The 72,089-nt window shown below is 38.6% G+C and overlaps 1 protein-coding gene across 1 annotated transcript; it reads right to left on the bottom strand.

Annotated features, from left to right (window-relative positions):
• Positions 1 to 7,476: 7,476 nt before the first annotated feature.
• Positions 7,477 to 8,501, bottom strand: LOC126698835 (cinnamoyl-CoA reductase 1-like). Its single transcript, XM_050396328.1, has 2 exons — positions 8,172 to 8,501; positions 7,477 to 7,695 (listed from the first exon to the last, which is right to left on the bottom strand). The coding sequence occupies exons 1-2, from the start codon at positions 8,456 to 8,458 to the stop codon at positions 7,617 to 7,619; spliced, it is 366 nt and encodes a 121-aa protein (XP_050252285.1). The 5' UTR covers positions 8,459 to 8,501; the 3' UTR covers positions 7,477 to 7,616.
• Between the last annotated feature and the right edge of the window lie 63,588 nt (positions 8,502 to 72,089).

Here is a 72,089-nt window from a genome sequence, read left to right on the forward strand (position 1 = left end):
ACCCCAAACAGACGTGTCGTGTGTATGAAGAAGGATACACATGCATAAGTATTACAACATGTCCATGCATTAATACTTCCTATGAAATGTGACATTGATTGGTTGTGTGCTTTTTGTTATCATTCTAGCTTGGTCTGAAAATTTTTGTTTATTTGTTATTTGCTTTGAATGTTTTTACATTTTTTTTTTGTGTCAAAAATCCAAAAACACATAAAAATTAGAAAATCCAAAAAGTTTCATCGACATTATTGTACTTTGTCACATGCATGTTTTGCCTTGTACCTTCATACTAATTGCTTTGTGCATTTACGAGCATTGCTTATTCTTTATGAACTTATATCATTGTGGGAAAGATATTGACATCTATGTAATTGTTGTAAATAGATCTTCAAACTCGTCATGAATGATTAGTCAATGGTTTTATTGATCTTGAGACTTGTATAGACTTGTGCCTATATCTCTTTCCTCTCTTTTTATTTTTTATTTTTGCTTAAAAAGCTCAATCAATGTAAATCTCAAAATGAAAAGAGATAATGAGCTGCAAAAGTCATCGCACATACTAGTATTCGACTAGGAAAAAGAGAAAGCGACTTATATGAAAATATATGATGCCCAAAAAGCCAAAGGCTTGTTCATCAAAATTGTAAGGTTGAATTTTATCAACCATCTTGTTGGCTTTATTCCGTGCCAAATTTGGTTGTATTTTAGAAATTAGTAACCCTGTATTGAGGTGGGAATCATGTAAGGGTAGTGAGTGAGAGAGTATGAAGAAATGCTTAAGATTGTGCAAGGATGTAGAGACTCGTGGCTAGGACTCGCGACTTGCAAGTCGCCAAAGATGGCACACGTGTGAAGCATGTAGGAGAGCTGAAGAGTCATGTCAGCTGTTGCACTACAAGACAAAAGTCCCAGGCTAGCTAGGCCATTAGCTCGTCGTTAGCTCATGACTTGAACTCGTGACTCAGTCCATTCGCGAGGCCAAGTCGCTAGACCACCCTGTTTGAGAAAAACTGACTCTTCGCATTCCTTTCTCACCCCACTATATATAGACCCTTATACCCATGAAATATAGAGAACTTCCAGAGAGAATTTTGAGGAAGAAACCCTAGAGAAAAACAAGATTGATTCATCCACAATCTTCACATAAAGACTCTTCAAATTCCTCTACTCTCTTCCTCTCCATTGTTACATCCTTAAGAGGTACATTACCAAAACCTTTTCTCACCATACCCATATCTGTGAGAAGGCCATTTGGTGCTTTAAGAAGCTGTTAAGAAGGGACCAATTTCATATTGGTTGATGCTATGGTCAAGTAGCGGAATCCAGTAAGCTAAAGAAGAAATAGGTTTGGCGTAACCTCGTTGAAATAAGAGCTTGGAGGGCTTAGGGACACTGGGTAGATTAGGCTTGAAGGGTCTTCTGCTATTTATATATCCCAACTACATTATTTAGTGGATTATTTACCGCTTGAATGGCGGCGGAAAGGTTTTACGCCGGGGGCTTCGGTTTCCTCTTCGATAACACATCGTGTGTTGTCCTTTTATTTACATCTCTCTTCCCTTAATATTTGCCATTTAATTTCTGCTGTAGATGTGATTTTATTTGGTTTAGATTGTTTATCAATTCTGTACTAAGCTTATGTTCATATTCCGCACATTAATTGTTTGATATTAAGCTTGAATTGGTAATTTGTAAATTAGGATTCTAAACGTTCAAGGTATTTTATACACTTATTGAACTTTCAAAAATGAAGTATCAAAAATTTTAGGCATCGATCCCAAAATGAGATGTATTGTTTTAAAATGATCAAATGCTATGATGTGTATGGAGCCAAATAAAAAGCTTCAAAATTATGTTATCAAGTTTTGTGGGAGGTCATATATGCATACTTCTATAATTGAGATTAGTCACTTTTCCTCGTGCTAATTGTGTATGTCTTGGTTGAATTGATCATTGAAGCTTCACATTAGACTAAGGATTATCTCATCTTTGATACCCACACACATCACACATGCCTATGTTCAATGAATGCCTTATTCATTTGTGTGATTGTACTTGATTAAATGTGTTGCACATGCTCAATCATATGTTGATCAAACACAAAAATATTTTTTGAGTGTTTTAATTGTTTTTGGAAAGTATTTTTGTTTTGAAAATTTTCAAAAACTATACAACTCTGGTTTGGCGACTCTTCCTCATGGGTCAAGCAACTCGCAAGCCCCCAGTCGCGAGCTTACATAGAAGCTCTTGGCGACTCTCTGGAAAGTCAAGACCCTAGTCATGAAAAAGACTTAGAAAAATTTCAAAAATATGGGTTTTTAATTTTCGTGACTCAGTTTGGCAACTTGTTCATGAGTGGAATCTCCAGTCGCAAGTTTTACTCAGAATGGTTCGTGACTCCCCTCACGACTTACTCGTGGGTGGACCTTCCAGTCGCGAAAAACACTTAGACAAATATTTTAAAATTTGTCACATGGGTTTTTGGCGACTTGTTCACGACTCATTCCAGTCGCGAAAAACACGTGTTTTGCACTTTGAGGGTCTTTTTCAGGACAGTTTTTAAAAAGTTCTCATTTTTCCCTTGCACATTGTGACTGTTCATTGTCTTGTCCGTTCCTCTCCTTCACAAACTCATCTTGTTCTCTAAAAAATCCTCCATTTTCTTTATCAATCTTCAAGAAAAGGTATGGGCTTTCTATTTTTCTCAAAGTATTTCATGTTTCTAGCCTTTGATTTCTTGGATTTTGTGTTTTTGTTGAGTTTTGAAAAATATGATATTAGAATATGGTTTGGGTATATTTTGTTGAGTTTGTTATATGGGGTTTGTTGGTTTTGGTTGTATGATGCTTATTATACATGTTTTCATGTTTGCCTTTTTTTTTTTCGGGTATTATACTTTGTTTGTGTTGTGTTGTGCATAGCATACCCATGGTAAAATGTCTCATAGACACCTTCTTGTGTTTTTGAGGAGTTCATGGAATACAATCATTGTAAAATGCATCTCTAGTTATGTGTTTTGCAATATGCCCTAGGTTGTACTTGGTGATATCTATGCGTACACACACACTTTGATATGTTTGTGGAAATAATGCCATAACTCTGCTGTGCTTTAATGCTGTGTTCTCTCATGTCAAGTTGCTATTGAACTTTGCTTTAGTTAAATCTTTGGCCTAATTCTGAGTCCATTTGTGTTGCTACTAACTTGTTACTAATTTTTTATGTTACTATATGTTGTGCTCTATGTTGTGGTCTTTGTTGTTGTGTTTTTACAAATGACTCCAAAGAAGAAGACTACTACACATCGTGCTGAAAAAAGGAAGAAAATGGACAATACTCAGTTCCGCTCTACCAAACACTTTGAGATATACAATCAGTTCTATGAGAAGTCTCCAATCATCCAAGAGATGGTTGATTTGAAGGATTATTTTATCCCAGGCTGTTTTCAAGACAGAGGTTGGGAAAAGCTCCTTGGTGACCTCCTTGGGGTATGTGAACCTTTGATCTGTGAATTCTATGCCAATGCCATTTTAAGAGAGGATGAAATCAATTGTTGGGTTAGAGGCCATGAGTTCAACATTGACTTGGAGGATATTGATGATGTTCTTGGCTTTGAGGATCTAGAGCATGATTTCACTCACTACAAGGACAGAATTCTCTCCATAGAGATGGTTCAATCTCATATTGGTGGTGTTAGAGAGGGAAGATGCATCAAAACAACTGCTTTTCCACCTGATCTGAGATGTCTTACCTTAATCATGATGTTCAACTTGTACTCGATGAAGAAGATGACCACCATTAGTAATGCTAGAGCCATTTGTCTCATGGAGCTTCAGGAGAACACTTACATTGACATTAGTGCTCATGCCTTCTCCATCATTGCTAATGAAACAAGGACAACTTCAAGGGCAAAGCTGATTCTCCCTAGTCTACTCGTGAGGCTTTTTCGAGCAAAAGGTGTGGAAATTCCCCAAGACATCAGTCTAATGCCTACTCCTCCAGCTATCAATGCTCTAACAATTGCACGGATCAAAATTCATCTTCCAGGTGATGAAGAGGAGGGTGATCAAGTACAAGGAGAACCTATGGACATTGAGACAGAAGCAGAAGCAAAACCCTCAAGCTCACGAAGCCGTGGTAAAAGAAGCCGAGCTTCATCATCTTCTGCAGTACCTCCAAATGCATCTCAGATCGTCCTTGAGAGGATTGAGGGGCTGCGAGACGTCCAAAATGAGCAATTTGACAGGCTGACTGCTATCCAAGAATAGCTGAATCTGCTTTCAGCCAAGTTTGACAACTTCACTACACAACAGTAGCCCTTTGGGCATTTCAGTCAAAAATGGGGAGATATGGAGTAGGAGTAGCTCTTGAGGGGGAGCACCATTTTGAGGGGGAGAAACTTTAAGCACTTCCATGAAATACTTGTTCGTATGGTTCAATAGCTTCACAGTATCTAGAGTCAAGTGTGAGTGAGTTTTAGCAACTATTCCCAACTCACATGTTAAGTCTAGAGTCTGTTTTAGGATTTTGTCACGAAATAGCCAAAGGGGGAGATTGTAAGGTTGAATTTATTTAATCATGTGTTGGCTTTATTCCATGCCAAATTTTCTTGTAATTTAGCAATTAGATACCCTCTATTTAGGTGGGAATCATTTAAGGGTAGTGTGTAAGAGAGTGTGAAGAAAACTCAAGATGTGTGCACTCAAGAAGAGTCTTGCGACTGGATCTCGTGACTGGCAAGTCGCCAAAGGTGGCACACGTGTGAAGCATGCAGGGGAGTTGAAGGGTCATGACAGTTGGAGCACTACAAGACAAAACTTCTAGTCTAGCTAGACAGTTAGCTCGCGACTCAAACTCTCGTTCCATTTGTGAGGTCGAGTCACCAGAATGCCCTGTTTGGTTCAAACATGACTTTTTGCATTCCTCATACATCCTACTATAAATACCCTTATACCCACGAAATGTAGAGCTTCTAGAGAGAATTTTGAGAGAGAAACCCTAGAGAAAAACAAGATTGACTCATCTACAATCTTCATCATTTGATTCTCCAAATTCCTTTACTCTCACCCTCTCCATTGACATATCCTTGAGAGGTTAGCCAAATCCATATCTCACCATACTCATATTAGTGAGGAAGTATTTTGGTACTTGGGAAGCAGTTCAGAAGGGAGCAATTCATTTTGGTTGATGCAACGGGCGATTGCGGGATCTGGTAAGTTAGTGAAGACAAGGTTTGGCGTGACCCTGTTGGAGCAAGAAGCTTGGAGGGCTTAGGTGCACTGGGTAGATTAGGCTTAGAGGGTCTTCTGCGATTCATGTATCCCAACTTTATTCTCTAGTGGATTATTGATCACTTGGAGGGTGGTGGAGAGGTTTTTCCCTGAGTACTTCGGTTTCCTCTCCAATAACACATCGCCGTGTTATCTTTGTGTTTGCATAATTCTTCCCTTACTCTTTACTATTTAATTGCTACTGTGTTTGTAATTAATTATGGATTAGAGTGTTTTATCTATTTGGGCTTAGCTTATATTCATATTCCACACATATATTGTTTGTTTAAAGCGTGTGTTGATAATTTTAATTTGGGGATCTACATGTTCATTGGTGTTTTACACACTAATTGAACTTTCAAAAGAGATCAAAGGAAGACATCCGGGTGAAATGATCCCAATTCTATCTGCTTCAATTGTGGGGGAGAATTTATTGTTGAAATATTTTGTAGAGATACGCCTTCCACCTCCCATAGTTCAGGTTGAGAGTCACTGATGGTCACAAAGTTGGCAATTGCATGCTTGCATGCTAATCCAAAATGTAGACCAACTATGCACATGGTTTCTCAAACCAACTATGCACATGGTTTCTCAGTTATTATCAACTCCAAATCCACTTTCCTAGGGCTACAAAGTCTCACCAGGACAAGCAAGGATATAGTAAATTGTTAGGAATGCTATATAATATATCAAATCTACGCTGCTGTAGGCGATTGCCTGTTTAAGATTATGTGATGATATATGTTTGATTGCCTTTTTGGTATGCATTATAAAGATTTCAAATGTAAAATAAAGATTAGGGACGTATTGTAGTGATGGTTTTAGTCATTTATATTCTAAGTTTCTAACTGATTTAGTTAAGGCATAAAAAAAGTAAAAAAATAAAAAATAAAAAGGAAGAAGAAGAAGAAGAGTAACGGGAAAGATGTTGTTTCAATATGCTCAGTATATCCTTCTTGTGAAAGTCACATATTTGGATGCAAGGTTGTAAGGTTGAATTTATTCAACCATCTAATTGGCTTTATTCCGTGCCAAATTTGCTTGTAATTCAGCATTTAGTAACCCTGTATTTAGGTGGGATTGTTGTAAGGGTAGTGAGTGAGATAGTGTGAAGATTGCTCAAGAGTGTGCAAGAAAACAGAGTGTCGCGGCTGGGACTCGCGACTGGACTCGCGGCTTCAACCCGCCAGAAGATGCACACGTGCCAAGCATGCTGGAAGATGAACAGTCATGCTAGCTGGAGCACTACAGGACAAAACAGGACAACTGGCCATACGGTTAACTCGCGACTGGAACTCGCGACTCAGTCAAGCCGCGAGGTCAAGCCGCGAGCCACCCCTGTTTTGGAAAAACCTGACGTTTCGCATTCCACTCCTCTTCAGTATAAATACCCTTTTAACCCACGATTGAAAGAGAGCTTCCAGAGAGAATTTTGAGAGAGAAACCCTAAAGAAAAACCAGATTGTTTCACCCACAATCTCTACCTTAGAGTCTCATCAAATTCCCTCACTCTCTTCCTCTCCATTGTCAAATCCTTGAGAGGCCTTTATACCAAACCTGGTTCTCACCATTATCATCCCTGTGAGACAGTCGTTTGGAGTTCTGGGAAGCAGTTAGGAAGGAGCCAATATTCATTGGTTGATGCTACGGTGTAGTAGCGGAATCCGGAAAGCTAGAAAAGAAAAAGGTTCGGCGCAACCTCGTTGGAGCAAGAAGCTTGGAGGGCTTAGGTGCACTGGGTAGATTAGGCTTGGAGGGTCTATTGCTGTCCTTGTATCCCAACTGTATTTTCTAGTGGATTGATTACCGCTTGGAGGGCGGCGGAGAGGTTTTTCGCCGAGGTCTTCGGTTTCCTCTTCGATAACATATCTGGTGTTATCGCTGTGTTTGCATCTTCCTTCCTCTCTATCTCTGCCTTTACATTAATCTGCTGTGGTTTATTTTGATGTGGCTTAGATAGTTGTTTAATCAATTCCATGTTATAGCATATGTTAAGTTTTCGCACACTAGTTGTTTAACATATTGCTGTGTTGATTAAATTGGTTTTTGGGGGTCTAAACGTTCAAAAGTGTTTTTGTACACGTTTTTGAACTTTCAAAGGTCAATTCCTTCCAGACCATTGACGGTAACATCCATTTTTTGACTGCAAGATTTCATTAAGGAATTAAGCAAATCCCATACCTAGAACTAACCTTTCACCCTAAAAAAATAAAAAATAAAAAAGCTAATTTTTCACCTTTTAGTAACGAAATTATACCAAAATTAAAAGAAACCTCAGCATACCCAAAAAAAGAAAGAAAGAAAGAGATGGTCTCTGCTTGTTGAAGCTGCAAATCAATCTTCCCGAGGTCAACTTTCAAAATCCACCATCAATTTGTTTAGTTTCCTGTTGCTTATTCTTTGCTGGTACACTCTTGTGTCCTCCAATCTACCCAAAAATAATAATAATAATAATAATCAAATAAATATGTTGCTATAGCCTATACATAGAGTAATGCTTAAATGGACAAAATTATTAAGGCCGTAGCACTTAGCTAGATGCAACACATGAATAAATTAGAGACACGGAGGATTTAAATGGGAGTCGGATCATTTTCCTTAATTTTATTTAATTATTATTAAAATATTTTTCTTCTATTATTATTAATATATTTTTCTTCTATTGAATTATCTTTTATCAACTTCATTAGATTGTATGAATTGATTTTCAAGGCTCGCATTCACTAATAATACTAAACTATATGAGTTATGGAGATTAACTAGTTGACACCTCCTGATATCTCCAAGACATCCAGGTTTTAAATCCTTACCAAGCTTATTCATAACACCAATGATTGCAAAATGTCCCACTAGAAGTTACTTAGGATTTTGAAAAAATTTTGAGATGACCAAAACCATACAAACCTTTCAGGAGAACAGGCTTCAGAGGGTGGCAATAATATGTGAGCAAGCTTAGTGGCATCTTTGTTGCAACTGATGACATGGTTGAAGCAGAGATATCGGCCATAAGATGAGACATTTTCAAAGATGCAGATGTGAGAGTCCATAATGAAGTTGAGATCCACAGTAACAAATACACCATCTTCGTACATCTCAGCTGCTCCTTTCAAATATGGGTTTTTGATTGTTAGGTGAGGAGAAGCCATCAGGAACCCTCCGTTTATGGAAACCATGTTCACACCTCGATCCATGGCTAAGGCCCATGCTGTCTTCTCGGCTAGGGTCTTTGATAAAGCGTGCCACAACTAATCAAATGCAAAATTTTGTCAATTCAATTGCATGTGAAATCTAAGCTAAACTGCAATATGTTTTTGTTTACATTGTGATTAATAAGTGCTAAAAGGAAATTGAAATTGTCGTTGAAGTGATAAATTGCTAATCAAAATTTGTGACTATATATAGATCCAATCCAATTTCAAAATGTGTGATAAATTGTTAATCAAAAATTGAAATTCCAAACCATTCAACCGTTTGCATCTTTATGTCCACCCTTAATAAGTCAACCACTCTTTAATAGTTTGTCATGCTGATCATATCTTATAGATCCAATCCAACTATAAGGCAACAACTCTTTAATTGTTTGTCCAATCCTATACAAACTAAATAAGGATACAATAGTATGTACCTAATTGCATGAGGACCTAGTGGCAATTCCTGGTCCAGAGCACCTTGAAGTGGTTCCTTCATCTTTGGAACCATGTGTGGGAACCTAGCTAGCAAACGCCCACAACTGCACAAGAGTAGTGCACCACTAGTATGCTTCGCCTTCAGGTCGGTGGCATTGCATAGCTGTCTATACAACCATGCCAAGGTTGCACTACCCCAACTGTATTTCTTGGCATCACTAATGGGATCCAAGAACTAAAGATACAAAAGAGAGATCTGTCCTCCCGAGGTATCCATAAACAAGCTGCCACCCAACAGCTCAAGTAAATAATACCGAGCATATTGTTGCACCAAATCTTCACTGGCATTCTCAGTTAGGGGAGCTCTAAAGAGGTCAGCGAGCCATTTTGATTTAATTCTTGTCCCATCTAGCACAGGCTTGTTTTGATTAGGCTTTGGTATTGGGGCTGGAGGCTTAACACCAAGTAAGCGTTCACATTCTTCCTCCCAGATCAAGTTAGTCTTCCCTATCATTGGCAACCCCTCTACTGGTAACCCTATCATGACCTCCATATCCTGTAAAGTAATGGTCATCTCACCATGGGGTAGGTGAAAAGTGTGGGTCTTTGGATGCCAACACTCAACCAATGCAGTGATCAATGCATGATCAAGCGATTTAAATGGGACACCATATAACCCAGATAACCTGGCCTCGTCAATGTAACAAACAATCCATGGACCGCTGATGTTGTAGCATATCAACAAAGCGGTGTCGACACTTTAAAACGGCCAGCATATCCTACAAAAGAAATAACAATGTGTTAATATCATTTACAGTAATAATAATATAATTACTCCCATCAAAAACTAAATTATAAATAGATTTGGTATTTATAGAATAGTAACTTGTTTTTTTTGACACATACGCTACCACTAATGAAAACTCATTACTTTATTAGAATATTAGTAATGTGACATATACTCCTTTTTTTTAAATAAAGAAAAGAAATTTGAAATAAGCGTAACTTATTTCATACATAAAGACATGGAGATTTTCACAAAAAGAAGACATTAGATTTAAGCATAACTACATTAAAACCTTAGATTGACTAGAATGTTACGTGAACTAATTCATCAATACCTTTGTTTAGGCAGAAATTTAAATGAATAGTTCTCATTTTTATTTCAAAGAAGAGTGACACATGGCACTAATTAATTATTAGATGATGTGGAAGGCTAAGTGAAAAAATTACTGAGAATGTGCCACTTGGTAGGGCTCATACATTTTGTTAAAAGTATCATATCAAGTGGAGTGCATACCTCACCCTCATCAGGGCCATCCCAAATCCAAGTGGACCGATGCTCGGCTTGTCTGGCGATTTTGGCCCATTAGCATTTATTTTTAAAATATTTAGGCCCGAAACACTGTTTGGGAAATATATAGCAATATACCACTTTTTTAGGTACTCGAGCTTGGCAAGCTCGAGTACCATGTTTTTTTAATCCACTATCGCCCCATATTCAAGGAACCCTATAGTGGCGTTTTTAAGCCCTATAGTGACGTTTTCGGGCCAAAAAACGCCACTATAGGGCCCCTTGAACCTGTTATGGGGACTTTAAAAAAAATTTTGCAGGAAAACGCCGCTATAGGGACCAAAAACGTCACTATAGGGCTTAAAAACGCCACTATAGGGCCCCTTGAACCTGTTATGGGGACTTATAAAAAAATTTTGCAGGAAAACGCCGCTATAGGGCCCGAAAACGTCACTATAGGGCTTAAAAACGCCACTATAGGGCTCCTTGAATATGGGGCGATAGTGGATTAAAAAAACATGGTACTCGAGCTTGCCAAGCTCGAGTACCTAAAAAAGTGGTATATTGCTATATATTTCCCAAACAGTGTTTCAAGCCTAAATATTTTAAAAATCAATGCTAATGGGCCAAAATCGCCCGGCTTGTCTAGTCAAAACAGTTGCATCACTGGGCCCAGGATCCATATCTGGCACGAATGCAATGAAATGAATTTGTAAGGAGACAACCACTAAAGATTATAAAACTTATATGCAATGCAGGTGAAAAATTACACACTATTGTGTTTAGCAAAAAAAAAGTTACACACTATTGTAAGGTCCCCATAGTGATATGTCACATCAATTGTATTTCAGACAACCACTAATGAACATCGTACGCAATTATATGCAATGCACGTGAATAAAAAGACGCATTTGTAAAAGCCTCAGTGATAAGACAAAACTTGACTTGTTAGAGCTTTTCAAAAACTTCATCAAAGCAAACACAAAGGAAAATATTTTACAAACATGAACTAGGTTTTAAAGTTACAAAAAAACCATGTGCAGAGTGTATATGTGTGTGCTAATCTTTACAAACTGACTTCATTTAAATGCGTGTGCTCATCTTTACACGCAAGGTAGAGTCCTATAAAGATTCACAAAAACAGCATAAACAAAAAAGATTGAATTCTATCACTAATAATACTGACTTCATGTTGCACAATGATTTATTGTATGGTTAAGTTTGGTCCCCTAGCACATATAGATCTCATACTTATTTACTTTTAAAAGAAAAAAGAAATGGTTCTTAACTAGCTAAAAATGAAAGCTGATTGTTGACTGAAAGTTCAAAAACGTGTACAAAACACCTTTGAACGTTTAGACCCCCAAATTACAACTTAACCAATACAAGCAATATGTCAAACAACTAGTGTGCGGAAACTTAACACATGCTATAATAAGAAATTGGTTAAATACTATCTAAGCCATAACAGAATAAAACCACAGCAGATAATAAAAAGGCAAAGATAGAGAGGAAGGAAGACGCAAACACAAAGACAACACGCGATCTGTTATCGAAGAGGAAACCGAAGTCCTCGGCGAAAAACCTCTCCGCCGTCCTCCAAGCGGTAATCAATCCACTAGAAAATACAGTTGGGATACAAGGACAGCAATAGACCCTCCAAGCCTAATCTACCCAGTGCACCTAAGCCCTCCAAGCTTCTTGCTCCAACGAGGTTGCGTCGAACCTTTTTCTTTTCTAGCTTCCCGGATTCCACTACTAGACCGTAGCATCAACCAATGAAGATTGGTTCCTTCCTAACTGCTTCCCAGAAATCCAAACAACTGTCTCACAGTGATGATGATGGTGAGAACCAGGTTTGGTATAATGCCTCTCAAGGATTTGACAATGGAGAGGAAGAGAGTTGAGGAATTTGAAGAGACTCTAAGGTAGAGATTGTGGGTGAAACAATCTGGTTTTTCTTTAGGGTTTCTCTCTCAAAATTCTCTCTGGAAGCTCTCTTTCAATCGTGGGTAAAAGGGGTATTTATACTGGAGTGGGAGAGGAATGCGAAACGTCAGGTTTTACATAACAGGGGTGGCTCGCGGCTTGACCTCGCGGCTTGACTAAGTCGCGAGATCCAGTCGCGAGTTAACCGTATGGCCAGTTGTCCTGTTTTGTCTTGTAGTGCTCCAGCTAGTATGACTGTTCATCTTCCAGCATGCTTGGCACGTGTGCTGCTTCTGGCGGCTTGCAGCCGCGAGACACCCGCGAGTCCCAGCCGCGACACTCTGTTTTCTTGCACACTCTTGAGCAATCTTCACTCTATCTCACTCACTACCCTTACAACAAACCCACCTAAATACAGGGTTACTAAATGCTGAATTACAAGCAAATTTGGCACGGAATAAAGCCAATTAGATGGTTGAATAAATTCAACCTTACAATCTCCCCCTTTGGCTATTCCGTGACAAAACCCTAAAACAGACTCTAGACTTAACATGTGAGTTGGGAACAGTTGAACAAAACTCACTCACACCTAACTCTAGAAGCTGTGAAGCACTTGAATCATATGAACATAATACTCCTGAAACACAACAATACACATGGAGCTTGTTGCAGGATCTGGAGAGCTAGACAAGACACGGTTCTGAGAAGCCTTGTTGGAGTAGGAGCTTAGAGGGCATAGATACAGAGGGTAGATTAAGTTTGGAGGGTCTCTTGCTTACCCATGTATTCCAACTGATTGTCTAGTGAATCGATTACCGCTTGAAGGGCGGCAGAGAGGTTTTTCACCGAGTTCTTCGGTTTCCTCTTCGATAACATGTCTCAGTGTTATCTGTGTTTTCGTCTCTCTTCCCTACTCTTATTCATTTCATTTTACTGCTGTGTTGCTTGTTTGCTTGCGTTTACACTGTTCCGCACTTAATATTAAGTTAGTGTAAAATCAACCAAGCCGTAATTTGAAATGGGGGTCTAAACAAGCTCTTGTGTTTCAACACATTTTCGAGCATTCAATTGGTATCAGAGCAGGTACACTCACTGTGGTTTAAATACCTGAGTGTGTTCCTTGACCCCGTTTTGAGATGTACCGGTCTCAATCTTTGAATGTTCCACCATTTTTTGATGGTAATAACTATGCTTTTTGGAAAGTCCGAATAAAGGCATTTCTGTGTTCAATAGATGATACTGTTTGGGATGTCGTAGAAGTATGTTAGACTAGGCCCGAGGCTGCTAAATCCACTTGGGATAAAGTAGCACTTGCGACAGCTAATGCTAACAGTAAAGCATTGTGTAAGGTTGAATTTAATCAACCATCTTGTTCGCTTTATTCTGTGCCAAATTTGCTTGTAATTCAGCAATTAGTAACCCTGTATTTAGGTGGGTTTGTTGTAAGGGTAGTGAGTGAGATAGAGTGATTGAATGCTCAAGAGTGTGCAAGAAAACAGAGTCTCGCGGCTGGATCTCACGGGTAACTTGCGGCTGCAAGCCGCCAGAAGCAGCACACATGCCAGGCATGCCAGAAGTTGAAGCATCATGATAGCTGGAGCACTATAGGACAAAATAGGATAACTGGCTGTTCTGTTATCGCGCGGCAGGATCTCGCGGCTCAATCAAGCCGCGAGGCCAAGCGACGAGCCACCCTTGTTTTGAAAAACCTGACGTTTCACATTCTTTTCTCACCCCAGTATAAATACCCCTTATACCCACAAAAGAATGAGAGCTTCCGAGAGAATTTTGAGAGAGAAACCCTAGAGTAAAACAAGATTGATTCATCTACAATCTCTACATAAGAGTCTCTTCAAATTCCTCAACTCTCTTCCTCTCCATTGTTAAACCCTTGAGAGGCATTTTACCAAAACCTTTTCTCACCATATCCATTACTGTGAGAGGGCTGTTTGGTGTTTTAGGAAGTAGTTAGGAAGGAACCAATTTACATTGGTTGATGCTACGTTCAAGTAGCGGAATCCGGGAAGTTAGAAAAGAAATATGTTCGGCGTAACCTCGTTGGAGCAAGAAGCTTGGAGGGCTTAGGTGCACTAGGTAGATTAGGCTTGGAGGGTCTATTGCTGTCCATGTATCCCAACTACATTTTCTAGTGGATTGTTTATCGGTTGGAGGGCGGCAGAGAGGTTTTACGCCGAGGGCTTCGGTTTTCTCTTCGATAACACATCGCGTGTTGTCCTTGTGTTTGCATCTTCCTTCCCTTTTATCTTTGCCTTTTATTATCTGCTGTGGGTTGTGATTTTAAATTGGCTTAGATTGTTTTCCAATTCTGTTTTATAGCTTTTGTTCATTTTCCGTACACTAGTTGTTTGACATAAAGCTTGAATTGGTTAATTTGTAAATTGGGGGTCTAAACGTTCAAGGGTGTTTTTACACTATTTGAACTTTCAATTGGTATCAGAGCGGGTGCACTTGTTGTGGTTTAATTACCTAAGTGCGATCCTAGACCCCTTTGTTTTGGATGCTGTTATGGAAAATACCATGCTGAATTGTAGTTTAAGTCTTAGTGAAAATGACTCTATGAGTATGTTTGAAGGGTGTCTTAACAATGAACTCGTAGAGTTGTTGAAAACAAAGAAACATGCTAGGATATTTGTTCACATGCTGAAATATTTTGAAAATCAGAATCACATCTTGCACAGTAGCATATCTGAATCTAAATCGTTGATTAAGAAATACAAAAGAAAGAATAGAATGTTATGTGAGATGATTGAGAGTCTGAAAATGAAAGGTCAATCTAACAGAAGCATGAAAACTGATGATAAGATTCTGTTTGAAGGTCAAGAATGTTTGTCTCATGTGAGCTTATTTATGCATACCTCATTAAAGGTATTTAATTCATGCTTGTGGTATCTTGACAGCGGTTGTTCTCGTCATATGACAGGGGATAAGTCACTGTTTAAGACACTCAAAGAAAAGGTTGGTGACTATGTGACTTTTGGTGATGGAAGTCATGATCAAGTTCTCGATAAAGGGACTATCGAGATACCTGGATTACCTCTGTTGAAAGATGTGTTATACATCGAAGGGCTGAAGGCAAATCTTCTGAGCATTACTCAAATATGTGATGAGGATTTCCTGGTACAATTCTCTAAGAAGGGATGCTTAATCATCAATGAAGAAGGGATTCAAGTCTTGGAGGGAAATCAGACTACAGACAACTGCTATGGAGTAGTTCCTACGGCACCCATTTCGTGTAGAAGTGCTCGTGTTGACATGTTGGAACTTTGGCATCACAGATTTGGGCATGCGAATTTCAAACAAGTAGCTAAAGTGTCCAAACTTGAAGCAGTTGAGGGACTTCCTAAGTTTGAAAAGGTGAAGAAGACTATTTGTGGTGCATGTCAAATGGGAAAGCAAACAAAGGCAAGTCATCACAAGGTGAATGTGATTGCTACTTCTCGGTGTTTACAGTTACTTCATGTTGATCTAATGGGGCCTACCAGAGCTGAAAGTCTAGGAGGAAAGAGGTACATTATGGTCATTGTGGATGATTACTCAAGATACACTTGGGTTGAATTTCTTAGAGAAAAATCAGAAGCATGTTAAAGGTTAGAAATTCTGTGCAAGAAACTACAAAACGAGAGAGGGGTCCCTATTGCCAAGATAAGAAGTGACCATGGGAGGGAATTTGAGAATGCAAGATTTGAGTCTTTCTGTGAAAAGAATGGAATCAAAAAGGAATTTTCAGCCCCCAAAACTCCTCAACAAAATGGAGTGGTAGAGAGAAAGAATCGGGAGATTCAGGAAATGGCAAAAGTCATGTTACTTAACAAGCAAATACCTCAAAAGTTTTGGGAAGAAGATGTCAACACCTCGTGTCACATTGGCAATAGAATATTTTTCCGAGTAGGAGCAAAGAAGAGCGCCTATGAGATTTGGAATGGAAAGAAGCCTAGAGTAAAGTATTTCTGAGTGTTTGGAAGCAAGTGTTATATCCTAAATGATCGGGAGAATCTTAGGAAGTTTGATGCGAAAAATGATGAAGGTATTTTTCTTGGGTACTCTACTATGAGTCGGGCTATAGAGTTTTTAACAAGAGAACTAAGACAGTGAAGGAGTTCATCAATGTCAAGATTGATGATGGAGAAGGGTCGAGCACCAAAGAACCCGATGTTGAGGTCGAAGCTCTTGATATAGAAGTTGAAGAATCTACACCAGAAGAAGAATCAACTCCCATGAACCCAAGAATGGAAACAAGATCGATGTCTAGAACATCAAGTCCTCTTACTCCTCCGGAAGTCCATCCTCCCATCTCACGGAGTGATGAAGTCTCCACATCAAAGAAGCCATCTTCAAGAGTGATTAAGAACCATCCGGAAAGCAACATCATAGGGTCTCTAGATGAAGGTCTTCGCCTCAAAAAAGGAAATATCCTTTTGGCCAATCATGTAACATATCATTGCTACCTTGCTCAATTTGAGCCAAAAAGGGTAGAAGAGGCTCTTCAAGATGAGAATTGGGTTGAGCCAATGCATGAAGAGCTGAATTAGTTTATGAGGAATGATGTGTGGGAACTTGCTCCAAGGCCTAAAAATGTTCATGTCATAGGCACGAAATGGATATTCAAAAACAAAACCGATGAAGATGGAGAGATAATACAGAATAAATCTCGGTTAGTAGCTCAAGGATATACTCAAGTAGAAGGAGTAGACTTTGATGAATCCTTCGCTCTTGTGGCAAGACTTGAGTCTATTCGAATTCTCATGCCCATTGCATGAACTATGAACTTCAAACTCTATCAAATGGATGTAAAATGTGCATTTCTAAATGGATACCTGAATGAAGAAGTGTTTGTTGAGCAACCAAAAGAATTTGAGGATCCTCACTTTCCTGATCATGTGTTGAGATTGAAGAAAGCCCTTTATGGCTTAAAACAAGCACCTAGAGCTTGGTATGATCGGCTTACACATTACCTCCTAGATAGAGGCTTCCAAAGGGGATATGCTGACCGGACTTTGTTTGTCAAGAATGATGAAGATTGTCTCCTTGTGGCACAAGTTTATGTTGATGACATAGTGTTTGGGGCTACCATTGAAGATTGAGCTATTGAATTCTCTGAGGAGATGAAGAAAGAATTTGAGATAAGTATGGTGGGGGAACTCACATTTTTCTTGGGCCTTCAAGTCAAACAACAGAAGGAAGGTATATTCGTTTCACAAGAGAAGTATGCTAGAAACATTGTCAAGAAGTTTGGACTAGACTCCAAAAAACATGCCTCCACTCCCATGAGCTCATCTACTAAACTAAATGTTGATTCTTCTGGAGTGGAAGTAAGTCCTACCTTATATAGGAGTATCATTGGGAGTTTACTCTATCTTACAACTAGTAGACCGGACATTGCATTCTGTGTTGGTGTTTGTGCTAGATATCAAGCTAATCCAAAGGAATCACACCTGACTACGGTTAAGCGAATTATTCGATATATTAATGGAACTTCAGACTATGGTTTGTGGTATTCAAAAGACTCAAATGCATGTCTTGCCAGGTATTCAGATGCCGACTGGGCTGGTGGTGTGGACGATCGGAAGAGTACTTCAGGAGACTGCTTCTACCTTGGTAAAAATCTTTTCTTGTGGATGAGCAAGAAAAAAAATTCTGTTTCTCTCTCTACTGTTGAAGCAGAATACATCGCTGCTGGAATTTACTGTACCCAGCTTCTTTGGATGAAGAAATTACTTCATGATTATGGAATTCCTCAAGAGACGATGTGTGTCTTCTGTGACAACACCAGTGCCATCAATCTTTCCAAGAATTCTGTCCAGCATTCAAAATCTAAACACATAGAGATACGTTACCATTTCATTCGAGATCTGGTAGAGGAAAGAGTTATGTGTCTTGAATTCATACACACCGACAATCAAAAGGCGGACATCTTCACCAAGCCTCTCGATGGTCCACGGTTTGAATCCCTCCATAAGACCATTGGTATTGGTGCAATTCCTTGAATCTCTTGTGTGATGTGTGCTTCACATATTTATTATGTGTTAGTTTTGTTTGTGTTGGGGCAAACACTACTTTGTTGGCTTTTTGTATAGCATGATTCTGTTGGATGTTAACTACTTTGTTTGCTTTTGTTGTTTTTACAATGTTGTCTTTGATCAATCTTTTTCTTCTTATGTGTCAAAAATCCAAAAACCACATAAAAAATAGAAAATCAAAAAGTTTGATTGACATTGTTCAGTTTTGTCTCAAAACTTGTTTTGCCTTGTACCTTTGTGCTAATGGCTTTGTGCATTTTCAAGCGTAGCTTGTTTCTTTGCACTCTTATCATTGTGGAAGAAATCTTGAAATCTATGTGACTGTTGTAAATAGATCTTAAAACTTTTCATGAATGATTAGTGAATGGTTATGTTGATCAGTGAATGGTTATGTTGATCTTGAGACTTGCATAGACTTGTGCCTATATATCTTCCTACTCTTTATTTTATTTTATTTTTTTGCTAAAAAGAGCTCACCAAATGTAAATCTCCAAATGAAAAGAGATATTGAGTTGCAAAAGCCTGTCGCACATACTAGTATTTGACTAGGAAAAAGGGAAAGCGACCAAAAATTTATGTGAATGTTTATTCAAAAAGCCAAAGGCTATCTCATCAAGGTGAAATATCAATATCACTCTCACAATGAGAGGTGATTGTCTTAAAAGGACCAAAAAGATCAAATGATATGATTGAATATGGAGTCAAATGTAAAGCTCCAAGTTATGTTATCAAGTTTTTGTGGGAGGTCATATATGCATACTTCTATAATTGAGATAGGTCACATGATCTATTGCTAATTGTGTATGCCTTGGTTGAATTGATCATTGAAGCTTCACATTAGACTAAGGACTATCTCATTGTTGATATCCACACACAACACACAAGTTTATGTTCAATAAATGCCATACTCATTTGTGTGATTGTACTTGATGAAATGTGTTTTCACATGCTCAATCTTTGTTGATTCAAGCACAAAAAGATTTTTGAGTGTTTTAGGTGTTTTTGGAAAGTATTTTGTTCTTCAAAAATCTGAAAATTTCAAAAAAACATTTTTGCCCTGTTTTGGCGACTCAGTCGCGAGTAAGTCAAGTCGCATGCCACAGTCGCGAGCTCGCGGGTCAATTTTGGCAACTTGTCCAGTCGCGAGGGGTACACAGAGATTTTCGCGGCTCAGCTCGAGGCTCCCTCGTGAGTAAGACTTCCAGTCACGAAAAACACTTAGCAAAATTTTTCAAATTTTCGATTTGAAGTGTTTTGGCAGGTAATTTTGGCGACTTACCTCAGTCGCAAAAATTGCGTGTTTTGCAAAATGAGCCCGTTTTCAACTCTTTTCTCAAAAAGGGGTTCTCATTTGCTTGTCTTGCACTCTGTGTCTATTCACTTTATGGTCTTACTTTCACTAATTCAACATCACTGTGGTAATCTTCAAATTCTTTCACCAATTTGTTACCATTCAATCTATCTTCAAGGAAAGGTATGGGTTTTGTCCTCTACTCTTTGTTTTTCTCAGTTATTGCCTTTTCATCATGGTTTTTGTGTTCTATTTGGTATTCATATATCTCTTACCCGTGTTTGGTTACATGAGTGTCTAATGTTCTCATTTTTGTGTGGTTTTAATCTGATCCACTCTATTTTGTAGCTACATTTGGGTCATTATTGCCCCTCATTGTTATTTTCTGGTCATTTCCATCTAGCTCTTAGGGTTTTCTTCATTATCCCTAATTTGACACTAACCCACTGCTAATAATGTCTGTTGGATTGTGTTCGTTCTTTTCCTCTATTACATGATACAGACTAGAAATGTCTCCATTCAAGAAAGCAGCTGTGAAAGGAGGTAGTTCCAAAGGAAAGGAACCTGTCATTGATGTCGATGACTACTCACCTCAAACAAAAGGGACTCGTTCTTCATCAAAAGGGTTCGATCCCAACAAGTTCAGATCCTAAGCGGCCTTTCAGTCTCATGAGAATTATTTCTGAAATGCTACACCATTACTAGAAAGACCTTTTGACAATCATCACTTCATGACACTGACATTCCAAAATGGTTTGCTCACAAGGATTGGAATTACCTTCTCTCTAATCTGGATGACACTTATGAGAATTTGGTAAAGGAATTTTATGCCAACTTGATTATGGAAGAAGAAGAACTTAAGTGATGGGTTAGGAAAAAGAGTTTTTCAGTCTCTCCTACATATTTGGCAGAGATCCTTCACATCAACCGACCAATGCTTCGACACTCACCGGTTTATGATGATCTTTGTCCTGATAAGGAATTCCTTAAGGAGGGTCTTGGACAAGACTTGGAATTCTCATCCAAAGGAAACTCCGTTAGTGTTTCCTCTCTTCCTCCAAAACTGAGAGTGCTTACAATTGTGATGTTTCACAATTTGTACCCCCTATCAAGCACTGGGTATATGAACCTCGGACGTGCCTTGTTTCTTTATGACCTAATCTCTGATGTAGAAATTGACATCTGTGCTCATATCTTTCATGTTCTACGCAAAACGGTTCTACGAATTGAGTCCCGAATATGTGTTCCTTTCTACTGTCTCATTTCAAGGATCTCGAAGCTCAAAGGAATTTATCCAACGACAGATGAATCTCCTTGCTCAAAACTGAGTCTAATCAACATGCGTACATTCAACGCAAGCATTGGTCATAGTCGGAAGAGAGCCAAACCGGAAACTTCCACATCTCACAGTGGTTCGCATTTCAGTACCCTCTCCCTTGACGAAGAACTTGATCACATTGTATCCTTTGTACACGAGTTGAATACCAAGATGTCCGGACTCACATCTACTCTACACCATCACAGCACTCGATGGGATATGAAGTTTACCTCGCTCCAAACTCAATTGGATCAGATTCAGAGGAAGCTAGAAGAGAATGTGTAGCTATTCCATGACAAAAAGGGGGAGATGATGTCATAAGCGATGAAAGGGGGAGTGATAGCTTGATCAGAGGGGGAGGATATTACCTAAGGGGGAGTGTTTCTGTAAGCAGTTTCAATTCTTTACTTTAAGTTGTTTATTTTTTTTATTTTTTTTTTCAGTTTAAGTTGTTATATTGTATTTTGTACCCATGTTGCTTTTGTAAGCTTTTAGGGTTTATGTTCTTTTCTTGTAGGCTTTATGGTTTGTACCATGCTCTATGCAGCCTCTATGTTTTTGTTAAATCAGTACTTCTATCCAAATGTCATGCATTTTCTGGTTAAGTACTGTCACTCTTGTGCCCTTGTAGGATTGTTCCTAGATGCATATACTTAGTGTATTATGCATTGGTTGAGTGTTGGGCATACAAGTAACTTGCATTGTTCTTGTTTGCTTGTATGTTCAAGTGTTCATTCCAAGTGTAAATGAGCATTGTGATCACTACCTTGTAGTGATTACTTGTTTGATCAAGCCATGGTTTGTTTCTTAACTTCATCCTTGCTTGATCACCTTATGCCTATTTCATATGCATTTCATGTTTTCTGCATACAATGATCATGGTGTATTGTTGTGTTTCAGAAGTTTCATGTTCATATGATTTAAGTGCCTCACAGTTTCTAGAATTAGGTGTGAGTGATTTTTGCTCAACTGTTCCCAACTCACATGTTAAGTCTAGAGTCTGTTTTAGGGTTTTGTCACAGAATAGCCAAAGGGGGAGATTGTAAGGTTGAATTTAATCAACCATCTTGTTGGCTTTATTTCGTGCCAAATTTGTTTGTAATTCAGCAATTAGTAACCCTGTATTTAGGTGGGTTTGTTGTAAGGGTAGTGAGTGAGATAGAGTGATTGAATGCTAAGAGTGTGCAAGAAAATAGTCTTGCGGCTGGATCTCGCAGGTGACTCGCGGCTACAAGCCGCCAGAAGCAGCACACGTGCCAAGCATGCCAAAAGTTGAAGTGTCATGCTAGCTGGAGCACTACAGGACAAAATAGGACAACTGGCCGTTCTGTTATCGCGCGGCTGGATCTCGCGACTCAGTCAAGCCGTGAGGTCAAGCCGCGAGCCACCCCCATTTTGAAAAACCTGACGTTTCACATTCTTTTCTCACCCCAGTATAAATACCCCTTATACCCACAAAAGAATGAGAGCTTCCAGAGAGAATTTTGAGAGAGAAACCCTAGAGTAAAATAAGATTGATTCATCTACAATCTTTACATAAGAGTCTCTTTAAATTCCTCAACTCTCTTCCTCTCCATTGTTAAACCCTTGAAAGGCATTTTACCAAAACTTTTTCTCACCATATCCATTACTATAAGAGGGCTGTTTGGTGTTCTGGGAAGCAGTTAGGAAGGAACCAATTTACATTGGTTAATGCTATGGTCAAGTAGCGGAATCTAGGAAGCTAGAAAAGAAATAGGTTTGGCGCAACCTTGTTGGAGCAAGAAGCTTGGAGGGCTTAGGTGCACTGGGTAGATTAGGCTTGGAGGGTCTATTGTTGTCCATGTATCCCAACTACATTTTCTAGTGGATTGTTTACCGCTTTGAGGGTGGCGGAGAGGTTTTACGCCGAGGGCTTCGGTTTCCTCTTCGATAACACATCGCGTGTTGTCCTTGTGTTTGCATCTTCCTTCCCTTTTATCTTTGCCTTTTATTATCTGCTATGGGTTGTGATTTTAAATTGGCTTAGATTGTTTTCCAATTTTGTTTTATAGCTTTTGTTCATTTTCCACACACTAGTTGTTTGACATAAAACTTGAATTGATTAATTTGTAAATTGGGGTTTTAAACGTTCAAGGGTGTTTTTACACTATTTGAACTTTCACATTGAATGCTATATTTTGTAGTGTTTCTCCAAATGAGTTCCAAAGGATTTCTCACATAACAGTAGCCAAGGAAGCTTGGGTGATATTGGAGACCACCTATGATGGAACAAAGAAAGTTAAAGACACAAAGCTTTAGATGTTAACCACTAAATTCAAAGAGCTTAAGATGGGAGATGATGAGTCCTTTGATTCATTCTATGGAAAGCTCAACGAAATTATGATTGCGAAGCTCAATCTTGGTGAGAAGATTGAGGATGCTAAGGTGGTGAGAAAAATTTTGAGGTCCCTACTGAAAAGCTTTCGAGCGAAAGTTATAGCTATAGAAGAGAGTAAAGACTTGGATGAGATCAAAATCCAAGAGCTAATCGGATCTCTTCAAACATATGAGCAAGGACTGCCTTCTCATTAATCGAGCAAATCCCTTGCTCTTGAAACCATCACCGAGAGAATGGACAACCCCTCCGAAGAGGATGATGTGGAGAAGGAAGTAGTTTTCCTCACAAAGAACTTCCGAAAATTTCTAAAGATGAACAATAGTGGGAAGCCTTTCAATAGAGGAAAGTTTTTATCTCCCAAGGGTGATAGGAAGGAATTTAGGAAGAAAGATGGGAAGGACTCTCAATCCTCTCAAGGAATCACGTGCTTTGAGAGCAATGGACATGGTCATGCCAAGAGAGAATGTCCTAATTATTTGAGAATGAAGGGCAGGGTATATGCCACAACTCTTAGTGATTCGAAGTCTTCCAACTCAGATTCGGAGGGCAGCTGTGATGAAGAAGGGAACTACTTAGCATTTACAACTATTGCTTATGTTGAATCTTCAGAGGATTTGAACTTGCTTGTGCAAGAACTTAGGGATCATAGTGATAAAGAATCAATGGGAGTTGTCGAAGAATCTGATGCTGAAGAAGATGAAAACGCAACCGGCCTCCAAGAGAACTACAACTTAATCCTTGAGAAGTCAGGAGAGTATACAAGGATAGCCAAGATAGCCATAAAGAAGATGAAAAAGGTAAAGGAGGACTATAAAAGTCTTCTAGCACGGTATAAAGAGGCCAAGTGTGAGATAGAAACGATGAATGGTGAGCTGACTGAAGCTTATTCAAAAATCAGATTTCTTGAGCTAGAGGTAATGCAAGCAAATGCCAAGACAGAGAGAGTATCCACGAAGAAGCTAGATGATGTTATTTCATTTCAAAAACATTTCTCAGACAAGTCTATTTTGATCATGGCAAACCATGATCAAAATAGGTTTAGTCTTGTTTTAGACTGGCTCAAAGTATAGGCCTTTTATGTAAAGTTGGAATCGAGTTACTGTAGAATTGAGTGTGCAATTCTATCTGGCTCAATCGATCGAGAATTAGACTCAATCGGTCGAAAGTCATGCAAATTGTTTTTTCTGCAGAATTTCCAACTCAGCCCTAAACCCATATAACGTGTAGGGTTTTATGTTTTGCCCTAGGTATAAAAGGGAAACCCTAGCCACATTTTTTAGGTTGTTCCTTATGTTGTGTATGTGAATCTCTTGTGAGATCTAGAGGTGTTTGTCTTCATATACACTTAGAGTTATCAAGATTCAAGATTATGTCAAGAACTTGGTGATCATTTAGTTGTTGCATTCAAGAAGCTTAAAGATACACAAGCTGGTGTGCTTGTACTTGCTAGGAATCCAAGAAAGAAGTAGTCCGGGGACTTGGAGATATCATGGGGTCGTGGTAGTAAGTTTCCTACTCTAGGTAGGAATAGGATGTTAGTGGTCTTAGTCGCTATTGTGTAAACTTCAATTCTTTCATAGTGGATTCAGGTTTACCTTGAGGATAGCTAGGTTAAATCCTCCCCAGGTTTTTACTAGTTTGGTTTCCTGGGTCATCATATCTTTGTGTTCTTTATTTTCTGCACTTTACATTGATATGATATATTTTTGTTAACCTAGATATGATAATTTGACTAAGTAATCACTTGACTAAATAACTAGGTTAATCTGGTTGTGTTTTAAGGGGTCTAAAAACAAACACTATTTCAACTTTGAAGGATGATCAATCAATGATTGGGAATGTGATCGGGGATATTCAACACTTGCTTAGAAATTTACAATGGGTAAGGATTGATTGTATTAGGAGAAGGGGGAATCGGGTGGCTCATGTATTAGCTCAATTTGCTAGGAACATTATTGAGGATATGTATTGGATGGAAGATGTTCCTCCAATAGCTAGGGAAGCTTTGTACCAAGATGCTAATTTTTCTGATTAATTGAATGACATGCTTCTATTTCCCAAAAAATAAAAAAAATACACATTTTGGTATTACTGATTATCAAGAAAACTATATATATTAGCATTACGAAAAGAGCACGCACATACATACACACAAATATATGTAGTTTTACCACTTCCTATTCTTGAAATGAAAATTCAGCTCAAATTTAATTTTTGTTGTTGCAATATTTTTGTTATATTTATAACATTACTCTATTAAAGAGAAAATTACTCTATTAAAAATAATTTTTCTTAATGCTTTAATTTATATTATGTCATTTACTCTATTAACAATTTAACTAAACTCAAATTTTTTTGTTGCATTTTTATTGTGTTAACAACATTATTTTTGTTTTTACTAATTTATTGGTTTTTGTAACCGTGTTTGTTCTTATTAGTCTTTATAATTGTCCAATTTCTTTTAACTATTTTATTCAATAGCTAGCCATAAGATTTTGCTTTGCTATCAGTTTTCTTTGGAGGACACAAGAGTCTACCAACTACAATGGCTGTTAGGATTAGGAGGATTGATGTGCACAATCTCAGCATCTTCTTTGTTTTTGTAAAGTTGTGATTTACAACTAATTTGTGTTGGCTTTAATTCTGTGCCAAATTTGATTGTAATTTTGTTCAATCTTTTATACCCAGTATTTTATGTGAGATTTCATTGTAAGGGTTGTGTATGAGAGAGAGTGTGAAGACTCAAGACTCATTAAAGATCAAAGGAGTTTTCGTGGGTAGCTCACGAGAAGCCTTCCTGCAAAGTGAAGCATGTGCTCAGCACATGATTGGAATGCAAAGAGTCATGACAGATGGTGACAGCTGGTTTTAGTGAGTGTCTCACGGGTACGGCCTTCCCGTTAGATACCTACAAAACATTCTATTTTGCCAATTTTTCATATCTAATACACCAAGTCTCTATCCACACTATATATACCCACATTATCCACATATTAAGAGGAATGCTTTTCAGAGAGAAAACCCTAGCCATTACCCTTGAGAGTGAGAGATTGTCATACCCACAATCTTCTACACTATCCATTGTGGTTTTCCTCAACTCCTACCTCTCCATATCCAAATCCTTGAGAGGTTGATAGCCCAAACACTTACCACACCCATCTTGAGGATAAAATGAAGTTTTGGTGCTGCTAGGAAGCATTCGAAGAAGCCATTTGTTTGGGGGGTGCAATCAGGCTGAATTGTGTGATCCGGAGAGCTAGAGAAGACAAGGCTTCGTTAAGTCAGTTGGTAGCAGGAGCTTGGAGGGCTCGAGTATATGGGGTAAACTAGGCTTGGAGGGTCTTTTGTTGGATCGATTTACTGCTTGGAGGGCTCGAGTTCTTCGGTTTCCTCTTCAATAACACATCGGCGTGTTATCTTATGTTTGCATTCTTCTTTCCTACTCTTTTAGCTTTCATTTTACTACTGTGATTTGGTGAATATGGCTTAGAGTAGTTGTATTGCTTGTCTGCTCACAATTACTTTATTCTGCATTTAGTTTAATTTAGAGTAAAATCAACCAAGTCGTAATTTTAATTTGGGGGTCTAAACAGCTCTTGTGTTTTCACACAATTTCGAGCTTTCAATCTTGTTAAGTTTGTGTAATCTTAGATGTCTCTTTTATCAAGTTATTGGGATTGAAACAACTCCATTAAAGTTTAATTAACATTGCATAATTTGCTTATTTATTGAGCTAATTAATTTGTGCTTTCAGCCTACACAATTTTTTTCCACATATTGCTAATGGTGTGAGTTGAATTTAGTGCTCTTAGCCTATATTTTTAAATTTTTTCTATGACTGGTTTTGTGAGCTCAAGTGTGAACTCCTAGCCTTGGTCTTTTTTTTTTTTTTGGTAATTGATGGTTGGTTTTGTGAATCTTAGATATGTATTCCTAACCACAACTATTTTGTTAAGGACAAAACTTAAGTACAGTACCTTAGGTACTGATCCTTAATCCTCTTAAGATTCAGCCATGTGACTATTTAACTAAAAAATACACTTTTATTTCATGAGCAAAAATCCACATGGTAGAATCTTAAAAGGAAAACCTAAGGAACAATACCTAAGTACTATACTTAAGTCTTACATTTTTTTATGGTTTGTGTGAAATTTTGTAGAAATACCACTTATATAGTTAAATGCCCAATAGAGAAGCATAACACAACTGTGAAATGAACCCTATTTTTTTATGGTTTGGGGTGAAATTTTGTAGAAATACCACTTATATAGTTAAATGCCCAATGGAGAAGCATAACACAACTGTGAAATGAACCCTTAGCCCCTAGTGTCATGAGTAAAATAGAAGTTTTTTTTTTTTTTTTTTTTTTTGAAATATTTAAATTCCAAAAGTTGTTTTACCTAACAAGGAATAGCTATTGTTTTCAACTTAAAAAAAAAAAAAAAAAAAAAAAAAAAAAAAAAAAAAAAAAAAGAAGAAAAAAAAAAGGAGGAATATTTATTATAAATTTACAACTGTTTTACATAGTAATAGGTTAATTATTTCTTGTAACAAAATTTGTCAATTATTTTATAACAAATTAATCCATTTGAAAGAGGGAAACAAAGGTTGATTTTAAGTTTAGTGAATAAAATATTCTTGAGTAAGATCTTATTAAGAAAATAATTTTTTTTTTACAGATTAAAAATTAGCTAATTAAACTATTGATGAATCATGTATCTAAATGCTAAACTCCTAAACTAGCTTGTTTCATTTGTTTGTAATTAGGTTGGTTCAATCCATATTAGATTTATTGTGAGGCCCATAAAGTTGGGATCCATAGCCTATATGATTAATACATAAAAGAAAGAGGAGAATTCCGCCCATAACGATTGGAACCATTTTTTAAATGGCACTTGATATCTAGGAAGTAAAGTACAGTCCAAAACAATGTATATACTGTTTTAAAGAGTTGGTTTTTAAAAAATAGCGTTTTTATTACATGCATTTTGAAAATACCATTTTTAAAAACCACAGATAAGCATTTGGTAAAAATATGAAAATGTGTGTTTTCTATTTTTAAGAACCAAAGTAAGTGTTTGGATAAGCCGTTTTAAAATTTGCGTTTTTGGGAGTAAATTATAAAAAATGACTTAACTATATTGTTAAGATTATCTTGTCATTTTTTTTCTTTTCTGTTGAGTGTTTTTTTTTAAAGGATTAACAATTGCATTAATAATAATAATAAATAATGATGATCATGATGTTAAAATTCATAGGGAGAAGTTTCTCAAAGAAAAAAAATCATAAGGAGAAAGACATTAAAATGATTAGGAAAATAAATATATTAAAATGTTTATTACCCACAATATCAATACTTTGACCTGTCAATTATAACAACAATAATAAAATAAAATAAAAAAGCTCTCAACCATAACATTATAATTTGTCCAAAATAGAAATAACAAAAATATTGTATACAACCCACAATGGACCGAGCTATCTGGTCATGAATAGATTTCATCTCCTCATCATGTATATTCTCAACGTTTTCTTGATTGCTACTACCTTCTTCACTAATATTACTTCCTAAATTGTCCAAGTTATGCTCATCCCATTCAAATTCCTCATCCTCCTTATCATGTTTTCTAATAAAATTATGCAAAACACAAGTAGCAACTATAATGTTTCTTTGGTCCTTAATGTCGTAAGATGTCATTTTCTTTTCAAAATTTTCCATCTATTCTTCCACGCTCCAAAAGTTCTCTCAATTGCACTTCTAAGTGATGAGTGAACATAGTTAAACCTTTATTCTAGGTGATTTCCACGACTAGCTCGTTGAAAATCTAGAAGATGGTACCTCTACCCCTTATAAGCTGTCAAATATCATTTCCTTAAGTGGTATCCAACATTAACTAAATAATATTTTCCTAGTAAAAGAAAAAGAAAAGGAAAAAGAAAAAAGAAAAACACACACACACACACATAAGATGTGCATAAATAATATCCTTCATATATATTTAATATAAAAAAAAAATTATATACTTGGTGGTGGTTTTCGAAAGTTGATAGATTGTCGATGAATAACATCTAGGAAAATACTGTTGGAAAATCTAGTTTTGTATCTCATACAAAACACACAACGGAAGCAACAAATACGGATCTACTTCAATCATGAAAGATAACATGTAACCTTGAATTCTAGAACAAAGAACAGGATGCGTACCTTGATGTAGTGAATTTCAAAACCTTGACTTGAGAATACCTTTAATCTTCATCTCAATTCCACATGGTGCCCAAGATGTATGGTCTCTCAATCAGTCCTTTGTACATAGACTCTCAAAGAAAAATCTTTCTTCTTCTCCTTGTGGAGAAAAACTGATTTCTTTTCCTTTTATCATATGTACGTTAAAACTACTCTCATAGTTTCATTATTTAATAACTCTTATAAAATAATGACTGATTATCTAATTGGATTAGCCTTTTTGGGCCTACCCAATTGGGCTTTAGTTTGTGGCTTGAGATGAGACCAAAGAGAACAAATAAGACTCTAGCTCCAATGGGCCTTGGGCTTTTCTGTCAACTCTTGACAAGTCCAAAGTTACCATTAATTATATTCAATACCACTATAAGAATATAATTGCACTCTAGGCTTTATTAATAAATTATATTCCAAGACTTTATTATACATACAACCCCTTCATTAAAATATTCGTAGTAATACAAAGTCATGAAAATAGACTGCCACTTTGAAGATTACTACATCTTAATTCTTGAATATCCGGTTTAATCCTTAATGTTATTCATTATATATATATGAAATCCAATTTCATAAATATATACTTTAGTAACTCCTTACTAAAGTGGTTGGGCCCAACACTCTGAATAACCAAACCCATTAAACTTATCTCAAAGGAATATTTTATATCTCCGTTAGGAGATTATGAATTTCATCTTGAGAATATATGTTCCATCAACACTAAATGCGACTGCCCAACATACTGAGGTTTTGATCGTGTCTTATAGATCTCACTCCTGATATATCAAAGCAACCTACATCTCATGATCAGGTCCATTATTCTCTTAGGACTTAGAGTTGATGTAAATAGAAGTCGTGAGATTTATTATTCAGTTGATAGTCGTTAGGAGAATAATAAATCTCACAGCGGTCCAGTTCAATATGTCTTAACTCTTAAAACATATCAACATATCAACTAGAAGTCTCCACTTCCATGGTCAAGACAAATCATCTTAGTTGATATGTTATAGTCTTCGCAGATGAAATGCCCAATTTCATCACCGACTACGAACTAAAATTCTGAGTTTACAAAGAATTTGTGATTTATATCTTCTGTGACTTTTTACATTAATCACATACTATGCATCTCATGGACTACGATAATATCCCATTAGTTTATTAATAGATTGTCTCATATAATTAAACAATTTAATTATTTATGACATGCCATTAAATTGGATTTTAGGGCATAAAGCCGAACAAATACGTGTATTATGTGCTACACCTTCCCATCCAACCATAACAAATGTGAAAAGTAAATTAAAATCACATGCCACCATCACATTAAGAGTTGGCACACCATTTTTATTATAATATGGAGTTTTCTTGTCCTCTAAAACAACAACTTGGATATGTGTACCATCAATGGCTCCAATATAATCCTGAAATAAAATACAAATTTTAGTAACTTAGAAAATAATCCTAGCAATGATTAGAAGCAAATTATAATGATTGAAATGCATACCTGAAAATGTGGCATGTACAATGGATTCTTTTGTATATGTCTTGGAACTACACTAATTGTAGGGTCAAAAGGCTTGAAGATATTCATTAACATTATGTTAAGGCATTTCAAAACTCTATGAAAATGTTTATGTATAGTCTTACCAGAATGTTGGAATCTTTCTTGGACTAACCTGTTGTATGCTAACCTGTTACATGTTTCTTGTCCAAGTATCATCAAACACGTACCTACTGAATCTTCAATCCTAACATGCCTTGTGTACCGAAGTCCATATGTATATTGTAAAACATTGCACAATTGAAGGAAAATATGTGGCTTCATTCTAAACATTTGGTGACATTTTGCTTCATTATTAGACAAACAATCCATCGACCACCTATAGCCAATTTGTTCGGAATCTCTATAAAATTCTTTATCAATATATTTCACATAATATGCAATTGCAATATGATATCCAAAAACAACAAGATCATAAAATTCATCATCATCTTCCACATCATAAGAATGATCATCATCACTATTATCAATATAATCATTGTAATCCATATGAATGACACCTATAAAATGACAACAAAATATTAGATAAATCACAATAAATAAATTGTTTAAATGATTACAGAAATAATATCCATTAAAAATGTTGTTAAAACATCCTAACAAGTTCAAACACACTCTAACAATCACATTATTCAAATGACAAAATAATAAACCACGAAAAAACCTCACAAAAAAACATTTTAAAGCAATTGTCTTCCTAATCAATTAGTGCCAAAGTTGTGTCCCTTAACAATCTTGCTTCCTCTTATAGAAATTGAAGTTGCAAATGTGGTTCTCCCATCTACACCTATTTTGTAATTGATGTTTGATTTTGTGAATCTTAGACATGTACTCCCAACCATAGCTATTTTGTTATTAGGGTGTTTTTTTTTTTTAAAAAAAATTTATGGTTTGGAGTGAAATTTTGTAGAAATACCGCTTAAATAGTTAAATGTCCAATAGAGAAGCATAACACAACTGCGAAATGAACCCTTAACCCCTAGTATCATGAGTAAAATGGAAGTTTTCATTTTTTTTGAAATATATAAATTCCAAAAGTTGTTATACCTAACAAGGGATAGCTATTGTTGTCAACTAAAAAAAAAGAGGAGGAATATTTATTATAAATTTACAAGGAAAAGAAAAAAGAATTTGATTTTAATGACATGTGACCTATTGCTTTTATGTGACAAGGTTGCTAATGGTTTGGTTTGCTGACATACTTGTGTTCTTCTTCAAAGGTTTGCAAAGTTGCTCCTATTCCTGGTGAGACTAAAGTGGTGGTATATTATCCTCTCAAGTCACAAAGAGGATCAATTTTATTGACAGCCCTGGAGTTGTTTATAAGAGCAATGACTCCGAAACAGATGTTGTATTGAAGGGTGTGGTATGTTCTAATTATGTGCTTCCATGATATATTTTAACCAATTTTGAAACATTTTTTTTTCTGATGCTGTTGTTATAATTATCCTTATTTTTTCTCAATTGTGCCTTTGGTTTCTAAACTGTAGAATACATGAATGAGCCATTGAAGCAATATAATCATGATTAAGTTCCATTATGCAGTAAAGTTGTGGTCAAACCTGTATTGTATGTACCATATGATTGGGCATCATGTTCAAATTGTCTTGAGCTTGATTTGAAACTGTTCAAGGTTAATATAGATTATCTTAGGAATAGAAGCTGATATAAGCTCATGCAACAATAATAAACATCTTCCCCATATTTATATTTCAATAGTTATTCATCCTATTTATTTGGTATTAGTCCTTTCTAACAATTCCACCAACATTTCTAAAACTAGTTTGCTTTTAGCCATGTTTTGAACCTTTTTGGTTTGGTATTGCAATGGTATTTGAGAATTTTTTGATTTTCTATAGGAGTTGTAGTGCTTTGAACATACCTGTTGGCAGTAGTTGTTGTTAACTACGTATGTGTTTTAGGATATAATACTTTAAAAAAAAATCAATCAAAAAGTGGTAATTCTGTTTTCCTTTTCTTTAGAGATGTAATTAAGAGTTGATATTTGCTCCAACTGACCTTTTTGACGATGCCTTTACCTCCATAAAGTAACCAATATTAATTACTTGAGCCTTCTTTTCATTACAAATGGTTCACTCTGGCTAAGGTATAGCTAGTTTCAACTTTCAACTACTTGCACTAGTTTTTTCTCCATATATTAGGTCCATGCACCATTAATAGATACATAGGATTACATAGATATTAGATTTTTAAACACTATATTGTGCAGGTTATGTGACTATATTATATTGTTGCACTTCTAGGAAATGTAATTGGTGGATAAATTGGTAAACATTCTTGTCTAATAGGGATCCTACTTTCACTTCACAATTTTGGAAGGAATTGATGCAACTGTAAGGAAAAGAACTGGCCATGTCTTCAGCCTATCATCTGCAGACAAATGGGCAAACTAAAGTGGTGAACAGGAGCTTGGAGTAATATCTGAGGGCATTTACAGCTAATAAACCTACTGCTTGGGTTGATTGGTTGCCTTTAGCTGAATAATAGTTCAATACCAATTTTCACAACTCCACTAAAACAACTCCTTTTGAAGCCCTATATGGTTATCCACTACCAAGATTAATGGATTATGTCTTGTGTTAGGTTCTAAAGTTTAGGATTTTATGTATTTAGAACTCTAATGTGTATTGTTGGCAAACCATGATCAAAACAATGTGTTTAGAAGTGTTTAAAGCTAGCTCAAAGTTGTATGTCAATGTAAAGTTGGAATCGAGTTTAAAGCAGGAAGCACTGTGGCTTTCGGCCTGGCTCGATCGATCGAAGCTTAGGCTCGACCGATCGAAGCTCGAGCAGATTGCTTTTCTGCAGACTTATCCAACTCAGCCCTATTTGTTTTAAAACGTTTTTATGGTTTCTTATTTGTCCTAAGTATAAAAGGCAAACCCTAGCCACGTTTTAGTGTTGCTTATATTTGCGGTTTGTGTAAATCTCTTGTGAGATCTAGAGGAGTTTTCCTTTACACAAACTTAGGGTTTTCAAGGAGAAGATATTTTATACACCTTGATGATCAATTCAGTTGCTGCCATTAAAGCTTAAAGACTACACAAGTGGGTGTGCTTGTAACTGGTGGGAATCCAAGAAAGAAGGAGTCCGTGGATTCGGAGCTTGCTCGTGGTTGTGTCAGTAATTTCTACTGGTTGGTAGCAATAAGAAGTCGAGTGTGGGGGCTTGTAAGTCTTATTGTATGAACTTCGATTCTTTCAAGATAGTGGATTCAAGTTTACCTTGAGGATAGCTAGGTTAAATCCTCCCCAGGTTTTTACCGGTTTGGTTTCCTGAGTGATCATATCTTGTGTTATTTATTTTCCGCTGCTTCGCATGATTTGATCTTGTTATTGTGATAACCTAGACTTGTTTAATTGGACTAAGTAACAACTTGGCTAATTACCTAGGCTTAATCAATTGTTTAAGGGGTCTAAAAACTGTCAAGTGGTATCAGAGCGGGTAGCTCTTTTGTTGTTGATCCTTTGATCAGTGAGCTGATCCTTGACCCCTGTTGTCATGGAACATGGACACTCTCTAGTTATTCCTCCTCACTTTGATGGGAATAATTATGCTTACTGGAAAGTAAGGATGAAAGCTTTCCTGAAATCCATTGATGAGAGGGTGTGGAACTCCGTTGAATACGGATGGGAGAAGCCCACTACTCCTGTTAGTGAGTGGGAAACTTCTCAGAAAGAAGCAGCTTCGTTTAATAGCAAGGCTATGAATGCGATTTTTAACGTTGTTTCTATGGAGGAATTTAAGAGAATCTCGAATGTTGAGATCGCTCATACTGCTTGGAATATCCTCCGGACTGTGCATGAAGGCACAAAGGCTGCCAAAATAAATAAATTGCAGCAATTGACTTCTAAATTTGAAAGCATTAGGATGTCTAATGATGAATCTTTTGATGAATTCTATACTAAACTGAATGATATTGTTAATTCTGCTTTTAACTTGAGTGAAATCTATGATCAACCTAAAATTGTTAGGAAGATTCTTAGATCTTTGACTGAAGACTTTAGACCCAAGGTGACTGCCATTACTGAAAGTAAGGATGTGGACTCCATCCCTATTGATGAGCTTGTAGGATCTCTTCAATCCTATGAGTTGGATCTACCCAAAACTACCAAATCCAAATCAATGGCTCTTAAGTCAGTTGATGATGTTGATAGTGGTGGATTTGATGATGAGCTCTCTACTACAGAGATTGCCTATCTTGCCAAGAATTTTAGAAACTTTCTCAGGAATAGCAATAGAAAGGCAAGAGGCACAAACATTGCTGAACCTAGAAATTTTAGGAAGCATGATCCCACTAAGGTTAACAACAATGATAAGCCTAGAGAAAGAGTAGGTCAAGCTTCTAATAATTCCTTGGGCTCTCAGTGTTTTGGGTGTCAAGGGTATGGACACATGAAATCTAAATGTCTAACCTATTTGAAGTCTAAGGGTAAGGCTACGGCTGTAACCCTTAGTGATGGTGAAGTTTCTGATCATGAGTCCGATTGTGATAAGGATGGAAACTTCATTGCTTTCACTGCTACTGCTGTAGTTAATGAGAGCATATCTGTTTGACAGTTTTTAGACCCCTTAAACAATTGAATTAACCCTAGATAATTAGCCAAGTTGTTACTTAGTCTGAAAGTTCAAAAAACGTGTACAAAAACACTTTTGAACGTTTAGACCCCCAAAAACCAACTTAACCAACACAAGCAATATGTCAAACAACAAGTGTGCGGAAACTTAACATATGCTATAATATGAAATTGGTTAAACAACTATCTAAGCCATAACAAAATAAACCACAGCAGATAATGTAAAGGCAGAGATAGAGAGGAAGGAAGATGCAAACACAAAGATAACACCCGATGTGTTATCGAAGAGGAAACCGAAGACCTCGGCGAAAAACCTCTCCGCCGCCCTCCAAGCGGTAATCAATCCACTAGAAAATACAGTTGGGATACAAGGACAGCAATAGACCCTCGAAGCCTAATCTACCCAATGCACCTAAGCCCTCCAAGCTTCTTGCTCCAACGAGGTTGCGCCGAACCTTTTTCTTTTCTAGCTTTCCGGATTCTGCTACTAGACCGTAGCATCAACCAATGAAGATTGGCTCCTTCCTAACTGCTTCCCAGAACTCCAAACGACTGTCTCACAGGGATGATAATGGTGAGAACCAGGTTTGGTATAATACCTCTCAAGGTTTTGACAATGGAGAGGAAGAGAGTGAGGGAATTTGAAGAGACTCTAAGGTATAGATTGTGGGTGAAACAATCTGGTTTTTCTTTAGGGTTTCTCTCTCAAAATTCTCTCTGGAAGCTCTCTTTCAATCGTGGGTTAAAAGGGTATTTATACTGAAAAGGAGTGGAATGCGAAACGTCAGGTTTTTCCAAAACAGGGGTGGCTCGCGGCTTGACCTCGCGGCTTGACTAAGTCGCGAGTTCCAGTCGCGAGTTAACCGTATGGCCAGTTGTCCTGTTTTGTCCTGTAGTTCTCCAGCTAGCATGACTGTTCATCTTCCAGCATGCTTGGCACGTGTGCATCTTCTGGCGGGTTGAAGCCGCGAGTCCAGTCGCGAGTCCCAGCCGCGACACTCTGTTTTCTTGCACACTCTTGAGCAATCTTCACACTATCTCACTCACTACCCTTACAACAATCCCACCTAAATACAGGGTTACTAAATGCTGAATTACAAGCAAATTTGGCACGGAATAAAGCCAATTAGATGGTTGAATAAATTCAACCTTACAGTAATCATTCTCAAGTGAATAAAAACTCCAATGCTTGTGGTGCATCTAAAAAGTTTTGGATGCAAAAGACTCGACCTAACTGAGTCTTTCTGACATGGTCCTTGTGCTTCATTGCTCTACCTCTTTGTGACCATTGTTCTTTGGTTTTGTTTTTCTTTGTTTCTAGGATTTGCATCGCATAACATTCATGCATTTCATTCTAGGTGTTTTTCTTTAATAATAATAAAAAAAAAAAAAGGGGAAAAGGAAGCACATTTTGTTTTGCACTATTCTTCTTGGTTTTTGAGAACAAGATTAGTCAATTTATTTTCACATAACATGTCTTTTGTATCTTGTTTATTGCACTCTACTAGTTGAAGATTTGTAGTGCATGTTGTGTGGGAAAGATGTGTATGGTTTTTGATTACTATGTCTTAATCTTGAAGTCACATGTTTTTAAATGTTGGACTTGAACTTTTAGAGAAAGGCATAAATAACCATCTCACCACTGTTCACTAGCCAATCATGAACACCTTAGTGCATATCATAAGATTTTGTGCTCGAGAAAGTGTAGCACATGCACAAAAAGAACATAAGGTGAAGCCTCAGTTAAAGTGCTTAATTCTTAAAAATCAAAATTGGTGTGTACTATTAGGCTTGATGCCAAACTCACATGACTTAAAATTGGTATGTATATTATTGAGGCAAAATTCCAGAAACTTATATGATTGCAAGCTTATGATCTAAGAGATGTGGGAGTTATATGATGTAACTCTTTAGGTGATAGTCTCTTTTAAATTCTTTGTGATGAATTTTGTAGACTTTGTGATTGATTGCTATTCACATATCACCTCACATGTATCTCAAGTTTTTGCTAGTTGCACACACTACACAAGTTATTCTTTGCTAAACTTCGTACATGTTATTGTGTGTGTTTATGGTCTGACCAACCATGTTTTTGCAATTACTTTGAATTATGTGCAAATTTAAATTGTTGCTTTAAAATTTGTGGAGAATGCAAAAATTTTGCTTTTGGGAATTATGGGTTCAAAATCCTTGATTTGAAAAACATACCATCTCATACTCATGCTTTTTTGTTTTTAAAATTCAATGCTTTGAGTCGAATCATCTCGTTTTTTCAAAACTTGTGTTTTTCCAAAAATTGGTGAGTCTCTGCCTGATTCGATCGGTCCATTCTGTTTTTCGACCGGTCGAAATTTTTTAAAATTGTTAAAATTTGAGAGAGGGAGTCTCTGTCTGTTTCGACCGGTCGAGACTGATTTTCGACTGATCGAAACTCGTATATCAGGTTTTTTAAAAAGCTGAATTGGACTTTTTCAAAGTCACTGTTCGAACTTTTTCTTTCTTTTCTCTCTCTCCGCGTTGGCTCAAGGCTCCACCATTCAAGTTTTTGTCATTTTCCTCCAAATTTTTTGCAAGGTTTTTGTCCTTGGAAGCCGGTAAGTCCTTTTTTCCCTTCTTTTTCAAGTTTAGTTCTCTCTTTCATGCATTTTTCATGCATTCTCATGGGTATTTTCGGAATCTTCACACTTATTGGGGTTTTTGATGATTCAAGCCTATTCTTGTACAATTGATCAATGGGTTTTTGTGCCATGATGTTATATTGATGTTCCCTATAGTTTAATTTGATCAATTTTGTGGTTTTTGAAAAATTGAAAATTCTAGGGTTTTAAATTTGATCCGAATTGGGGATTTTGTCAAATTGGCTCAAATTGATGAAATTGGCTTATCCAATTGATGTATTTGGTCATTATTGTTGTTATTATAACATGTGTAATGATCAATTCGTCAATATTTTTCAATTTGATCAAGTGGTTTCTAAAATTTTGGGGTTTTTGTGTTAAAACTCTTAATGTTCAAGCCAATTTTGTAATTTGAAACTCTTTTGGACTTAATTCACTGCATTAGATCATGCATCATGACATTTAAACTTGTTCATGCATCATATAGATTTTTGTTCTATATTTTGATTTTGTGCTAACTTGCAGTCTGCCCTTGGTTTTTGGTTTGTGGTTTTTTTGTTCTTTCGCTCTGTGTTTTGATCCTTATCTTAGCACCATGCCTAGGAAAATTAGAGCTCATAGGACCACTTCCACTTCCTCTAAGTCTCCACCTAGGGTTGAGCTGTTTAAGAATGATAAGTGTAGAGAAGCCTATGATACCTTGAACTGTAAGCGTAAGATCTGGTCTGAGCGAGCAGTTGTTTTAGATCAGCTTGATCCGGCCATTAGGGCCAATTTTGAGTCTAGAGGTTGGTTGCCTCTCTTAGAGATAGATCATCCACCCCCGACCGCCCTGATTAGAGAGTTCTACTCGAACCTCTCTTGCCATATTTATGATTCCAACACCCTAGTTAGGAGTTAGATACGAGGTGTAGAGTTCACCATTACCCCTCGGGTAGTGTCTGAGGCTCTTAGGGTGCCGGTTGTTCGGGATGCTGACTATCCCTATGATGAGTCACCCTCATTAGACGCTGTCATGTCTTACATCACTGGGTCATCTATCCAGTGGGGTACTGATCCTCGGATCACGTCTGCTGAGCTTACTGAGACGGCCTATCTCCTCTTTAGGATAGCGTGTCATTCTGTGTGGCCTATCTCTCACTTCCACACCATCCTTTTAGAGCGATGTGTGTTTTTGTACGCTTTTGCTTCTGGAGCGTCTATCAGTTTTCCTCACTTGTTCCTTCGTTTTTTGAACGAGGTTCATAGGAGTTCTGTCGTAGGGCATGCGCTGATTCATCCTATTTTCATTCATAGGATTCTGCTCTACTTAGGTCTAGATGGTTTTCCATCGGGTGAGCTTGTTCATGTGATAGCTCCCATAGGTGCCACCTTTTTTCGTCAGAGGGCTGCTCAGTTGAGAGTTGCTCCTCCTCGTACTAGAGGTGCGTCATCTAGTAGTGTTCCCCCTCTTCCCTCTTCTACAGGTACAGCTACTGCTGAGACTTCCGGTGCTGCTGCTGCTGCTGAGGCTGATGTTCCTCCACCGATTGCTCCGGATGATTCAGACATTCATCACACGTTGGATCATGTCTTGACCGTTCAGGCGGCTCAAGGATAGATTTTGGTGCACGTGCTTGATGAGATCCGTGCCTTGCGTGCGAAGTTGGCGCAATTTAGACCACCTCCCTTTTGATGATGGATATCTTGTTTGCCCTTTGGCATTCCGTCACAAAAAGGGGGAGTACTTGTAGGATTTTTGTTTTCAGGGGGAGATTAGATGTTTTTGGTTAGAGCTTGTGGAGTTTTAGATTGTATCTAGGTGCTTCACTGTGTACTTAACATTTTTAGCTCTTACCTTGTTTCTGATGGGATATTCATGTTAGGAAGAGTTTTATGTTTTTGTTGGTACTTTATTTGTTTCTTGTTTCAAACTGCTTATTGATTTATATTTATGAGTTATTCATTGATATATGTCTTTATTTGTGTGTTGTTTGAAAACAAGAAGTTATTTTGTTTATTTGTATTATTTCCACACATGCGGTTATGCATTTCGTTTAGTGTTTCAGGAAATATACAGGTTGATTCAATTGAGCTGCTGTCTACACTTGCAACTGATGGATAGTAGTTAGGATTGAATTTGGTTTATGAGCATTATTTTGTAAAGGGCTTTTCATTTTGTAAACTTTGAGCTTCTAAGTTGTGTTTTGTCATGGATTGCCAAAGGGGGAGTTTGTTAGGTTCTAAAGTTTAGGATTTTATGTATTTAGAACTCTAATGTGTATTGTTGGCAAACTATGATCAAAACAATGTGTTTAGAAATGTTTAAAGCTAGCTCAAAGTTGTATGTCAATGTAAAGTTGGAATCGAGTTTAAAGCAGGAAGCACTGTGGCTTTCAGCCTGGCTCGATCGATCGAAGCTTAAGCTCGACCGATCGAAACTCAGGCAGATTGCTTTTCTGCAGACTTATCCAACTCAGCCCTATTTGTTTTAAAACGTTTTTAGGGTTTCTTATTGTCCTAAGTATAAAAGGCAAACCCTAGCCACGTTTTAGTGTTGCTCATATTTGCGGTTTGTGTAAATCTCTTGTGAGATCTAGAGGAGCTTTCCTTTACACAAACTTAGGGTTTTCAAAGAAAAGATATTTTATACACCTTGATGATCAATTCAGTTGCTGCCATTAAAGCTTAAAGACTATACAAGCGGGTGTGCATGTAGCTGGTGGGAATCCAAGAAAGAAGGAGTCCGTGGATTCGGAGTTTGCACGTGATCGTGTCAGTAAGTTCTACTAGTTGGTAGCAATAAGAAGTCGAGCGTGGGGGCTTGTAAGTCTTATTGTATGAACTTCTATTCTTTCAAGATAGTGGATTCAAGTTTACCTTGAGGATAGCTAGGTTAAATCCTCCCCAGGTTTTTACCGGTTTGGTTTCCTAGGTGATCATATCTTGTGTTATTTATTTTCCGTTGCTTTGCATGATTTGATCTTGTTATTGTGATAACCTAGACTTGTTTAATTGGACTAAGTAACAACTTGGCTAATTACCTAGGTTTAATCAATTGTTTAAGGGGTCTAAAAACTGTCATCTTGGAACAACTAGAGTGGAGGCAGTTGATATGCATCTCAAGTCCAATCATCCGATATTGTCATTGCTAAGGCATAATTTGGTTTTAGCTCGAGAAAGAATGAAGCTACAAACTGATAGGCATAGGTCTGAAAGGTCATTTGAAGTGGGGGAGTGGGTGTATTTGAAGCTATAACCTTACAGACAGAAGTCAATTAATCATAAAACTCTTGGCAATCTAGCTCCTAAGTATTGTGGGCCATTCCAAGTTCTGCAAAAGATAGGTGAAGTAGCTTACAAGCTGAACCTACCCTCCAATGCCTTAATTCATCATGTATTTCATGTGTCTAGCCTTAAAGCAAAACTAGGACAGCAAGTCATTCCTGTTAAGACATATGTGTTTTATACGTTAAGAACATATGTCATGATTTTATGTAATTAGCTTATCCTTTGACAAAACGCATTTTATTTGTAATTGGGTAAATTTAGGATATGTTTAAATACTTCAAGAAACCATGTTTCAAGATCAAGTATTGAAGCCTTCAAGTCTGTCCAAGAAAACAAGCTGAAAGTGCAGAATTACTATAGCTCGATAGTTAGCATGTGTCGAGGTTTAGAGAAGCTATTCAGCCAGCGTGCTCGACACCTGCTCGACACCTCTTATCTGTCGAAGTTTAAGAATTTCAGAATTCTGATATGATTTTCTTGGGATCCGTGAATGTGTCTTTGGGCGTTCTTTTCTCCTAATCCTAGAAATATAAAAGGATTGTTTTAAGGGCCGTCAAATAGTTTACAAGTTGCACAAGCATTAAGCAAACTCTGTTCAAGCAAATTGTGATCGGAGACGAAGTTCTTGCCCTAGTTCATCTCTTACTCTTGAAGAAGTTGCTGTGTATGTGCACCGTAGGGTTTTGTGACCAAACATCTTCTTGATCTTCACCGTGTGGATGAATTGAAGAACTTTACAGCCAACAACCTTCTTAGTTGGTGATTGAAGTCGCGTACTGGGATCCGCGCAATTGGTTAGTCACATACTTGGGAGCCGTGCATCGAAAGGAGAATTGTCACTACAGAACAAGTCCAATTGGGTATTGGGGTAAGGGTTCAACTATAAGTTGGTAAGGTACTTGGGATTCCTTTACTTGTAATCGCTTGTTGTGATAATAGTGGAGTTTCGGGAGTGGTGACCTAAAAATCACCCAGTGGGGTGTTTGCCGTGTAGGTTTTCTCCATTCGTAAACAAATCACCGTGTCATTTGTTTTTCGCTGCATATTTAGTTGTTTGGTGATTTGTTTGTGCTACCACGAGCTTTGCATGTTAATTTGATTAATTAATAAACTTGGCTAATTAATCACAAGGGGGTCAATTCGTTTTTGGCTTATTAATTCTCATTCCTACCTTACCAGATATTACTGTGGAAGGCATTGTTAACCTTGAACCTGTTGCAGTGCTGCAAGAGAGGTCTCACAGGCTTCGAAACAGAACCATCACTTAGGTATTAGTCTAGTGGCAAGGAAGCGATCAAGATGATGCAACTTGGGAGAACTTATACAGTTTACAACAACAATTCCCTCACCTTGTGGCCAAGATGCTTTGGGGGGAGGGGGGTAATGTTAGGATCATTGGCTAAGTGAGTGACTATAAGAAATTGTATAGTGAGCTGCTGTGCCATATAACTGCTAAAATATTAGTAGTTAGTTGAGATTCCTATTATGTTAGTTACAGCTAAGGGATAGACATGTACTAGTATATAGAGAGTACTTGATGTATAAGGGAATTAAGCAATGAAATAATCTCTTTTGTCTGTTACATTCTATTCCTATCTCTCTCTCTCTCTCTCTCTCTCTCTTTTCCCCAATTCTTGGAGGCTAGCTGCCCTCGAAGTCAGCTGCTCTATCATAGGTTCTGGTTTTGCAGAACTTTATCAGACGGAGCCATCTTCGAAAAAGAAAACAAGACTGGCCTGGGAGTTGTTATACACAATCATGAAGAGATTTATTCCCCAGTTGAGCACCTCCTCCCATTTATAGGGCATACTAGGAACTAAACTAAGCTCCATTATGGCTTGCCAAATTCTTTTGCTAAAAGGGAACTCAAAGAACAAGTGCTTCCTAGTTTCAATAATCATTCTGCAGTAGGAGCATAGGCTATCCCCAATGTTTCCCCACTGTATCGACCTTACGTTAGTTGAGAGTCCGTTCATTGCTAATCACCCTATGAAACTGTGCTTGGTATTGCAGCAGTGAACCAAATCAGCCTCCAGCAGGGGACCTTGCTTTTCTTTCTCTGAAGATGATTCCAGGTGGCAGCAATGCCAAATTTCCCTAAAGGAGATGCAGTCCAGATTTCTCTATAATTCTCTTTGAGATCTGTCGATTGCAGTTTACTTTGAATCTTGACCAAATCTTCAGACCTAGCAGACCTCCAACGCCATTCCTTGTCTTTAAGTACACAGCAGAGTGTTACTCAAAAGAACTAGCTGCATCATAGATAACTCTAGGCCCATATGCCAATTGTCCAGCCATAGGAATATGCTCTTTCCACTGCCTACTTCATGCCTTACAAGCTTCTTGGCTTTAGTTTAAGCTTCAATTGATTCCTCCAATTCCAAGAGCAATTCTGAGGAATACTGACAGCCCAAAACTGCTTCCCTTAAGTAACATAGCATGCACCCAGGCCACCCGAAGAAAACCTGCTTGGGTGAAAAGATTCCAAATATGCTTCATAGCTGTTGCTTCATTCCAATCTTCCACCCTTTTAAGGCCTAGCCCTCCTTCCTTCTTAGGATAACACACCTGCTCCCATTAGACCTTAATATTTCCTTTAGATGCATCAGATTCTTTCCACAAAAACTGAAACCCTCAGCTCATGATGCTAATCCATTTGAGCAGTCATAAATTTTGATGATGGAGTTCTCTTTAAGATTACTCTTTCAATCTTCAGATATTATAAACCATTAGAAACAGTTAAATCTAAAATCACCAATAATGTCTTCATCCCCACCCCTTTCTTTCTTTTCCAACGAACTTGATGAGCTTTTTTCTGCCAATCCTATCCCAAGTGATTCTGGGCATTTACAATGCCTTCTGGATCTGCAATGCGACAAATTATATAAATTATATTAGATGTCAATGTAAGGTTGAATTTATTCAACCATCTAATTGGTTTTATTCCGTGCCAAATTTGCTTGTAATTCAGCATTTAGTAACCCTGTATTTAGGTGGGTTTGTTGTAAGGGTAGTGAGTGAGATAGAGTGAAGATTGCTCAACAATGTGCAAGAAAACAGAGTGTCGCGGCTGGGACTCGCGGGTGTCTCGTGGCTGCAAGCCGCCAGAAGCAGCACACGTGCCAAGCATGCTGGAAGATGAACAATCATGCTAGCTGGAGCACTACAGGACAAAACAGGACAACTGGCCATACGGTTAACTCGCGACTGGATCTCGCGACTTAGTCAAGCCGCGAGCCACCCCTGTTTTGTAAAACCTGACGTTTCGCATTCCTCTCCCACTCCAGTATAAATACCCCTTTTACCCACGATTGAAAGAGAGCTTCCAGAGAGAATTTTGAGAGAGAAACCCTAAAGAAAAACCAGATTGTTTCACCCACAATCTCTACCTTAGAGTCTCTTCAAATTCCTCAACTCTCTTCCTCTCCATTGTCAAATCCTTGAGAGGCATTATACCAAACCTGGTTCTCACCATCATCATCACTGTGAGACAGTTGTTTGGATTTCTAGGAAGCAGTTAGGAAGGAACCAATCTTCATTGGTTGATGCTACGGTCTAGTAGTGGAATCCGGGAAGCTAGAAAAGAAAAAGGTTTGGCGCAACCTCGTTGGAGCAAGAAGCTTGGAGGGCTTAGGTGCACTGGGTAGATTAGGCTTGGAGGGTCTATTGCTGTCCTTGTATCCCAACTGTATTTTCTAGTGGATTGATTACCGCTTGGAGGGCGGCGGAGAGGTTTTTCGCCGAGGACTTCGGTTTCCTCTTCGATAACACATCGCGTGTTGTCTTTGTGTTTGCATCTTCCTTCCTCTCTATCTTTGCCTTTTTATTATCTGCTATGGTTTTATTCTGTTATGGCTTAGATAGTATTTAACCAATTTCTTATTATAGCATGTGTTAAGTTTCCGCACACTAGTTGTTTGATATATTGCTTGTATTGGTTAAGTTGTAATTTGGGGGTCTAAACGTTCAAAGGTGTTTTGTACATGTTTTTGAACTTTCAATTGGTATCAGAGCGGGTGCACTTGTTGTGGTTTTATTACCTAAGTGTGATCCTAGACCCCTGTGTTGTGATTGTTGTTTTGGATTATACCATGCTGAATTGTAGCTTAAGTGTTTGTGAAAATGACTCTATGCATATGTCTGAAAGGTGTCTTACTGATGGTCTTGTAGAGTTGTTAAAAACTAAGAAACATGCTAGAGTATTTGTTCACATGCTGGAATATATTGAAAATCAGAATCATGTCTTACATAGTAGCATATCTGAATCTAAATCATTGATTAAGAAATATAAAAGAAAGAATAGAATGTTGTGTGAAATGATTGAGAATCTGAAAATGAAAAATCAATCTGAAAGAAGCATGAAAACTGATGATGAGTTTGTGTTTGAAGGTCAAGAATGTCTGTCACATGTGAATCTATTTGTGCATACCTCATTGAAGGTGTTTGTGGTATCTTGACAGTGGGTGTTCTCGCCATATGACAGGGGATAAGTCACTGTTTAAGTCACTCAAAGAAAAGGTCGGTGACTATGGAGTGGTAGACAATAAATTCCCACAACAAATACAAGGTACAAAAGATTGAACAAAATTATAATCAAATTTGGCATGGAATAAAAGCCAACAAATTACAAATTTGTAAATCACAACTTTACAACATATCGATTATTGGTTATGCTACGCGGGTATATTGTATAAATTGTAGTGAAGATTAAATTTAAAGTGCAATAGAACATGCAGGAAAGAAATTTAAAGAATTGGCTTATAATACTATACAGATTGCACCGAGTAAACAAACTTTAATTAATAAAGAATTGTAATGATTTTGGATTGTACTTGGATTTATTTTTTAATAAATATTGATCATTTTTTATTTTACATATTTAATATTCAAGATTTAATATATTTTGCCTATTTTAATAGGATTCAAAATATGAAAATTCACTTAAAGATAAAGGTGATCCCCATTGATAAAAAGATAAAAGTTGCTTGAGATCGCTTAATTTTGTGCAAAATAGAATAGTTAACTCACTAGTGAGGAAAAGTGAGTTGATTTTAAGAATAAAAAAAGAGGGTAGATAAAGACTTAAAATCGTATTAGTAAAAATAATATAAAAATCAATCAATGAGGTGACAAAGTATAACTTTAGGGAGAATACAATGGTTAAAAAGAATACATGCGACCGATTTTTGATCGTTCTATTGAGGTTTTTACGTAAATAAAAAAGATGCCAACAAAGAAATTCATGTGTATAAGTGGTTTTTATGTAAATATATGGGATATGTAGGATGGAAATGGCCAGATGGCGTTGAAGCTTGGAACAACAACAAATCCAACCTTGTTTCCTTACATATCCCCATTTTCGTTTGTTCAGCAACAACATATTTGATCAATTGAGTGTGTGTTTGGCAAAAATTATTTTTGCCAACTTATTTTACTATTCTGCTTATTTTTACTACTATTCATGGAATAAGAGGGTGAATATCATTGAAGGTGTGGCTCATGCTTTGTCTTACATGCACCATGATTACTCACCACCAATTGTTCATAGGGACATATCAAGCAAAAATATTTTGTTGGACTCTCAATATGAGGCTCATGTATCAGACTTTGACATAGCTAAGCTTCTTAATCAAGACTCATCCAATTGGACTTCACTTGCAGGCACATATGGTTATGTTGCACCAGGTAATACACTTTATTTTTTAATTAACGTAGAACATAGAGCATATTAACACATTGGCACAATATATATTTTGTTTGTTTGTAGAGCTTGCTTATACAATGAAGATAATTGAGAAATGTGATGTTTATAGCTTTGGAGTTTTGGCTATAGAAGTGATCAAAAGAAGACATCCTAGTGAAATGATCCCCATTCTATCTGCTTCAATTGTACTTCAATTGTGGGGGAGAATTTGTTTTTAAAAGATTTGTTAGTCATGCACCTTCCACCTGGACCACCTCCCACACTTCAGGTTCAGAGACAACTGATAGTCATCATAAAGCAGGCAATTGCATGCTTGCATTCTAATCTAGAATGTAGACCAACTATGCGTATGGTTTCGCAACTTTTATCAACCCCAAATGCACTTCCCTAGCGCCACACTGTCTCACCAGGTCAGGCAAGGATATACTGAATTGTTTGGAATGCTATAACTGTCAAATTTATTCTGCTAAACGCAATTGCTAGTTTAAGATTATGTAGTGCCTAGGGTATACTACTAGTATTAAAATTTAATTGCCAGTATTAATAATATGCTTCTGGAAACAAAGATTTCAGGGCACTGTGATTATATATATGTTTGATTGGCTATTTTGGAATGCATTGAGATTTCAATTTTCAAATGAAGTGAAATAGAGATTAGGGATGAATATTATGCATTTTGTTTTTATTCATTCATTCTTATATATTCCAACTGAGTCGTATTTAAAAATTAAAAAAAAAAAAAAAGTAATGGGAAAATTTCTAGTTATAGTTTGCGCTTTGTATAGCCCTATGTTCAAAATCAGATATATGGATGCAAGACTCAGTATCCCTTCAAGGCCAATTGTCAATAAATGTCTGCAAGATGTCATTAGAGAAACCAAAAAACTGTTGTTAAAAGAGCAACTGTGCAAGAAACTTGCTGAGTAATTTTATTGATTAGTCGAAATAAAATACATCAAGGTGCTCAGATTATATACACTTAGAAACCGAGCAAGTGAGATTAAGCAAAAACAGAAAAAGGGAAACTAACAACATTCCTAACCATTATACAGTATTAACGGAAATAACTAACCCGGCTAACTTCCAATCAGGAACTGAGTCAACTGACACGCATGTGTATCAAGGACTTGAAAATCATGGATCTGCACGTGTATAAAATATTACACTTGATAAGGATAAAATTATAAATGTACTCGCTGATATAGAGGCATAGAGCAATGTTCTAGACAAACCCGTTGGCCTTGTATCTACTAATATATGGCAATAGTATGGAGTCTACGGCTCTACGCTGACGGCGTCAACTTGGGGTGAAAATAAAAAGCTGACGGCATTAAGCTAAAGGGTATACACGAGACTGACAGATCTAACATAACTTGGCCTCCACGCATATGTATACAAGGAAATATCTTGTGCCCCACGTTTAGAAAGACTCCTACAAGGAAAAGGTTCCGTAAAATACGATCATGAGGATTCCTATAAGGAAAAAACTTTTAAACCAAGGAAAAGATGTCAACCCCCTACTACTATAAAAGCCCTAATACCTTCATTAACCAAGGTACGCATAATTTACCCCGCTTTGGCACTCTAGAGTTGTGAGAAATTCTAACTTGACCTTCGAAGGGTACTTGGCCGGCACCACACCGGTGCTCTTTATGAGGTCTTCTCTTTTCGTGTTGTGTAGGTGGTGTTTCGAGCACGTAAGGACCGCGTAACTTATTGTTGATTTTTCGGCATCATCAGTTGGCGCCCTCTGTGGGAAAACTGCAATTTGTAAGCCATATTATCGCTTCCCAGACGAAGAGTTGTATGGTACTTACTCGCTCGATGGCGACCACCAAAAACGTTTAGGGAGACGAACCGCGACTCACTGCCCTGGAGAGGTAGGTCCAAACCCTCACAACAGTAGTGGAACGTCTCACCAAACAGAATCATGACCTAGAGGAACAGCTGCGGCAGAAGAACACAACAATGAAGACCCAAGAGGAAAACCAAGAAGGTACCAGCGTTGAGAGAAGAAACCAAGAGGGGCAGGAGAGCAACAACACCCCAAGCAGACCAGAATGACAGGACATGAGCCGCCTTTCCATCATAGACACGGCTCCTCCTCCCATTGTCGCAGAGATGCAGATGATGAAGGAACGGATGGACCTTATGATGAATGCCCTCAAAGGACAGGTGTCCAGCGACCTTGATGATCTGGTCCACCAAACTGATTCACCTTTCACCACATCCGTCAACTTCTTCCCCCCACCGTAGAAGTTTCGCATGCCGTAGATGGAAAGCTATGATGGAGCGAAGGACCCTCTTGATCACCTAGAGACTTTCAAGACCTTGATGCACCTTCAAGAAGTAGCAGACAAAATCATGTGTAGGGCCTTCCCTACAACGCTGAAGTGTCCTACGAGAATTTGGTTCAGCCAGCCAAACTCCATCAGTACTTTCAAGAAGCTTAGCGCCCAGTTCACTTCGCACTTTATTGGGGGGCATAGGTATAAAAAGTCTACTACGTGCTTGGTGAGTATCAGGTAGCGAGAGGACGAGACAATGAGATCTTACATAAACCTGCTTTAACAAGGAAACACTCTCGATTGATGAAGCTGACAACAAAATACTTGTAGCAGCCTTCACAAATGGGTTGCGGAAAGGTAAGTTTCTGTTTTCTTTATACAAGAATGACCCAAAAACCATGTCGGATGTACTTTACAGGGCCACCAAGTACATGAATGTTGAAGATGCACTACTGGCTCGAGAGGAAAAGCCTGAGAAGAGAGAAAGGCAAGAAGACACGCGACAGGACAGAGGGCGGAAGATGGCAAGAACTGGAGAGAGAAGGGATGACAGGCGCTCTAAGCCCCCTACGGGGAGGTTCACGAGCTTCATCCCGTTGACCGCCCCAATCGACCAAGTCCTAATGCAAATCAAGGACGAAGGAGCCTTAACCTTCCCTGGAAGCTAAAGGGAGATCCCAACAAACGGTCTAGAGACAGATACTACCATTTCCACCGTGATCACGGTCATGACAAGGCCGATTACTATGACTTAAAATAGTGGATCGAAGCCCTTATCAGGCAAGGAAAGTTACAGAAGTTCATCAGCAGAGAGAGAACAGATCCGCCTCCTTAAGAGCAAGCCCCCCGACGAGACAACAAGCGTCCCAAACCACCCCTAGGAGACATAAGGATGATTGTGAGAGGAATGGCGACCACCGGTTCGTCCAAGAAGGCCTAAAAGACTTACCTCAGAATGGTTCAGAACGTTCAGCTAACAGGCACCGTCCCGAAGATGCCACGGGTCGATAACCTAATTATTGGTTTCTCGGAAGAAGATGCTCGACGTCTTCACCACCCGTATGACGACGCGCTTGTCGTTAGCATCCGAGTAAGAGATTATAGCACATACCGGGTTTTGGTTGGCAAAGGAAGTTCCGTAGACATTCTCTACTACTCGACATCCAACAAATGTGGATCGACAGAGAACGTTTAGTTCCAACCAATGCTCCACTCGTTGGGTTTGGAGGAACAAAAGTGTATCCCCTTGGCGCAATCACATTACCTGTAACAATTGGGGACTATCCTCAGCAAATCACTAGGGATGTTACATTCCTTGTTGTCAATTGCTCCTCCGCCTACAATGCCATTATAGGACGACCAACCCTTAACTCATGGAAGGTCATAACTTCAACCTATCACCTGATGATTAAATTCCCCACTGAGTACGGAGTAAGGGAATTGCGAGGAGATCAGGTAGCTGCGCGCAAATGCTATATTGTGATGCTGGAGATGGACAACCATCTACAGACCATGAGCATAGAGGAACAGTGGACGAGGTTAGAACCCGTAGAAAGGCTCGAGGAGATATCCCTCGATAGCTCCAAATTAGACAGAACCACGAAGATCGACACTCTCGCTAGCCTAATGATTCGCCTAGCGCTCGTAGCCTTCCTCAAGGAGAATCAGGATGTGTTTGCCTTGAGTCATGAAGACATGCTAGGAATCGACTCGTCAGTCATGGTACACAGGCTAAATATGTCGCCTTCTTTTCCACCCGTCCAACAGAAGAAGCGAGTATTCGCCCAAGAATGAGATCGAGCAATAGCAGAAGAAGCCGATAAGTTACAAAAGGTGGGCTTCATCAGGGAAGTATATTATCCCGATTGGCTAGCAAAAGTGGTGATGGTCAAGAAAGCCAATGGGAAATGGAGGATGTGCATAGACTTTATGGATCTGAATAAAGCATGCCCCAAGGATAACTACCCTCTCCCTCGAGTCAACATACTGTTAAACTCTACAGCTCAACACCAGCTACTGAGTTTCATGGACATCTTTTTAGGGTATAATCAGATCTAGATGGATGAAGTAGATCAGGAGAAGACTTCATTTGTTACCAGTCAAGGTCTTTTTTGTTACAAAGTAATGCCATTCGGCCTTAAGAATGTGGGTACGATGTATCAAAGGCTCATGAACAAGATGTTTGCAAACCAAATTGGAAGGAATGTTCTGGTCTACGTCGATGACATGTTAGTAAAAAGCCAAAGAGAAGATGACCACTTAAAGGACCTCGAGGAAACGTTCGGCACCCTTTACTCCTACAACATGAAGCTTAATCCAAGTGTGTATTCAGAGTGATAGCGGGAAAATTCCTACGCTTTATGGTGTCTCAAAGAGGTATCGAGAACAACCCAGACAAGATCAGGGCCATAGTATAGATGGCCCCCCTAAAGAACGTGAAAGAAGTGTAGAGTTTAAACGGTAAAGTAGCCGCCCTGAATAGGTTCGTATCAAGAGCGACAGATAAATGTTTACCCTTCTTTCTCACATTGAAGAAATATTTTGAATGGACTGCCGAGTGTCGGCAAGCATTCGAGGAGCTAAAGGCCCACCTCTCTTCCCCACTGCTGCTAAGTCCTTCGCAACCAAGGGAAGAGCTCTTCCTGTATTTGGTTATCTCCCTGGTAGCTGTTAGCGCGACCTTGGTCAGAGAAGAAGACAAGGTTCAAAAGCCTGTATACTACGCCTGCCGGGCATTTCGTGGTGCAAAGGAAAGGTATCCACCCATGGAAAAGCTCGCCTTTACTTTAGTTACGACAACCCGTAAACTTAAAACGTACTTCCAAGCCCACACTGTAATCGTCCTAACTGACAAGCCCTTACAACGGGCAATAAGCAACCCCGAAGCTGCTGGTCGGTTGGCACTATAGGAAATAGAGTTAAGTGAGTTTGACATTTAGTACCGCCCGCATACCGCCGTCAAAGGGTAGGTCTTCACTGACTTCATAGCAGAGTTTACCAACAGAGAAAACGAGGGGGCAGATAAATGTCTGCAGTGGAGTATACATACAGATGGGTCGTCCAACAGGTAGGCCGGGGGCGTAGGTGTCATGCTTCTCTCTCCTGAAGGAGACCAGATCGAATGTATGGTCCGCCTTGACTTCCCTACCACCAACAATGAAGCGGAGTACGAAACTTTAGTGGCAGGGCTTGATCTTACCAAAGCAGCAGAAGCCGCAAGAGTGGTTCTTTACTGCGACTTTCAGGTCATCACTAACCAAGTAAACGAGGACTATAAGTGCAGAGGCGAAAGAGTGAAGAGATATCTGGACCAAGTACGGAGAAGGGTAGACGAGCTGAAGGCCAAAATTATCCAGATCCCGAGAGGAGAGAATGAGCAAGCCGACCACCTTGCCAAAGCCGCTTCAGCCGAACATATGACTACCCTTGATAATGTACTCTCTTTTGTTCAACCTTTTCTACTAATAGATTTCGTCGATGTGCAGGAGATAGGTTCTGAAAGCAATTGGACCACATCGTTAATCTCTTACTTGAAAAATGGTGTCTTACCAGATGGAAGGGAGGCAGCAAGAAAGTTGAAGGTCTAAGCAGCGTGGTTCATCTTGATGAAGGACGTCTTATATAAGAGAGGTTTCTCCCGCCCATATCTAAGGTGTTTGGGCCCCGAAAAAGTGGACTACGTCATGAAAGAAGTCCATGAAGGGATCTGCAGAAACCACTCAAGGTCACGATCGTTAGCACACAAGCTGATTCGAGCAGGGTACTATTGGCCCACCATGCAAAAAGATGCTCAGACTTATGTCCAAGCCTGCGACAAATGCCAAAGATTCAGCAATATCATCAAACAGTCGTCCGAAGAATTGACCCCAATAATAGCCCTATGGTCGTTTGCATAGTGAGGGTTTGACATCATGGGGTCGTTCCCAATAGCGGTGCGACAGCTGAAGTTCCTGATAGTGGGCATAGACTACTTCATGAAATGGGTGGAAGCTGAAGCCTTAGCCAACATTACAGAGAAGAATGTGAAAAGCTTCATCTAGAGGTCCATTATATGCAGGTTTGGGATCCCTAGAGTCTTAGTCTTAGACAACGGGAAACAATTTGACAACGACTCTTTCCGAGATTTTTGCTCGTAGTTAGGGATCAGAAATCACTACTCCTCCCCCGCCCACCCTCAAGCAAACGGACAGGTTGAAGTCACGAACCGATCCTTGCTTAGAATTATCAAGACTCGGCTTGAGGGGGCAAAGGGTATATGGCCTGAAGAGTTGCCAAGCATACTATAGGTGTATAGGACAATGGTAAGGACGCCCATAGGAGAAACACAATTTCGGCTAAAGTACGGAAGCGAAGTAGTCATTCCAGCCGAGGTCGAACTCATAAGCTACAGGGTGGACAACTCATGATGAAAGAAAAATCGACGAGGCTATGCATCTACATCTTGATCTAATTGATGAAGTCAGGGCGACAGTAGAACAAAGGCTTGCATGGTTCCAGGACCACATGATTAAGCACTACAACTCCTAGGTCCGACACAGAGACTTTCAGGTCGAAGATCTCATTTTGAGAAAGGTCATGAGTGCTACTAAAGACCCTACCCAAGGAAAGCTCGGCCCCAATTGGGAAGGACCCTACCAAGTCACCTCATGGCAGAGGAAGGTCACCTACCACCTGGAGACAATGGACAGACAATAGTTACACCATCTATAGAACACCATGCACCTGCAGAAGTACTACCAGTAAAGAGAATGGCGTGAAGAGTAACACCCCTTTATTTTTAGTATACCTTAGTTAAATTTAGCTACACTCCTCAATTTTTCTACTTTCTTCTTCTTTTTAAGAACTACTTTTTCTACGAATGCATGGTTTATTATAATACGAGAAGTTTATTCAGTTATGGCTAAAGTGTTTATCTACAGAAAATAGTACACCAAGTAGACGAGTAGACGGCCCTAATATGCAATCTTTCGAGTGGACAACCTCATCTCAAGAGGATGAAAAATTATCAAGTCCATAAAGTGGACAAGCTTATTAATGTCCATAAAGTGGACGACATTGTTAAGTCCATAAAGTGGACGACTTTATCATTCAAGCCCATAAAATGGGCAACCTCATCCCAAAAGAATGAAACATTGTTAAAGTCCCTAGAATGGACAAGTATCAAATCCAAAATGTGGACGGGTCCATAAAATGGACAGCTTTATTGTTCAGTCCATAAAATGGATGACCTCATCTCCAGAGGAGTAAATATAAAGTGGACAAGTCCATGAAGTAGACGAATCCACAGAGTGGATGACTTCATTGTTCAGTCCACAAGACAGATGAATTAATCCCAAGAAGATGAAAAACATGGTTCATAAATAGACGAGCTTAAAACATAAAGTATGCAAGGTGGTCAAGTCCATAAAGTGGACGAGATTATAAAGTTGACAAGTTTATCAAGTCCATAAAATAGACAGGTGGACGGGACCATTAGTCCACAAAATGAACGAATGTATTACTAAGTCCATGAAGTGGACGAGGTTATTATCAAGTCCATAAAGTGGACAAATTTATTACTAAGTCCATGAAGTGGACGAGGTTATTATCATGTCCGTAAAGTGGACAAGTACATTAGTCCATAAAGTGGACGGATTAATTAATCATGGACGAGTTTATTACAAAGTCCACAGAGTGGACAAGTTTATTATTAAGTCCCAAACATAAACATAATCAAGTCTATAAAATGGGCAAGTCCACAAAGTAGACGAGTTTCTTGCCAAGTCCACAAAGTGGACAATGTATTGTCAAGTTCAAAAAGTGAACGTGTCCACAAAGTGGACGGGTTCATTACCATGTTCATAAAGTAGACGAAGTCATTTCACATGTAGACGAATTCATAAAAGCAAGAAGATAAACATATACAACAGCACAAGAAATAAAACACCATAATTAAAATGAAGCTCTTACAAATAAGGCCCAAGAGAAAACAAAAAGGGTAGTATCTAGGAATTAGATTACAGTTATAATAAAAAAGGAAAGAAAAATGAAAGAGGTTCATGAAGCGGGGGGGTCTTGTAGGGCCTTGTCACCATGAAGAGGAAGGTTAGGAGCATCTTAAGCTAAAGGGTCACCAGCAACTGGAGGATTGGCAAACGAAGTTAGAGCGACGAGAGGATTCAATGCAGGTTGAGCAAGAATGACACGGTCATCTTAAGTGTTCTGATCCGACTCGGTAGATTAGTCAATCTCTTTTGGAACAACGTCACCTGCAGGTGTTGTTGGCAAAGGGGCATCCATTGAGACCTTCTCCAAGTCCAGGTCAGGGTAATTGGATTTGACCTATTTAAGGCAATCCTCAAACCCCACACCATAATACTTGACATAGGAATCACTGAATGCCTATGAATCCTTGAACTCTTTTACAGTGTCGGCCTTGGCCATCTCTCTTTGGCTCTACAGAGTCGCCAACTCCTTCTCCGCTGTCTCCTTGGCTTCTAGATCTTTTGCTCGTTGATGGCCCTGCTCCTCCAGTTTTTCCTTCAACTCCTTCAACTCTTGATTGAGAGTACGGAGGGCACTTTTGCATTGTTCTTGCTCGTTAGTCATGTTCTTAATGTGCTTTTGCTGACAAGCAATCACCCCTTCATTGGCAATGCCCTTGACCTGCAAATCCTTCATACGAACCAGGGCCCACAAAATAGAGCAACCGTCAGCTGATTCGCATGAAAATGGATAAGTAAAAGAAAGAATGAAAGATACATACCCGAGCAAGGTCATAGAGGCCTGAATCCCCCAGTTCACCCATCGCCTAACCAAAACAAGGATCTGCATCTTTGTCTTTGATAATGGACTCAAGCATCTCGACAGCATAATCCTTGTGGGTAAGAAGGCAACGCTCAGAATCTTGAGTGACAGGGTCGGGCATCGTTATCAACCCTTTACTAGCCCCGTGCTTTGGAGGTGATAGCTTTTTAGGAAGTTTCTCTTTCGGAGTTACGGACGCCTTTTTCGACGAGTGCTCGTCCTTCTTGTTAGCTTTCCTCTTAGCTGCCCCCTTACCAATGGCCTTAGGGGCTGACAAGGACTCCCCCACCTTAGTTTTTTCTTCTTCTTTCTTTCGAGCAGTAGCTGCCCTCACCCTTTGTCTGGCTGCTTCCATTTCTACAAAAGCAAAAGACGAGTATGCACAAGTGACGACCAAAAAAGAAAACACGTACAAAGGTGATGGGAAATTTAGAGATACTTACGTCGATGAGAATAGGCGTTTAACTGGCGAGCAACCAACGTCAGCTCCAAACCTCCACAGTAAAGGTGTAAAATGTGGAGTGTAATGAGATCCCGACACTTTCTCTACTCCAATATGATCTTTGTTACCCAACGGATGAAATCTTCTTGCTCCTCTATGATATGAGGACGAATGCTAGCTAAAAATAAGGGAAGTAGACGGTGTTAGAAGTTTGAAACAAACAAACAAAGGAAAAAAAGCAGACGAGGTTAACCTGAATCTTTGACAAGAGCCCAAGTGTTGTCAAAATAACCATGGGGCATCGTCTTCCATTCTTCCTAACGACACATCCAGTTCATCTTTTTTACAAAAAAAGTATCTACCTTTCCAATTTCTATTGGAGTCAGGCATAACAGATACAAACTTCAACCCCTTCTTCCTCACCGCGAAGTGGTATATCCCCTAAGACAAGACTATATGTTGAGGTCGATAGCACCAAAAGAACTCATCAATTGTTAACTGACGGTTCTCGCCACTTGAACAACCCCACAGAATCTTAGCCCCAATGAATATCCTCCAAGCATTGGGGGAGATTTGGTTGATGGACAAGCCCAAAAAATTGGCTAGCAGATGGTGAAGCGCTGTCAGTGGTAGCCTTAACCCTGCTGCAAACATGGCATCATACTTGCCAAAGTCCGCCATCTTCCCCAAGTAGCACTTCTCAAACTTCCCGGGGAGACGGATTGGGATGTCGTTTGGTATCTGGTAACGGTCTCGTGGGGTTTTAAAGACTCTGTCCGACATCGTCGACAGAAAGTCATTGACGGTCCATATCTTAGGAGAATGAAAGGACGGTCATCTCTAGGGGCTCCCGAGGTGCTGTCTAAAGCCTCCTCATCACTATTATCCTCGTCACCGTCATTGTTGTCCCCGTCACTCTCTCTCCCTTCCCCATCATCTTCCTCATTACTCATCACTCCCTCATCTTCATCACTATTCATCACTCCTTCGTCTTCCCCTCTATAACTCTCCAATTTCTCGTCAGAAGGCTGGGCTGACATTTCCCTCTCTAACAACCAGGAGAAGCCCTCCTCGGGCTCGTGACTTGACGGGAAAACCTTGTCGTAGCCCCCTCCATTGCGGACTGATGACTTTTCACTCATTGCTTCTCTAGACATCTGACTACCTATAAGCGACAGAGGCATTCTAAGAACCTAAGTTGACGACTTTTCTAAAAAATACATAGAAAATAGAAAGTAATAAGAGCAAGGATGACTTACCAAAGTAAAACTGACGGATTCTTGGAAGATGACAATTTTAACTAAAGTAGAGAACGAGGGTGAAGATCTCTTAAGTGACGGGTTCGCTCTGATAGTCAATAGTAGTAAAATAAAGAAAAATGAAGGAAAAGGCGAGGTATATATAAGGGAGGATAGGCACGGAAGACGAAGTGACACCCTCATCTAGAAACGAAGCCAATTGGATTGTACCATGTGTCCAAGCATTAAATAAAGGCTGCTCGAGGAATCGCCCATAAATGATTCTTCCTCTCGCTTGAGCAAAAGAAAACTAATAAATAACTCCATAACCCGTCAGCTTAGACTGATAGAGATATGGAGTAGGGGGCAACTGATAAGGATAAAATTATAAATGCACTCGCTGATATAGAGGCATAGAGCAATGTTCCAGACAAACCCGTCAACCTTGTATCTACTAATATATGGCAACAGTATGGAGTCTACGGCTCCAAGCTGACGGCGTCAACTTGGGTGAAGATAAAAAGCTGACGACATTAAGCTGAAGGATATAACGAGACTGACAGATCTGACATAACTTGGCCTCCACGCATATGTATACAAGGAAATATCTTGTGCCCCACGTTTAGAAAGACTCCTACAAGGAAAGGGTTCCGTAAAATACGATCATGAGGATTCCAATAAGGAAAAGACTTCTAAACCAAGGAAAAGATGTCAACCCCCTACTACTATAAAAACCTCAATACCCCTATTAACCAAGGTACGCATAATTTACCCTGCTCTGGCACTCTAGAGTTGTGAGAAATTCTAACTTAACTTTTAGAGGGTACTTGGTCGGCACCACACTGGTGCTCTTTGTGAGGTCTTCTCTTTACGTGTTGTGCAAGTTTTGTTTCAAGCACGTAAAGACTGTGTAACTTACTATTGATTTTTCAGCATCATCAACACTAATACGACTTGTAGTAAAAAACAAACACTATTAAGCCTAAGCTACATGTCGCACAGTTGCACAATTCATCTTCTTCATTTCTTTTTTTAAATCTAGTGGTTTAGTTGCTATATGATTTCTAATATATGTACAATAGATAACGAACTTTATAGTAACAAAATTAGACCGAAGTTGAAATGAACAGTTAAGGCAACACTTGGCTAGAGGGACCTTACAATTGTTGAATGTATGCCTATCGCATGAAGGTGACGGAAATAGTTAAAATATATTTTAGTAGGACTTCAATGTGAATAAAGTCTTACCTTGAATAATAATGATAAAATCAGATAAGAGTAATTACAACTTATCCACCTATGGTTTGCTTCAAATTTAACTTACCTATTTGTGATTTCATTTTTGACACTCTACACACCCGTGGTTTATTCAGTTAATGCTCCATTACCCACCTCTCAATCTACCATTACTCTAACACATTTGATCCCAAAATCAAATAACAAAACAGATCAAACACTCCTCTACCCTAGCAACACACTCTCTCTCTCTCTCTTTGTGCTCACGCTTCCTCACCCATTGAGGATGCTACCCACTTGAGTTCTTAGACTTGTTTATGCTTGGGATCCTCTGGGTGATTTCTAGCAAGGAAACCATGGAGTTACTCTAACACGTTTTATCAAAAAATCAAACAACAAATCAGATGAAACACTCCTCTCCCACATACTCTCTTACACTTGCTCACCCATTCTAAACCCTTGATTCTACATTGCTACCCCCCTGATTTTAGACTGAGAAATCGAGTAGCTTTTTTTTATGCAAGGACAACAAGGAAGGAGACCCACGGATTCTGGAAGAAGGAGACCATAGATTCATGTTTTGGAACATTTTGGGTCTTGAATCGACTGGGTTTTGTTCGTGTTTCTCTTGAATCCATTCGTGTTCCTCACCCTTGCACTCTCTAACCCTCATAACTTTCTCCCTAATCTCACAATTCACAATTAATCACAACTAATAATTTGATCTTCTTGGATGGTTGACCATAGCCTAAACTGGAAAGCCCACTGATCCATAGAAACAGCATTTGCTGCTAAGCAAAGGGAGTTTTTTTTTTTTTTTTTTTTTATTCAGCAAGCTGCAGAGACACCAACTAGAGACTTTCCAGCACCACAAGGTAGCTCTATAATGCCAGATCTTGCTCTACCTACAATTAAATAAGTTAATACAAGAGTAATATATTTGTCTTGCCAAAGCCATCAGAGAGATTGAGAAAATCTAACAATGAAAAAATTGTAAACTTATTAATAAGAATTAAATCCAGTCATTATACTGAGACTTGAATAAAAATATCCTAGCATGTCTATTACATAGGTAAGGAATTATGGATGGTGTATGCACCAAGAAATTTGGTCTTATAGAAGTTTAATAGAATAAATACATGAATAGTGACAGTTAAAAAATGCAAGAGTTTAGAAAAGAAAGAAACTTGCAAAGGGAAAATAATGGTCAGCATGCATGTAGGGTAGTATTTAATTAGAGAATGGAAAGTGTTATGACATTAAAAAATTCGATACTTTTTTGCTTTTAGTTTCCTCAAGCATAAAATTTTGAGATCAACCAATTGCCCAAGTACATTGTTATTCCTCTGCTTATGTTATTATTACTTGAGGAACAATTACTCATACAGTTCTATTTTATTGTCCATTCTATACGACCCTTCAAACAATTTTTGAGATAGAAACCTCACCTCGGTTACGGCCAAGCAATCCTGTTTTGACAAATAAAAGAATAAAATCAGCTTTTGGAGAACTTAAAATTAAATCTAGTCATTAGACTGAGACTTGAATAAAAATATCCTAGTATGTCTATTACATTGAACTCAGATGGAATTTTCAACCATCTGAGTCCAATTTTATATTATCAGTGGAGAATCTATACAGAGCAATACAATTTCATATAGATATATCAAATCCATAATACTTCAAACAAAACACCACTTTGCAAAAACCTAACTTAAAAAAAAAAAAATTTAAAACCCTAGGTTTCAAAAATTAAATCTACCTAGAATTAGAGGAAAAGAGCAAATGAAAGTAAAAGAAAAAAAAACTTCAAGCTTAGAAAGTCAAGAACTCACCCAATAGAAAGAAACAAGAACAAATGAAGATCCAATTTGTTAACAAAAAATCATGGGTTGGTAACAATCAAAACCTTGAATCAATAGTTCAGTAACTCCACAGTTTCCTTGCTAGAAATCACACAAAGGATCTCAAGCATAAACGGGTCTAAGAACTCAAGTGGGTTGCATCCTCAACGGGTGAGCAAGCGCGAGACAGAGAGAGAGTGTGTGTTGTTAGGAGAGAGGAGTGGAGAGGAGTGTTTGATCTGTTTTTTTCTTTGATTTTGGGAACAAATGTGTTAGAGTAACGGTAGATTGAGAGGTGGGTAATGGAGCATTAACATAATAAACCACGGGTGGGTAAAGTGTCAAAAATGAAACAACAGGTGGGTAAGTTAAATTTGAGGCAAACCATAGGTGGGGAAGTTGTAATTACCTTAAAATAACTTTTTTTTTTAATTAAGAAAAATCCATTGATTTTTGTTCCTACTAAATGAAATATCATAAAAAACAAGAACAACTGTACTTAGGAATATCTCCAAGTGAAGCTTGTAAATATGAAACAAAGAATAAAAATAATCCCCCTAGCTAGAGCATGAGCATTGCCATTACATTTTACATGAGAAAAAGTGGAGTAATGTAAAGTTGTGATTTACAACTATATTTTATGTTAGCTTTATTCTATGACAAAAGGCGTTGTAAGTGCATTAAATTATTTCCTTGTATTTTGTGGGATTTTATTGTATTAGGTTTAGTATTAAGTTGTGAAGAATCAAGCATGAAGTGAAGATCAGTGCAGTTTCGCGACTAGCTCGTAAGAAGTTCGCGAGTAAAGGTTCCCGCAAAAAGGACACGTGAGAAGCACATGCTAGAAGCTGAAGAATCAAGTGCCAGGCTGCATTTCGTAAGTCCTTCACAAGACAGGCCATCTTGCGAGGTACTACAGAAACTCTCTGCCTTGAGAATTTTAAGTGTGACTTTCTTACCCTTCACCCATACTATATATACCTTCATTACCCACAAAAGTAAAAGAGGCTATTCAGAGGAAAAAAAAAACCCTAGATAGGTTTTTTACAACACAACACACCTATCTTTTAGAGAGAAAACTACTCATCCTTTTGTGAAAAATCATTGTAGCCTATTCTCCTTCCCTCTCCCATTGTCATACTTTGAGAGGAGATTTGTACCCAAAGACAACCCACACCTATTCAGAGTGTAGATAGTGTTTTGGAGCTTGGGAAGTTTTGGAGATTTTCCAAAAGAAACCAGTGAGGCTTGGCGGATGCAATCGGGTGAATTGCGGAATTTGGAAAGCTAGTGAAGACAAGATTCCGAGAAGCCCGTTGGTAGCAGGAGCTTGGAGGGCTCAGATATATTGGGTAGACTAGGCTTGGAGGGTCTTTTGTTATTCGTGTACTCCAACTTATTTACTAGTGGATCGATTTCGACTTGGAGGGTCGCAGGAAAGTTTTTCGCCGAGTTCTTCAGTTTTCTCTTTGATAACAAGATTCCGAGAAGCTCGTTGGTAGCAGGAGCTTGGAGGGCTCAGATATATTGGATAGACTAGGCTTGGAGGGTCTTTGTTATTCATGTACTCCAACTTATTTACTAGTGGATCGATTTCGACTTGGAGGGTCGCAGGAAAGTTTTTCGCCGAGTTCTTCAGTTTTCTCTTTGATAACAGGTCGTGGTGTTATCTTATGTTTGTATCTCTTTTCCCTTACTTTTGTGCTTTACTTTTATTATTTATTGTTCATGTGTACGCATTAGAGTAGATCCAGTGATTGCACTTCATTTACTCTTGGTCTGCACTTAAATAAGTTAGAATAAAAGCAATTAAGCTATAATTTAATTTTGGGGTCTAAACAAACTCTTGTGTTTTAACACAAATCCAAACTTTCAAGTAACATCTCTGATACCATATCCCAAGGTGTGCCTTTAAAGCACATGATTGTAGGGTGCAAAAATCGAATCGTTTTGCTGTAATTTGAAGCTTGTGCTTTTAGATTAAGTAGTTTCCTTATATATTAATTCGGAGTTTATGTGTGTAAATATTTTCGGAGCTTTTAGATTAAGTAGTTTCCTTATATCATAAATTCAACCTTACAATCTCCCCCTTTGGCTATTCCGTGACAAAACCCTAAAACAGACTCTAGACTTAACATGTGAGTTGGGAACAGTTGAACAAAACTCACTCACACCTAACTCTAGAAGCTGTGCAGCTCTTGAATCATATGAACATGAATCTCCTGAAACACAACAATACACCATGATCATTGTAAGCAGAAAATTATAAATGCATGTGAAACAGGCAATATGTGATCAAGCAAAGATGGAGTTAAGAAACAAACCATGGCTTGATCAACCAAGTGAACACCACAAGGTAGTGATCACAGTGCTCATTCACACTTGGAATGAACACAAGGACATACAAGTTAACAAGCATAAGGCAAGACACTTGTATGCTCAACACTCAACCAATGCATAACACACAAGGCATATGCATCTAGGAACAATCCTACAAGGGCACAAGAGTAACAGTACATAAACCAAAATGTAGAACATTTAGATTAAAGTACTGATTTCAACATAGCATAAAGGCTGCATTAAGCAAGGTACATACCATAAAGCCTACAAAACTATGCATAAAACATTAACCCTAAAAGCTTACAAAAGCACATGGGTACAAAACACAATATATTGAATAAAAACTTAAACAATATAAACTAAAAGTGCATAAAGTTTCTCCCCTTCAAAGTGATGAGAACCTGTGATGCACTTGGAACATATATACTTGTAACCATTTTCCATCCAATCCGGTTTAGCTTTCAAAGCACAACTTCCAAAAAACTCAAGTTTCTCTTTTCTTTTGATTTTCTTAAGAGCTTGAAACTTAGAGCAATGAGGTCTTAGATGACCAAAGGCACCACAATGGTGACAAACAATGTATTTAGGTCCATTAGGCTTTTTGGGAAGGGATCTAACAACAAAGGTTTGTTCTCTCTTTTTAACTTGGGGCATTGGGGTCTTATGTGACTGATCACACCGCAATGGTGGCAAGTAGGAACAAACTTAGATCCACTCAAATCCCTAGATTGGGACCTAAACAGAGGCTTAGGCTTAAGAGCCTTTCTCTCCACTTTTTGATTTCTTTTGTGTGGAGGAATGTACACCGATTTGTCCTTTGAGGTAGAACACACAATAGGCACAAAATCAGGTACCACAACATGATTGCAACATATATTTTCTTCCATTTTAGCTATAGGTTCAGCAATCAAACACTTGGCATGCATCTTAAGAGATTCATTTTCAGATTTAAGATCATCAACAAGTTTGTTAGACAAAACAAGTTTAGCATCCAAGTCCTTATTTAAACATTCAAACTCTTTCAGCTTTTCAAGAGAAATTTCAGCAAGATTCTTATATTTCTCAACCAATGTGTTAGATTCATTGAGTTTAGCAATCAAATCATCCTTTTCACAAACTAACTTGCTCAAATTCTTTTGAAACTTCTTAGCTCCTTTCTTCAAGAGTTTGTCAACAACACCCATAGATTCAATTAACATGTCATCACAATTATGAGGATTAGCACTCATAGAGGCATTTTCACAAACACATGGCATGTTACAATCAACAATATCCATAGAAGCATACAAAGCATTATCCATGGCAAAACACACAAGGGGTCAAGGATCACACTTAGGTAATAAAACCAAAACAAGTGTACCCGCTCTGATACCAATTGAAAGTTCAAAAACATGTACAAAACACCTTTGAACGTTTAGACCCCCAAATTACAACTTAACCAATACAAGCAATATGTCAAACAACTAGTGTGCGGATACTTAACACATGCTATAATACGAAATTGGTTAAAGACTATCTAAGCCATAACAAAATAAAACCACAGCAGATAATAAAAAGGCAAAGATAGAGAGGAAGGAAGATGCAAACACAAAGACAACACGCAATGTGCTATCGAAGAGGAAACCGAAGTCCTCGGCGAAAAACCTCTCCGCCGCCCTCCAAGCGGTAAACAATCCACTAGAAAATACAGTTGGGATATAAGGACAGCAATAGACCCTCCAAGCCTAATCTACCCAGTGCACCTAAGCCCTCCAAGCTTCTTGCTCCAACGAGGTTGCGCCGAACCTTTTTCTTTTCTAGCTTCCCGGATTTCGCTACTAGACCGTAGCATCAACCAATGAAGATTGGTTCCTTCCTAACTGCTTCCCAGAAATCCAAACAACTGTCTCACAGTGATGATGATGGTGAGAACCAGGTTTGGTATAATGCCTCTCAAGGATTTGACAATGGAGAGGAAGAGAGTTGAGGAATTTGAAGAGACTCTAAGGTAGAGATTGTGGGTGAAACAATCTTGTTTTTCTTTAGGGTTTCTCTCTCAAAATTCTCTCTGAAAGCCCTCTTTCAATCGTGGGTAAAAGGGGTATTTATACTGGAGTGGGAGAGGAATGTGAAACGTCAGGTTTTACAAAACAGGAGTGGCTCGCGGCTTGACCTCGCGGCTTGACTAAGTCGCGAGATCCAGTCGCGAGTTAACCGTATGGCCAGTTGTCCTGTTTTGTCCTGTAGTGCTCCAGCTAGCATGACTGTTCATCTTCCAGCATGCTTGGCACGTGTGCTGCTTCTGGCGGCTTGCAGCCGCGAGTCACCTGCGAGTCCCAGCCGCGAGTCTCTGTTTTCTTGCACACTCTTGAGCAATCTTCACTCTATCTCACTCACTACCCTTACAACAAACCCACCTAAATACAGGGTTACTAAATGCTGAATTACAAGCAAATTTGGCACGGAATAAAGCCAATTAGATGGTTGAATAAATTCAACCTTACAGATCAAATTAAAATACTACTTGGAGCAATCCCCCAATTACAACAGATGGTAGCATTCAAAACTAACTTCTTGAACTTGGTTTTAAACCCCAACCTAGCTTTGACATCCTTAATGATGCTTCTCTTTAGCTGTTCTTCCGTCCAAATTCTTTCTTCATGAACTATGGCATTTCTTTGCAGCCAAATATGGTAGACCATTGTCCACCAAGCAAGTTTGCAAGCTATTACTCTCAGCCCCTTCCCTTTAACTCTCTAATCCCCCAAGCAATCAAATCCTCCCACAAAAACAAAGCATTTGAAACTAGACACTGTTGGACTTTATGGAGCCTAGTTTTGTTTGATTCGGTTTGACGACCCGACCCGACCCAAATAATATTGCGTGGTTTTTAATGGGAGATTTACTGAGGCTTAGGGTTTTTTAGTGTTTAGCCCGTTTAGTCCATTGTGGAACCACCTTTTGTAATTAGGGTTTTTTAGTGTGGAGTCGGTTGCTGTGTTTCATATATAGAGAAAATATTATAGCCGCATGTTGTATTGTACTTTTCCCTGAAAATAGTGAAATCCCTACAACTCCGTGGCCATAGGCAAATTGCCAAACCACGTAAATATTGTCTTGTGCATGTGATTGTTTTTTTCTTTGGCATGTGTTTTCTCTATTTTTTTTTTGTTTCTCACAGGTTGGGAATTCGACTTAATTCCCTACAGACACAACTTCATCATGTCATCCCAAATTCTTCTAGTGAAAGAACATTCAAAGAAGATGTGATCTCTACTTTCAAGGCAATTTCTACAAAAAACACATAAGCTATCACCCAAGTACCCCCACTTGGCCATTCTATCTTGCGTGGACAGCTTGTTGATTATAACTAATCAACCAATAAACAAATGCTTCGGGATAGTTAAATAGAACCAAAGTAGCTTCCACCACTCAACTTCACTAGATTTATCTCTAATCTCAGCATATGTTATAGCACAAGAAAACTTCCTAGATTTAGTAGCTTGCCAAAGGGCTTTATCCCCATCTTTAGGCTTAATAAGGAATAGTTACAAGGGCATCAGATCTAGCAGGCCTCCAAATCCATGTCTTATCTTTCAGCACAAAATCCATTTTAGCTTCAAGATTACTTGTAGCATCATAAATGACATGAGAACCAGATCTTTGAATCAATACCCTAGCAAGATGCCAAAGGTCATGCCAAAGAAATAAAAAGGCAAAGATAGAGAGGAAGGAAGATGAAACTTCAAAAACGTGTACAAAAACACTTTTGAACGTTTAGACCCCCAAAAATCAGCTTAACCAACCCAAGCAATATGTCAAACAACTAGTGTGCGGAAACTTAACATATGCTATAATAAGGAATTGATTAAACAACTATCTAAGCCACAACAAAATAAACCACAGCAGATAATGTAAAGGCAGAGATAGAGAGGAAGGAAGATGCAAACACAGCGATAACACCAGATATGTTATCGAAGAGGAAACCGAAGACCTCGGCGAAAAACCTCTCCGCCGCCCTCCAAGCGGTAATCAATCCACTAGAAAATACAGTTGGGATACAAGGACAGCAATAGACCCTCCAAGCCTAATCTACCCAATGCACCTAAGCCCTCCAAGCTTCTTGCTCCAACGAGGTTGCGCCGAACCTTTTTCTTCTCTAGCTTTCCGGATTCCGCTACTACACCGTAGCATCAACCAATGAAGATTGGCTCCTTCCTAACTGCTTCCCAGAACTCCAAACGTCTGTCTCACAGGGATGATAATGGTGAGAACCAGGTTTGGTATAATGCCTCTCAAGGATTTGACAATGGAGAGGAAGAGAGTGAGGGATTTTGATGAGACTCTAAGGTAGAGATTGTGGGTGAAACAATCTGGTTTTTCTTTAGGGTTTCTCTCTCAAAATTCTCTCTGGAAGCTCTCTTTCAATCGTGGGTTAAAAGGGTATTTATACTGGAGTGAAGAGGAATGCGAAACGTCAGGTTTTTCCAAAATAGGGGTGGCTCGCGGCTTGACCTCGCGGCTTGACTAAGTCGCGAGTTCCAGTCGCGAGTTAACCGTATGGCCAGTTGTCCTGTTTTGTCCTGTAGTGCTCCAGCTAGCATGACTGTTCATCTTCCAGCATGCTTGGCACGTGTGCATCTTCTGGCGGGTTGAAGCCGCGAGTCCACCCGCGAGTCCCAGCCGCGACACTCTGTTTTCTTGCACACTCTTGAGCAATCTTCACACTATCTCACTCACTACCCTTACAACAATCCCACCTAAATACAGGGTTACTAAATGCTGAATTACAAGCAAATTTGGCACGGAATAAAGCCAATTAGATGGTTGAATAAATTCAACCTTACAGAAGATGCAAACACAAAGACAACATGCGATGTGTTATCGAAGAGGAAACCGAAGTCCTCGGCGAAAAACCTCTCCGCCGCCCTCCAAGCGGTAAACAATCCACTAGAAAATACAGTTGGGATACAAGGACAGCAATAGACCCTCCAAGCCTAATCTACCCAGTGCACCTAAGCCCTCCAAGCTTCTTGCTCCAACGAGGTTGCACCGAACCTTTTTCTTTTCTAGCTTCCCGGATTCCGCTACTAGACCGTAGCATCAACCAATGAAGATTGGTTCCTTCCTAACTGCTTCCCAGAAATCCAAACAACTGTCTCACAGTGATGATGATGGTGAGAACCAGGTTTGGTATAATGCCTCTCAAGGATTTGACAATGGAGAGGAAGAGAGTAGAGGAATTTGAAGAGACTCTAAGGTATAGATTGTGGGTGAAACAATCTTGTTTTTCTTTAGGGTTTCTCTCTCAAAATTCTCTCTGGAAGCCCTCTTTCAATCGTGGGTAAAAGGGGTATTTATACTGGAGTGGGAGAGGAATGTGAAACGTCAGGTTTTACAAAACAGGGGTGGCTCGCGGCTTGACTAAGTCGCGAGATCCAGTCGCGAGTTAACCGTATGGCCAGTTGTCCTGTTTTGTCCTGTAGTGCTCCAGCTAGCATGACTGTTCATCTTCCAGCATGCTTGGCACGTGTGCTGCTTCTGGCAGCTTGCAGCCGCGAGTCACCCGCGAGTCCCAGCTGCGAGTCTCTTTTTTCTTGCACACTCTTGAGCAATCTTCACTCTATCTCACTCACTACCCTTACAACAAACCCACCTAAATACAGGGTTACTAAATGCTGAATTACAAGCAAATTTGGCACGGAATAAAGCCAATTAGATGGTTGAATAAATTCAAACTTACAATCTCCCCCTTTGGCTATTCCATGACAAAACCCTAAAACAGACTCTAGACTTAACATGTGAGTTGGGAACAGTTGAACAAAACTCACTCACACCTAACTCTAGAAGCTGTGCAGCTCTTGAATCATATGAACATGAATCTCCTGAAACACAACAATACACCATGATCTTTGCAAGCAGAAAATTATAAATGCATATGAAACAGACAATATGTGATCAAGCAAAGATGGAGTTAAGAAACAAACCATGGTTTGATCAACCAAGTGAACACCACAAGGTAGTGATCACAGTGTTCATTCACACTTGGAATGAACACAAGGACATACAAGTTAACAAGCACAAGGCAAGACACTTGTATGCTCAACACTCAACCAATGCATAACACACAAGGCATATGCATATAGGAACAATCCTACAAGGGCACAAGAGTGACAGTACATAATCCAAAATGCAGAACATTTAGATTAAAGTACTGATTTCAACATAGCATAAAGGCTGCATTAAGCAAGGTACATACCATAAAGCCTACAAACTATGCATAAAACGTTAACCCTAAAAGCTTACAAAAGCACAATATATCAACTTAAAGAGAAAATTGAAACTGAAGAAGAATGTAAAGACACTCCCCCTTAGGTAATGACACTCCCCCTTAGGTAATATTCTCCCCCTCTGATCATGCCTATCACTCCCCCTTTTTGTCATGAATGGCCAAAGGGTCAGTGTTCAGGCTGAGTGGTGAAGCTATCAAGTTTTGCAGACAAAACATCAATCTGATCCTGCATGGCTCTCATCCTCTCAGAGTGCGCAGTCTGGACTTCTCTAATCCCATCAAGTCTTTCCAGAATGATTTGGAAAGAATCTGGAGGTGTATCTGAAGAAGTTGATGCTCTGGGTCTTTTGCCATTCCTCCTAGGTGTTGAGGTTGATGCATGCCCTGCTGCCTCTGCTTCAGTCTCCATTGGGACACCTTCTCCTTCATCACCTTCATCTTCTTCTCCTGGAAGCCTAACACTTATCCTTTTGCAGGTAAGCATGTTAATTGCAGAAGGTGTGGACATAGGACTGATGTCTTGAGGGATTGGAACCCCCTTCCTTCTAAAGATCCTCATCAGCAAACTGGGAAAGATCAATTTTGGCCTAGAGGTTGTTCTTGTCTCATCCACAATGGTGTCATATATGTGGGAACTTATGTCTATGAAATTCTTTTCTTTGAGATCCATCAGAAAGATTACTCTAGCACAATTGATTGTAGTCAACTTCTTAATGGGATAGAGGTTAAACATCATGATGATTGTTAGACACCTCATGTCCACTGGAAAGGCAGTGGTATTCAAACATTTTCCTTCTCTCTGCCCACCTATCCTTTGTTGAACTGTTTCAATAGAGACACTCCTATCCTTGTAGTTGATAAATTCCTCATCTTCTAATCCTTCAAGCCCTAATGCATCATCTATGACATGTGCATCCAAAATGAATTCTTTACCTCTAACCCAGCAACTTAACTCATTCTCCTTTATCACAGCATTTGAGTAAAATTCCCTAATCAGGGGTTCACACACTACAGGGAAATCACTCAGAAGCTTTTCCCATCCTCTTCCTTCAAAACAGCTGGGGATAAAGGTTTGTCTCAAATCCTCCAAATCTACAAATCTTTCTTGAATAATTCCTGCTTTCATGAAGTTATCCCTGTATCTCTCAAAATGATGAACTGACCTAAATAGTTTAGAATCCATTTTCAATCTTTTGTCAGCCTTCTTTGCAGGAGTTTTCTTCTTAGGAGGTGAGGGAGCCATCTGTGAACAATCAGAAGAGGCCACAACAGTATAGAGTAATATATGTGTAGAACTAGTCAGTACCATGTAATTAACAAAGAGATTTCATCCATACAAATGAACTTGGAACATTTAAACACAAGCTACTTAGATCAAACACATGGATAAACAAGCCTAAGATAGGAAACACATATAAAAGCAACAGATATAGAAACTATCCTAAAGGCAGATATATGTCAATGAGACAGATAATGAAAAATGATATGGCTCATAAACAGCATTGTGAAGCTCACATATGCTCCCAAAAGATTTACACAATAGAGCATGCATATTTAGCACAGTAAAACTCACAGCCTCAAAAGGAACAATTTGAAACAACTCAACAGCTCAAAGTTCAGATAAAATAAAAGAATCACTTAGCTAAGCACAGGATGAAGAGCAATAAGGAAACAACTAAGATCAAATCAAATTCTAGCAACAGCATTCGCAAGCTAAGCATGAACAAGGAGCAAAATCCGAAACACAAACCCATTTCTAAATCACAAACATATGCGAAAAATCAAAGGGAAAAAGCACAAAATCAAGTAGAAAAGAGTGCAAAACTGAAAACCCATACCTGTGACTTGAAGATTTTGAGCTACAAGAATGCAACAATGGAGATTGGAAATGGGAGCACGGAGTGTTTGGGAGGGAGATAGTTTAGAGAGAAGATGAACAGTCACAAATATTCGAGGGAAAACTGAAAAAGATTTAAAAACTGCCCTTATTTCTGCAAAACACGCGTTTTTCGCGACTTGATTAAGTCGCCACACAGTTGCCAGCTCAAGCCGCCAAAGCACTTAAGAACAAAAATTTGAAAAATTTTTCTAAGTGTTTTTCGCGACTGGAAGGTCTACCCGCGAGTGAGTCGCGAGCTGAGCTGCGAAAATCTCTTAGTGAACCTCGCGACTGGACCTTCCACTCGCGAACAAGTCGCCAAAAATGACCAGCGAAGATGCGACTGAGACTCGCGACTTGACATACCCGCGACTGAGCCGCCAAAACAGGGCAAAACAGGATTTTTGAAATTTTCAGATTTTTCAAACAAAATACTTTCCAAAAACACCTAAAACACTCAAAAATCTTTTTGTGCTTGAATTAACAAAGATTGAGCATGTGAAAACACATTTCATCAAGTACAATCACACAAATGAATATGGCATTTATTGAACATAAACTTGTGTGTTGTGTGTGGATATCAACAATGAGATAGTCCTTCGTCTAATGTGAAGCTTCAATGATCGATTCAACCAAGGCATACACAATTAGCAC

This window comes from Quercus robur, chromosome 9 (assembly GCF_932294415.1).
Source record: "Quercus robur chromosome 9, dhQueRobu3.1, whole genome shotgun sequence".
NCBI lineage: Eukaryota > Viridiplantae > Streptophyta > Magnoliopsida > Fagales > Fagaceae > Quercus > Quercus robur.

Coding starts and splice junctions, on each gene's coding strand:
- LOC126698835 (XM_050396328.1), bottom strand. CDS start 8,458: ATGGATCGAGGTGTGAACATGGTTTCCATAAACGGAGGGTTCCTGATG. Junction 7,696..8,171: donor GAAGCCTGTTCTCCTGAAAG/GTTTGTATGGTT, acceptor ATTTTTGGGTAG/ATTGGAGGACACAAGAGTGT.